This window comes from Mytilus edulis, chromosome 13 (genome assembly GCF_963676685.1).
Source record: "Mytilus edulis chromosome 13, xbMytEdul2.2, whole genome shotgun sequence".
Taxonomy (NCBI): Eukaryota; Metazoa; Mollusca; class Bivalvia; order Mytilida; family Mytilidae; genus Mytilus; species Mytilus edulis.
This window is the reverse complement of record NC_092356.1, coordinates 25,825,726-25,888,435: the sequence shown is the minus strand read 5'-3', so window position 1 is coordinate 25,888,435 and position 62,710 is coordinate 25,825,726. Positions and strand designations below refer to the sequence as shown.

At 31.8% G+C, this 62,710-nt stretch overlaps 2 protein-coding genes and 1 long non-coding RNA gene across 4 annotated transcripts; 2 read left to right on the top strand and 1 right to left on the bottom strand.

Moving 5' to 3' along the window:
* Positions 1-7,553: 7,553 nt before the first annotated feature.
* LOC139501058 (uncharacterized) lies at positions 7,554-30,815 on the bottom strand. Its single transcript, XM_071290024.1, has 17 exons — positions 30,740-30,815; positions 29,131-29,256; positions 27,619-27,671; positions 26,837-26,933; positions 25,854-26,002; positions 23,391-23,441; positions 22,419-22,512; positions 21,481-21,573; positions 21,034-21,198; positions 18,930-19,008; positions 16,387-16,475; positions 15,797-15,880; positions 12,175-14,802; positions 11,043-11,273; positions 10,130-10,326; positions 9,178-9,411; positions 7,554-8,745 (listed from the first exon to the last, which is right to left on the bottom strand). Exons 2-17 carry the CDS (start codon positions 29,185-29,187, stop codon positions 7,881-7,883), a joined length of 5,166 nt encoding a protein of 1,721 aa, XP_071146125.1. The 5' UTR covers positions 29,188-29,256; positions 30,740-30,815; the 3' UTR covers positions 7,554-7,880.
* Positions 30,816-31,036: 221 nt separating this feature from the next.
* On the top strand, positions 31,037-62,333 carry LOC139501327 (uncharacterized). 2 transcript variants are annotated; one of them, XM_071290362.1, is made up of 12 exons: positions 31,037-31,202; positions 35,361-35,489; positions 36,808-37,043; positions 38,126-38,213; positions 39,320-39,492; positions 43,770-44,106; positions 45,758-45,865; positions 46,870-49,079; positions 54,180-54,410; positions 54,962-55,158; positions 56,646-56,867; positions 57,541-62,333. In XM_071290362.1, exons 2-12 carry the CDS (start codon positions 35,414-35,416, stop codon positions 58,202-58,204), a joined length of 4,542 nt encoding a protein of 1,513 aa, XP_071146463.1. In that variant the 5' UTR covers positions 31,037-31,202; positions 35,361-35,413; the 3' UTR covers positions 58,205-62,333. The 2 variants fall into 2 exon arrangements, with proteins under 2 accessions (XP_071146463.1, XP_071146462.1); XM_071290361.1 differs by having other exon boundaries at positions 31,066-31,202; positions 36,808-37,049.
* Positions 34,120-35,103, top strand: LOC139501320 (uncharacterized). Its single transcript, XR_011658519.1, has 2 exons — positions 34,120-34,187; positions 34,261-35,103. It is a non-coding gene; the product is annotated as an uncharacterized lncRNA (long non-coding RNA).
* Positions 62,334-62,710: the final 377 nt, after the last annotated feature.

Here is a 62,710-nt window from a genome sequence, read left to right as displayed (position 1 = left end):
GAATAAAAAAAACCGCTAGCATTCTCCTTTTCAGATATTATGATGATCCCTCTCACTAATTAATTCAACATTGGATGACTATGTAACGTATATATTCCACCAAGCTGGAAATAAATGTTATAACAGAAACAGTTGGGTCTGCAGTATTCCAGCAGAAAATGAAGCATATATCTCCAAGTTGATACGTTATTCCAAAGCTTTCATATCCTATAAACATTTCCTTTTAACAGTCATGCTTTTGAATTCGTCCCTTCGAAATTTATTTGGACACCATCACGAGATGGTTGACCATTATGGAATATCTGTTTCACAGTCTTTACATTCTTTTCAAAGTACAATTGTTCCCGTCCCTTTCCCAATGAAGAATGTAATTTGAGTTTAATGCAATACAGGTATTTAATTGTATTGTGTTTTGAAAACTAAAGGCTCTAAAGAGCCTGTGTCGCTCACCTTGGTCAATGTGCATATTAAACAAAAGACACGGGTGGATTCATGACAAAATTGTGTTTTGGTGTTGGTGATGTGTTTGTAGATCTTACTTCATTGAACAATCTTGCAGCTTACAATTATCTCTATCTATAATAAAATTGGCAAAGTAGTGACAGTGGAAATATTTTGTAAAAATTTACAAAAATTTACAAAATTTATGAAAATTGTTAAAAATTTACTATAAAAGACAATAACTCCTAAAGGGGTCAATAGATGGCTTTGGTCATGTTGACTTACTCTGTTGTACATTATTGCTGTTTACAGTTTATCTTTAATAATATTCAAGAGAATAACAAAAAAAGGCAAAATTTCCTTAAAATTACCAATTCAGGGACAGCAACCCAACAACCTGTTGTCCGATTCATCTGAAAATTTCATGGCAGATAGATCTTGACCTGGTAAACAATTTAACCCCGTCAGATTTTCTCTAAATACTTTGGTTTTTGAGTTATAAGCCAAAAACTGCATTTTACCCCCAATGTTCTATTTTTTACCATGGCGGCCATCTTAGTTGGATGGCCGGGCCACCGAACACATTTAAAACTAGATACCCAAAAGATGAATGTGGCTAAGTTTGGATTAATTTGGCCCAGTAGTTTCAGAAATGAAGATTTTTGTAAAAGATTACAAAGATTTACGAAAATGATTAAAAATTGACTATAAAGGGCAATAACTCCTAAAGGGGTCAACTGACCATTTCAGTCGTGTTGACTTATTCGTAAATCTTACTTTGCTGGACATTATTGCTGTTTACAGTTTATCTCTTTCTATAATAATATTCAAGATAATGAATTAACCAAAAACAGAAAAATTTCCTTCAAATTACCAATTCAGGGGCAGCAACCCAATAATGGGTTGTCCGATTCATCTGAAAATTTCAGGGCGGATAGATCTTGACCTGAAAAACAATTTTATCACTTGTCAGATTTTCTCTTAATGCTTTGGTTTTTGAGTTATAAGCAAAAACTGCATTTTACCCCTATGTTCTATTTTTAGCCATGGCGGCCATCTTGGTTGGTTGGACGGGTCACCGGCCACATTTTTTAAACTGGATACCCCAATGATGATTGTGGCCAAGTTTGGTTTAATTTGGCCCAGTAGTTTCAGAGAAGAAGATTTTTGTAAAAGTTAACAACGACGGACGACGCCGGACGCAAATTGACGAGAAAAACTCACTTGGCCCTTCGGGCCAGGTGAGCTAAAAACAAAAAAATAACACTGAGAATTCTTCTGACATTATAAGCAGTTTTTAGGTTTTCCTAATATTGCTTAAGTATACTTTCTATATATCACAAAATTAAAAAAGCTTAATGATAATTTTTCTGTGTATTAAAATTTTATATTTATTAATGCGTTGTTTTCATGAATCTATATTTAAAATGTTTGTATGTATTTCACGAAAAATTATTACAATAACTAGCTTTCTTCAATGTTCTTAACTCGGGCTATAATAACGTAGACTTCATGCATCCTACCCTATAAAATATTGCATTGCTTGTTGTGTTGGTGTTAACACCACGTTAGGTATAAATTTGACTCTATTGTAGCACTTTTTGTTATGGTGGAAAAAGAAGGGGCGAAAGAAAACTGACAACGCCAAGGCTAAATAAGAAAAAGACAAACAGACAAATAATAGTACACATGACACAATTGCATAGAACATGGAAGAAGCTGGAGTAACTTGAAAGAACTACGACCTGTAACAGAAATGCCAATGAAAATTAGAATCAAGTTTATTGAAATGATAAATATAGAGGGTGCAATACCTTTTTATGCTAACCTGTTTTGACCCTTTTCAATGTGTTGTTAACTGTTATCTGAGATCAATTTAAGCTTTTAACTGTTTTCAACCAACTTTGTTAACTGTTATCAGCATTTTTTGCATTTTTTATTAATTTTTTTCAGTGGCGTATCCAGCCATTTTAAAAGGGGGGGGGGGGGGGGGGGGGGTGTGTTCCCAGCCTAGAGTAAAGGGGGTGTTCCAACTATATGCTCCCATTCAAATGCATTGATCGTTCAAAAAAAGGGGGGGTTCCAACCCCCGGAACCCCCCTGGATCCGCCACTGTTTTTTGCCAAATTCGAGGTGTTGTTAACATGTTAATTGACCCCCTATTGCCTCCCCCTCAATATAGACCAGGACAAGTGGGCATACTCCATATTGAACAATATTCCTCACATTCTTTTTTACAACCAGAATTTAAAAAAGAAGCTGGAGTAACATTTAAGAACTACGACCTGTAACAGAAATGCCAATGAAAATTAGAATCAAGCACCTATAGTCAATTAAACTTAAAATAAAGCACCCGTGGTCGATTAAAATTAGAATAAAGCATCCCTTGCTAATTAAATTAGAATTAAGCAACTTTTTGCTAATCAAAATAAGAGTAAAGCTCACCTTGTCAATACAAATTAGAAATAGGCACCCTTGTCAATAAACAGTAGAAAAGAAGCACCCCTTGCCATTTAAAATTAGAATCAAGCACCCCTTGTCAATCAAAATTGGATTCAATCACCCCTTGTCAATCAAAATTGGATTCAAGCACCCTCATCTTAATAAAATATGAACCAAGAACCCTTGCCAAAGAAGGGATATAACTTACAACCGTAGAGGTGACACATTTATAGGTAAATACAAACTTCCATTGAAGCAGAAAAAAAATCTTAAAAGGTTGATTGGTTTTGTTTGTTCTAGATGTTTCTACTGCAAACTTTTATAGGGGTGACTGAACTCTAATATTCAGTATTCCAGTATTTGAAGGCAATTTGAACTTTTCTTGCAAAGAGTCAGTGTTTATATTTTGAATTGATTATAAAAAGACTGATTGCTGAGGAGAAAAAATCTGTATTCAATAATACTAGATCTGTTTGAGGCCTAATGAAACACCCTCTTATAAGTTAGCTTTTGCATTTTGAGAAATGTTTGCCAGCATTGATTATTGCAATGTTTAATCAAGGGACAAATGATGGACAAAAATGCAAGTTTGATTATCACAATTATAGAAATTGTTTCATTCAAATATAAAGCTATCAAAATTTAAAATATAAGTTTTTACTTCTGTACAACCTATATCCTATCACAATTTTTGCAAATATGAAAAAAAAACATGAATTTACACCATCACTGTTCCATCTCCTTCTATAATTTCAATATAACAGCATCCCTTCCATCATTTTCTTAAAAAAAGACATAAAAAAGTAAACAAATATGAATAAATGGATTTATTGCATAACAATATAATATTTCCCACAGAAAGTAACCAAAAGTTAGCATGCAATAAATTCTAATATTGCACTAGTGCAATAAATCTTCAAAATTCATGACATCATCAACGACAAAATCTTAGTTTGAACCAATTTTTACTTTCAAATATAATATAGCTATACAATAAAAGGATAATTGCATGAATATTGGGGAATATTGTCCCTCGTAGAACATTTATTGCACTCGTAAGCTCGTGCAATATAAAATTCTACTTAGGACAATATTCCCCAATATTCATGCAATAACCCTGTAATATTGGAAGAAAAATAGTTTAAATATTAAATGTTATGTATGTATTTTGTTTCATTTAATGATGCAATAAATGCTGGTGTGTTATATCATGGCAACAATGTCAAAAAATATATATTTGAGATCATTACACTTTTTGTATTTACTGTAATAAAACGTACGTACATATATCTATTATACATTCAGTTATTAATGGTTAGCAAATACCTTTATGCTTTGGAAAAACCTGTTTTAAAACTGTGCATACATATTTTTGTCCATCTGATGAGTTAAGCCTGTTTCAACTGATTTGTATAGTTCGTTCTTATGTTGTACTGTTATACCACTGTCCCAGGTAAGGGGGAGGGTTGGGATCCCGCTAACATGTTATTTAAGTATGTGCCTGTCCCAAGTCAGGAGCCTGTAATTCAGTGGTTGTCATTTGTTTATGTGTCACATATTTTTTTTTCGTTCATTATTTTATATAAATAAGGCCGTTAGTTTTCTCGTTTGAATTGTTTTACATTGTCTTATCCAGGCTTTTTATAGCTGACTATGCGGTATGGGCTTAGCTCATTGTTGAAGGCCGTACCGTGACCTATAATTGTTAATGTCTGTGTCATGTCTGTCTCTTGTGGACAGTTGTCTCATTGGCAATCATACCACATCTTCTTTTTTATATACAAGATAGTCTTTTACATTTAATACAATATCTTATGATTAACAACAGTTATGATAATAACAGGGATTAAATTCTAAGGTATTCTTTGACATCTAATTTCACAAACTTTGAAATAAGATGTTGGCCATGAAGATTTAAAACCTATATGGAACTTTTGTCTCAACAATTTGTTTAAAAAACAAATGGACATTTCCATGCAATTTACAAGTCAAAATTGGCCAAATGAAGGGGCAGCTCAATTTAATATAAATGCAACAATTTGATTAATACACAGTGAAAAAACACACAGGAATATTTTAACAATTAAAAACAAAAACACTTGGATAGTCAAATAACCAAGAATAAAAAGTAATATAACATAAATACTCCAATAAACCTATATAGCTATATGTACCCATGTAGTCTCCCAACAAATAACAAGCAGTAACTGGTATTCCTCTTTCATTATGATCAGTGTATAACTAAAACTTTTTCATTGTGTTGTGACATTGTCTTCCATAACCTATGACCTTTAGACCACCAAATACCATGGTCATAAACTTGGCTTGCAATCTTTGTAAATAAATTTGGAACCAACATTTTGAAACAACATTTATCTCTTGATGGGATCTTTTATATTTCAAAAATGTTTTTGACATGGCAATGGAAAAAAATAATTGATATTCAAAACAAATTGGGCTGCACTATGCTTTCCCTCTTTAATAAATCTCAATAATAAATGAAATGAAATTCTGAATAAATAACTTTAGCTAAAATATATCTAACATTGTTCAAACTATCTATAAAAGAGGGAAAAAAGATACCAGAGGGACAGTCAAACTCATAAATCGAAAATAAATTGACAACACCATGGCTATCTATACATTATTAGAAAGACCCATCTGTAATCTACAAATTTACACAAAAAAAAACAATACAAGAATTATGGCACAACCTTTGACTAGTTCAAAAATTACATTTCATTAAAGCTTTTATGACTTATATAACAATAAAAAAAATCTGAACATAGAAATCAAAATATTATTAATACATTCAAAAATCTTAAATAATAGAATAAGAATTATTAATGCAACACCTCAAAATGGACAAATAAATCAGCTCAACAAATGATTATTTTAGTACATCTAAATTGCATCTTTTATTTTAATATATCTTGATAATAAGCTATAAAATATAAGTAGGATGAACATAGATTCTAGAAAATTAAAAAATACATGGAATATATATGGCAGAGTCTTTGACTATTACAAAACTCAAAGTATAGTAAAAATCCAGTCCCAGATTATAAAAAATGAAATAAATATTGATATGTATGTTCTGGTAATCGAATAATAACTTGAAAAACAATCAAGTAATAACATTACCAACCAGATGGCAGGGCACAGCTTTATACGACCGCAGAGGTTGAACCCTGAACGTTTGGGGCAAGTATGGACACAACATTCAAGCTGGACAAATGCTGGATTCAGCTCTAAATTTGGATTGTGATTAAATAGTTGACACAGCATAGGTTTCTGACACAGAATGAATGTGGTCTAATGAATTTAAAAAAATCTGTTTTGCCTTTGAGCAGTTCACTATGCTGTTGAATATTATCCTCTCAAAAAAATGTTTGAAGAAATTTTCTTTTTATTTATGAAATCTGAAATGAAAAAAATTTAACCCCCCCCTCCTCCCCCTCCATTTTTTTTCACATCCCCCTTTCCCTTTTTCCAAAACTGATCTCAATTCAAATTTCTAATGGAGTTTGCAACAATAACTACTCATATAAATACATCATAAAATATTAAAATGTAAAATAAAGTGTTTGTTGAATGGTAAAGATTGTTTTGATTTATCAGTTGGTAGTAAAAGTGAATATACATTGTATATTGTATAAAACAATGATTTAAGTTGATTCAACTACTATTCTGGACAAAGAAAGATAACTCCAATTGAAAATATCTTGCTATTGCCCAATATTGTGCAATTAGATATTTCTTGCTATTGCGCAATACTGTGCAATTGAAAACATTTGCTATTGCACAATACTGTGTAATGGAATATTTCTTGCTATTGCGCAATACTGGGCAATTGAAAATTTCTTGCTATTGCACAATACTGTGCAATTGAAGATTTCTTGCTATTGCTGAATACTGTGGAATTGAAAATTTCTTGCTATTGCACAATACTTAATATAATAATTTTGGATCCTGATTTGAACCAACTTGAAAACTGGGCCCATAATCAATAATCTAAGTACATATTTAGATTCAGCATATCAAAGAAGCCAAAGAATTCAATTTTTGTTAAAATCAAACTTAGTTTAATTTTGGACCCTTTGGACTTTAATGTAGACCAATTTGAAAACGGGACCAAAAATTAAGAATCTACATACACAGTTAGATTCGGCATATCTAAGAACCCCAATTATTCAATTTTTGATGAAATCAAACAAAGTTCAATTTTGGATCCTTTGGGCCCCTTATTCCTAAACTGTTGGGACCAAAACTCCTAAAATCAAACCCAACCTTCCTTTTATGGTCATAAACCTTGTGCTTAAATTTCACAGATTTCTATTTACTTATACTAAAGTTATACTAAACCAAAAATAATGCTTATTTGGGCCCCTTTTTGGGCCCTTATTCCTTAACTGTTGGGACCTCAACTTCCAAAATCAATCCAACCTTTCCTAATGTGGTCATAAACCTTGTGTTTAAATTTCATTGATTTCTATTTACTAATACTAAAGTTATTGTGTGAAAACCAAGAATAATGCTTTTTAGGGCTCTTTTTTTGAACTAATTTCAGAATTAAGAGATTTAAAATTATCCAGAAGTTCTTTAGAATTTTAAAGAATCCACATATGGTTAATACCCCTACGCGAGTAAAATAATTTTGTCGTTCAAAGTATTTTCAACTTTTTAATAGAACAATAACATAATGACATATGTTACAACAATAACACATTGGCAGGATCTTTAAAAGTACAGAGTCCCGCCATATGAACCAAAGAAACACCTTAACTATTTCCATTTTATAACTTGTTACCTTGCAGTTGATTAAAATATTTTCATTTTATGATTTTAAATTACTTTACAAATGAACTTAAATAAACTACCTTTGACAATCAAATCATAACTTATAATTCTACTGAGCTTATTAAAACAATCATCATGATCTTGAATCTATCAGAATATTAACACAAAGTTAGTGTTTCAAGAAAGGTATAAAATCATTACAAGATAGCACAATCTTTATCCTGTTTTCTACTATTGTTTGAGTAGTTCTGTGATGAAGATGGTTGGTTACCAAATGAACTTGAGCTATTCCCCATACTTGATGCTGAATTAGAAACCGGATTATATATTGGTGAAGTCCCTGAACTCCTTCCACTTGGTACGTTTGATGCTGAATTAGAATTAGAATTGAATCTAGTTGCAGTTCCTAGACTGGTTCCTCCTGAAGAGTAGGCAGTAGAACTTGTTGAATGCATACTTGATTGTACTGGTTTTTGTATCACTCCTAAACTGGTCCTCCCGGAAGAGTAGGTAGAACTTACTGGAGGCACTCTTTGATGTATCGGGTGCTGAGAAGTTCCTGTTGATAATGGATATGATGGTACTGAACTATGTGTTGTCCCCAAAGAACTTCTTTGACCATAATCCTTCTCTCTGTAGTTGATAAGGTATTCTGGGTAGCTTTGACTCCTGTCAAAAATGACGAAAATGTTTGGATCTACTGGATGGTCGACACAAGAATCATACAGTTTATGACTCTGCCCTGGTATTTCTGGTGGTCTGCGATAGGTTCTACTACCTTGTGTAAATTTTCCAACTAACACTTTGGCTCTGAACATGTATCTATCACCAAAATCTGAGGACGCTTTTGTGTAACTATGACTATAACTTGCATCCCTTGCAAAATATGATCCCTCTCCAAAAACTGTTGCGTTTTTACCACTTTTTCGAAAATCAAAATTGTTTATGCATATGCCTCTGCAAACGTCTAGAGAATCTGTGCCATGAAACAGAGATCTTTCATCTATTGATGAAAATGTTGGATTGTCTTTTTCTGCATCAGCATGCATGTGTTTCTTTTTGCTGCAAACAAATTAAAATGCATAAAAGTTGTTAAACTTTTCTTGGTTATAAATGTATCAGGAAGGTAGATGTTTTTTTTATATCTTCGACATTTTCTCTTGATGTAATTGCCTTATCATGAAAAACATCAAAATTACAAGCAAAACATATTTCTATAGCCCTACCACAACTGTGGTAGAATTCATTATATTTAAAAAGTCATACATGTAACTGAATATAATATATATGCGTTCTGTAAAGTATTTTTTCATTTGATTAAAAATTGTGATCCAGAATAAAGTTCTATATGTCTAGTGAATTAATAAAATAGACCCGAAAACAGACATTTTCCTTTTTAATGTAACTTTATAAATATAAAAAATTCACACAGAAATATAGTTATAGACAATACTCACAGAAATAACTTCAACATATTTTTTTGTAAAGTCTTACGTTTCAAACTCTGACCACAGTTTCCTGCTCTGGACTCTATAAATAGATCTGACTTCATATTTTCCCTTAGTCATAGTCTTCTGGAATGAACTCAGGACATCATTATATTCACTAGTAAATGAAGAGACTATTTCAACCAATTCAAACTCATTAGCAAGATCCCATGGATAAAAATGTGCTGGTTTAGAATCTTCACCGTAGAGTTCAATTGCTTTACTCACAATTTTCTTTGGACTGAAAAAGAAAATGATCATGATTCTAATTCATTTGCAGGCCATTCTTTAAAACTAACATTTAAATCTGTATACATTTATAAAGTTGACCTATATTACATATAGCTAGGATTCATAGAAAACTGACCATAAAGAGAGGTAGCATTTTAATTGAGGGTCAAAATGCATGCATATATTGGTATTACTAAGTTGTAACAATAAATGGGTTACTTGACAATTTTTTCACTAAATAAATGTGACTTTTAAAGAAGGTTTCGTTGTACTTTGTTCTCTGAAGTAAACACAGTTTTAAGGAGGATAATTCAAACAATACCCCGCCCCTCTTACCTCTTAATTTACATGTGTCTGTACCAAGACAGGTGCCAACATCAGTGGTTGAAAGAAGTGTTAATATTTCATCAGAATTATTTTTGGCATTAAGGGTAATCACTGAGACAATGCAAGTTGGTTTTTCGCATTTATTCTCTGAAAAGCCTTTTTTATGTGTTCTTTTTTAAAATATTTAAACAAAAATCTGTAATTTATGACACAAGTGTACATGTCTTATTAAGGTACGATTTATGTAGTTTTTTTAAGTGGAAATTTGTTTAAAAAATGATAGGAATGGGTTGGTCTTCTAGAGAAATTACCTTTGACCTTATAAAAAAATATGTATTTATTACTTTTGCTAATTTTTTATGCAATTCCTTTTTGCTGCAGTATGAACATTTGACACTTACTAATTTTTCTTCTGAAGATCTTCCTTGGAAACAAATAATGGACGTCTAATAAGCACTCTAGTTGTTCCATATTCCAAATTGACCTGTTCCATTGAGTTGAAGGATAAACGATACTTTTGTTTATAGTTTTCTCTTGAAAATAAGTATGTCTTCTGTTGTTTTAGAAATTTGACCTCCAATGTGTAAGTCTGTAAATCCTACAATATCGAATACTTGAATTAATTTAGATATTAGTAATATAGAATTCAAAAGAGTAAAAATTAATGAATTATAATCTAGATACTTAAAATTTTCATATCAATAAAATATAGATTTCTTTCAAAATTGTATAATTGATGGTTTTTATATCTCCTATATATGACTGTGACTTCTGACATTTGATCTTAATATAATTAAAGAGTGTGCAAACAAGACTTACTACACAAAGACTAAGAAGGGTTTGTCCAAATAACCGTCTAATGCAGATTCGAATATGATTTGACAGAATGAAAAGAGCAATAATTTCACAAACAGGGGTGTGTTAACTGGTAGATTGACAAAGACAGATATAATAGTTGACTGAATTAAATTCTTAAAGGACTGAAAAGCATGAATGATTCAGCTGACTGTTTGAGTACAGCTCTTTATAAGAACCAGACAGAGTGCCATATACATGTGATACATGGGGGGTTCTAGATTTTATTTTTAATTGGCCGAGTAGAAGCAATAAATGAATACTGCTCAAAATATAATTTAAAAACTCAAGAAATAGTCGAGGAAAGAAAGAGCAATCAATGTATTACCCATTTCCCCCTTTATACAAACTTAACTGTTCCATTACAGAAAAACCTAAATGTCTAATCAAAGATGGAATTAAAAATTGAGATTTTTCCACCAGATCAGATCTATTTTTGGGTAGGGTGTTTTTACTTACTGTATCATAACATAACCATAAACCATGGTCATTTTTCCAGTACCACCTCCATTGTGTCAGATAACAATCTACATCCAGATATCTCTCGCCAAATGATGGAGTACTAAGGCGTCTAACAATAACCCTATTAGAACTACTACCACTAGCATCAAATACAATCCCATACATATCTTCATCTACAATCTCAAAGCTAATATGAACTGTACATATGTTTCCAGAATAGACAATATCCTGTGAAGATTAAAAAATTGAATTACAAACTAATCAATTTAGTTGCAATCTACAATTGATTTATAAAAAAATCGGATAGCAATGAAAGAGCTGCTACACTAAAAATCAAGTAACACGCAAACCCTGAAATAATGTAAAGACTGAATTTTGATGAAAATTGATTTATCATTTTATAAAAAAGAATATAAAAGGTAGAGACAAATCAAACCGCTAAGTGATTCCATACTATTGTGGATTCATTAATATTAATTGGAAAACAGTTTTCCTGGATTTGGTTGGTACAAGGGAACCACAAATTTAAATGTTCTAGGAAATACAAATTTTCAAAAGGAATGTATGCAGACTATTCCAAAACCACGACATTACATATCCACACATATACAAATGTTTTGTTTAGGGGCCAGCTGAAGGACGCCTCCGCGTGCAGGAATTTCTCGCTGCATTGAAGACCTGTTAATGACCTTCTGCTGTTGTCTTCTCTATGGTCGGGTTGTTGTCTCTTTGACACATTCCCCATTTCCATTCTCAATTTTAAGTTTTCTTCAATCAATGAAAATTGGTACCCATGAAAATAGATGAATCCACAGTACTGTGCATGTTTTCATGGTAAGTATGGCAGAATGATTAAGTGATCAGCTAATTAACTGAGTTACATGCACAAAGAAAAATGTCTATGCTAATACATGATAAATGTAATTTCAGAATGTCAAATTTATACATGAAGTAATGGATCCATTTTGAAGACTGTACTTTGACCTGCAATGGTTTACTTGTTACAAATTGTGACTTGGATGGAGTATTTTCTCATTGGCACTGACATACCACATCTTATATCTATATAAAGTAGTTAATACAACTGCATTAGTACAATAAAAGTCTCTAAGGCATATCAAGGACTAACCTTAATCTGTACATTCTGTTCAAGTGAGCAATAGGCATTTTCAATTTTAAAGTTGTCCTTTGGTAGAAATGACACCCATTCTCCATCTATCTTTACCTGCCATAAGTATGGAACACCATTCTGTAAGTGTAAATCTGTACATACAGAACTTGGGCAATTTTTCTTCATCAATGCCAAACAGATGTGTTTATTACCAGCAGCCTCTGCCAGTAGACTATCATCTGATTCTGGAGTATCCTCAGTGACTGTAGATTCACTGGACAATGTATATCTTAACCCCATTTTTTCTTGTATTGTTGGTTGAATTACACTAGACTTGAACGTTGAAAGATGTTTAAACCTTCTTCTCTCATCTTTCTGACTTTGATTAGTTGTAGATTTAAGGCTTTCTTCCCTTGAAGAGTCATCAAATGAATAATCTTCTGTATCTACCTGTTCCTTGTGGTTCTCTAAATTAGGAGGCACATAAATCATTCTTTTCAACGCATCTTCATTCTGATTGGCTAGATGACAAGATCTTAACACCCATTTATTATGGGAGTCTGAAAATGAGTGGTTATACCTACAACCATCCCCCCTTTCACATTTCCCAAAGAAATAATTTTTACAATAATGTAGATATGGACATTCTTCCTCTTTATTATCAGTTTCCTTACATCCACCTTGTTCATATATATAATGAGGGCATAATCTTGGAAATTTCCAGTTCAGTAAGACAATTATTTCAGAGTCTGTAAAATCTTCAAGTCCATATTTTTCTTTGATTCTAACATTCTGAGCCGAATCAAAGTCATGAAGAAAGCAGCAATGATGTCTTCTACAATTCCCTCTCACAAAATTTCTGCATACATGGAAGTAATTACAGTTCTGATTGTCACAAAATGTTGGTTTTGAGGGATTGAAAAAATGCTTGCATATATTCAGGTCCTTGTAAAAAGGAGCAATGTAGACAATTTCTTGGCCATCTCTGTAAATATGAAATTTTGTTGACCTTGTATTAAACCATTCCTTCATTCCGTCACCGCCAGGAAATAATGCATAAGCTATACAACCAAAACTACCAAAGCTACAACCACCTACAAATCTTTGAACTAGGCTTTTGAGAATCTCCATTTCATTTATTTTATCTAGTGCTTCTTCTTTAAGTCGCTTCTCTTTCATTGCCTTACTTTCTATCTGAATTTTAGGTTTTGGTTTATCCTCTAGTAAGGCATTAAATTTTGCTAATGATTTTGTAACATCTTCACTAGTTGAAAACTTGTCATTACAACCACTGGATAAGCTGATGTATTCATATTCAATTATTTCTACATCTGAATTTGTATTCTCATCTGAATCATCTGTCATTTGATGTTTCTGTTGATGATAATGATGTCTATGTCTTAATCCTCCACTAATCCTACTTCCTGTTGTATTTCTTTCACCACTTCCTCTGACTGTACAATTAGAACGTCCCATCATTTGTTCATGACCTATTTTCAAAGACTGTGTAACAGAGTTTCCAGAAGATTGAGAAAGACTGCCATCATTCGGTTGTATCAGTTCATCATCAGAATCTTGAATTTTAACAACTTGAGCTTGATGCCTTCTATTGGTCCCAACTTCTTTAATTTTTGGAAAAGAAGCTTCGTCTGAACTTGTTCTAGTATCTTTGGCTCTAGGATTATTCCTAGTATCTTTATGTCTCACCCCACCACTACTTTGTTCAAAAGCAATACTTCTAACATTATCATCTACCTCTATTTGTTTAGATTGAGAAGTTCCTGCAATTAAATCATCATATTTTCTCAAAGCATCCTTGTTTTCTTGATTTACACAAGACAGACTTGGGCTTTGACCCTCATGTTGTTGATACCCTCCAATATTAGGCCTTTCTCTACCTCCTCTTCTTGTTCTATTACCATTGAATCTGCCTCTATTTGGTTGCCTGTGATTAGGATTTTGCTGTTTACTATCAATGAAAGCAGAAGAATCTTTTTCCTCTGCTGACTCCTCAGAATCTGAAGACAACTCTTGGGGTAAAGAATAACATACATATTCATCATTTCTGTCAATAGGTTTAGCATCTTCCTGAGTGACATTTGATCTATTGTGATTTTGTGTGCTCTCCACTTGTTGGTGATTATTCCTCCCCCTATGACCAGCACTAAACCTACCTAATCTCCCTCCCCTGCCTCTTCTTCCTGCTCTGTTTCCATTCCATCTACCTCTATTTGGTTTTCCACGAATTGGATTGTGCTTTTCACTTTTGATAGAAAAAGATGAAGACTCTCCAGAATCTGATTCTTGAGATAATGAATCACCAATTTCAACATATGTATCATTTCTTACAGTAGTAGTTATGTTAACATCTTGCTGAATGACATCTGATCTCATATCATTTTGATTGTGTGTGTTTTCTTCTTGTTGGCGATTATTTCTTCCCCTTTGACCTCCTCTTAATCTACTCCCTCTCCCTCCCCTGCCGGCTCTTTCTGCTCTATTTCCTCTGCCTCTATGTGGTGGGTCCTGTTGACTAAATATTTGCTCTGTTTGTTCAACACCAATAAAATCAGATGAGTTTTCATCATCTGACAATACTTCACTTCTTTCAGTATCTTTAACATCTGTTCTGCTACTGAAAGTTTTCTAAAAAATAAAAGAAAACTACATACATTTCTTTGGAATTCCATTAAAACCCCAAAAATTAAAAGCCATTGAAAAAAAGAAAGTAAAACATAATTGTGCTGATAATCAGTTAAGCAGGAACCAAACTTCAAGTGATCAACATAAAGCATTCAGCAACAAGAATTTGTCCCAAGTACACTGATGCCCCATCCACACTATCATTTTCTATGTTCAGTGGACCGCCAAATGGGATAAAATCTCTAATTCAAAATTAGAAATATCATATCATAGGGAATATGTTTATCAAGTTTCAAGTTGATTGGACTTCAACTTCATCAAAAACTACCTCAATCAAAAACTTTAACCTGAAGCGGAACAGACGAATGGACGAATGGACGCACAGACCAGAAAACATAATGCCCATAAATGGGGTATAAAAATTGGGCATATAAACAAAGGTCTGTATCATAGATTATATACATAATATGGAATAAAGCTCCACCCTGACAACAGTCTGATTTGATTTAATGATACATTTAACAGAAGCAGTCATAGATCTCTTGTTGTCAGATTTCTTAATGATGAAAGAATAACTTGGGTATAGATTAAGACAACAAATGGCAATATTTATGATAAAGTACATCTATGTTTGCTTTGGTTAAACTAGTTTTAAAAGTACTGAACCAAGCTTACATGAATTAAAATATATTCCAGATTCAATTAAAACATTACTTTTACATGTAAAATAAGTTTATAACTTTCACGTTTTCCAGAGATATGTGTACACAAGTTTCACTGGCTATCATACGCCTTGTCATGACTTTGAAATGTAAAACAGCAATAAGAGCACTGTGTGTTCCTTTGATGTTTATTGTTTTATGTTTGCCTAGTAATTCTGTGTCATGAAGTAGAATGTACACTATATTATTTCCAATGCATTGTATCATATTTTTGTATATTCATAGAGAACACTTGCTACAAGACAGCTCTAAATGATTTATTTTGATTTATTTACCTTCAGAGCATCCAACTTGAAATTCAGCAAAATTTTGGCCTTTTCTACGGATTCTGGTGTACCTATTATATTGAAGACAACACCCTACAAGAAATAAAGATATTTATTTTATATCTAATAATAAGAACTATCAGGGATATGTGATAAAATGAAAGAATTATTTCAGCCTTCAACTTCATTCAGCTGATTGTTCAAATTACAACCAATGATATAGGTTATAGTAAACATCTATTTAAAACATCATTTTGGTTTTTATATTGACAATTGAATTATTATACATGGTAAGTTATGCAGTCTTGATTTTTTGGCTTATTTTTTATCAGGATATCAGATCTTTGAAATGAAAGCGTAATTTAAGCCTTCAATCCTCAGTTTTGAATTTTAAGGATATATTTATTTGTTTTATCATCAGTGTTATAAGTTCAATCAAAAAAAATTTGTAATCCATGTATTTGTGATGATCATGTTCGGATTATTGCTTGGCTTACACTTAAGCTGTTGTTTTTATTTTTAGCCATAAAAAAAACCCACCTAAGACAAACAACAGCCTTTGATCCTCATAACAAATAAATATAAATAATAATGCTTACATCTGGTCTATTCCGTCTGTTAATTTTGATTACCATTGATCTATCAATGATTTCATCTATTGCTTTCCCAGCTTTGCCAATTATACGTCCTAAAATATATAACATTACTTTGATATGGAATACTTGTTTACTTTTTTGGAACAATTTTAACCAGTATACGAGGTAAACTGAATACTAAAAACCACTGTATAAAAGTTATAAATTTTGGCAGATGTTATCCATTTGTTTGATGTGTTTCAGCTTTTGATTTTGCTATTTGATTATGGAATCTCATGTTGAATTTTCCCTGGAGATTAGTATTTTTGTGATTTTACTTTTTTCCATTGGGCCAACTAAAATTAATTAGTAGATTTTCATCCAAATTTTTGAAAAAAATGGGGCGGGTGGGAGGATTTTATTTTTTAAATTTTATTTCATATGAAACCTTCTTGTCACATGTTATTTGATCATATATGCAAGTGTAATAATAAGCTTATATCATGTAAATACATCCATTAGGTATCGTGTATAAGACAATAACAATCAAAACCAAGGAGTAACCAAAGACTCATAAAACCAAAAGACATTTACACCAACAGTTACAAGTACCAAGTAGGAAACAACACAAACTCCACTAAAAACCAGGAATGAAATCAGGTGCTCCGGAAAGGCAAGCATTTCCTGCACCGTATACGGCACCCGTCATGTTATTTCTTTGTTCAGTTCGGTAATGATGGAAGGTTGTTATGACTGAGGAAGAATATCACTGAGATATGATTTCTGACACACTTTTGTCATTATGGCCAATCAGCTCATGATGGAAACCATAAAATTGAGTGATGACCTTAATTTGATGATTCATAGCCCTGTCTTAGCAATTTTTGAGAAAGCAGTATTCCTGGTTCAACAAAATCAGTGTACATGTACTTTGAGCTAGCTCTAGAGTAACGTATCAATATTGAAACACATTTACTCCATATGCTGGTGCCGCTTTTTCAAATTCGTAAATATATATCTCTGATTGGCAACCACTGTTCTACATGTAATTGCCGATTTAGAAACCTATTTTATAGTGAACAGCAGAAATGTGAGGAAATGGTCTCTTCAGTTGGACTACCTACGTCATGAAATATATTTTGCTTTCTAAGCTATGTTTTGTTGTCCTAATAAAATGAAGCAAATCCATTGGTATGCAACACGAGTACGATAAGTACAGAATAAAATGAAAACTCAAACAGTGTTGAAATAATAGGGTTGGTCCTTAATATGCAAGATGCAAATATAATTACAATGTAGAACAGATTTGTTAACGACTCTATCGTGGGTATAGGGACAGAGGATGTTTGCTGTTTTTTTTTTACAAAAAACGAAAGGCATGGCTAAATTTATTTATAAGAGCTTGCTGTAAATTAATAAATTAAAAATGGGTATGTTTTTCGATTTTCTGAACTCAATATACGGTCATTAATCTAAAAAGTCCATGCTTGTGTCAATTTCTTTATTCCAGTCAAATGTGTTCCACGATTCTGACGCTTTTTGGGTTTCTTTCTCAGTCCAAATTTCTTGACACAAAGTCATTGTATAAATAAACTAAATCCAAGGTGTTTTACTCACAAACATTTGTCATTTGTGACATAGTGTACGGCGATTTGCGTTCTTGGACACAGCGAATATTTCACGCCTTTCTCGTAATCAATCTTTTAGTTTATTCTCGGTAAATGATGTTGTCATCATAGATCAGCAGAATATATCACTTAATCATCCAGTTAAAATACTCTTAAGAAATACAAAATCGAAATTTGAAACAGGAAGTTTTACACGAAACGAAATATCGACGGTTTCCGGTAACGGAAATGAACAAAATCCGGAAAATAAAAAAAATCGGGGCGGGAAGATTTCAGAGGGGCGGGCGGGGATGAAAATCTATCAATTAATTTTAATTGGCCTTGTACTGGCTAATATATTGGTAGATATCTTCTTAAATGATTGTAATACATTGCATTTTGAAAAACTGTCTTTTTTTTATAACATTGGGAGTTGAACTACGTTTTCTTTTCTCTCCTAGCACTCCCCCTACATAAAAAAGAAGCAAAAAACAAAAGAAAAACAAAAACTTTTCTTCATGTATTTGTATAATGAAAGTAATTTTAGGCTCTAATGATGAACATATCTAAGAGACAAGGTAATATAATATTGGATCTATACCAAAAAATTGAATGGCTCATTTGTTTTACACATGACTGCAAATATGTCTCAATTGTAAAACTACATTCTGGTCTACAATTTTTGCCATGATATTGTCAGTTTTGTTTTTAACCGTAGGGCTCTATTTTGTAGTTTTATTGGGGTATGCAGGCATTGACCTAATCATATTTTTCATGTAGTCTGGAAAAAGTCATACTAAAAATATGTTCAGAGTTATTATTTTTACAACCATAAAATTATGATATTGTTTATAACAAAGTTTCCATTGGAACTTCTGTAAGGCGGAACAAATATACGTTGACAATACAACAGCAAAAAATAGTGGTCTTGAAAATCCGTTTTCATTTAGAACAACTAACCTACAAAATGGTGAGGTACTGTAATTGGCTCTTTCTTGAACTCCAACAAAAATCTAGCTTTTTTAACTGCTTCTGGAGACTAAAATCAAAGCAAAAGACAATTCAAATTTCTGTATTGATATTTTAGTGTGAAACCCATATTGTTTTAGTTTGTAACCTAGATTTATTTTCTTTTTTGACTTTTGAACAGCAATATACTACTGTTGCCTTTCTTTATATAACCCACTGTCAGACTTAAAAAGATTAATTTACATACAAAATTAAATATCTGTTATTAGTCTTTTTCTTAGAACTGACTGAATATGGCTAATCATGATCAGGCAGAAAACAACGATGAGGTCACAGGAAAACATACAGAGGGTACATCAATAGTCCCTCTTTACTTTGTACAGGAGTACGAGTATGTGTTCTTGGAATGAAAGTGAAAGTTAACCCCTTCTCTTGTTAATAATATAAATGAGATGGACTTCAAAGGTATAAATTTCAACTTTGTCTTTCTTCATCAATCTGCATTTGATTTTTTAATGCCCTTCAATTAATCAGCCCATTCTATAAATTCACAAATAACTGTTTGTAATTTATGTTGCAGCTGTTAAAGGAGGAATGAAAGTGCAAGATTGATTAGTATTAACAAAGAAACAATTTACATAAAGATGAGAGAATATATCGCTCTCATTTTGAAAGTTCAGCTATATTTTTCATCAAAGTATTGAATAATGAGTATTTGCGTTTTCAATAACAAAAAAAGACCTAAACATAACAGAAGTACAGTATCTTGAAAGATAAGTCAAGTAGGTATATTTTGATGTGCCAATTAGTGAAAATTAACAAAAGACCGCTTCTGTATCTTATGTCCATTATATTTTACACTTCAGTGTTCCTGTAGTGTTCATGTTTTCCACTAATATTTGATGTGTTTCCTTTGGTGTTAGTTTGTAACTTTCATTTGTTTTCTCTTTTATCTTTTATGACTTTTGAACAGCGATATACTACTGTTGCCTTTCTTTATATGACCCACTTCCAGACTTACAAAGATTAATCTACATACAAACTGTAATTCAGTCTTTTTCGTAGAAGTGACTGTCAAAATGGTTAATCAAGCAAAAACACATGGATGAGGTCACAAGCATACATGCAGCGGGTACACCAATAGGCCCTCTTTACTTTGTACAGGAACACTTGAATAATTTCAGTGCTGTAGCTTACCATCCATTATTATTTATACTTGAAAGTGATTTTAGGGGCACAATCTTACTGACTGGGTTAAATTCAAAGCCTAATTTTATAAAGATCCCCAAATTAAATAAAGACTAGAACACAACATTGATATAGGGGGTCAGTGACTGAACTAATTAAAGTATATAACTATGCGTAAGCCTTATTTTAGTATTGGTATTGTCATCTGATAAAGTCCTGCCGATCATAAGATACACAGTTTTCTCTGCTTTCAAATCTTTCTGTTTGAACCAGTCGACATGGAACTTATCAATTATTGGTAATATTAATTATTTGGGAAAAAAAGGTCCTGGAATGGCATATTTTTTAATCAACAGCATTGTCCTATATTAGTTATAAATAAAGTTGAATTCTTTGATTCGCTGTTTTACGTCATGTCCTGCTAACAAATTGAAAACTGTACCTATATGCCTTATTTTAAGGTCAGATTTTTAGTATTCGTATTGTTATCTTAGAAAGTCTTACTGATTAAAATACTACAATAGGGAACAATTTGACAATGATTGAATTTAGTAGTGTCAACCCTGTGATTATGACCCGTGTATATACCGGTAGCAAAATTCTAAATACACCGTTTGGTGGTGCGCCTGTCAGAGGGTGAATGTACAGATAAGGTAATAGGTAACAGGTGAATATACTATTGGTATCGGCTTCAGATTCAATTCGGAACTTGTTAATTATTGGCAATATTAATTATGTGGAAAAAAAAGGGTCTGGAGTGGTGTAATTTTTAATCTATACCATTGTCCTATATTAGATATATATAAAGTCAAATTTTTTGATTTGTCGTTTTTACCCCATGACAGCTGAAAAATTGGACCTCATTATCTTAGTATGATAGATATTCGCCAAAAACAACAAACTTTACCTCACCACTAATTTTAAAACGATATCCGTCATCACATTCCACTTTAATTACAGACCCAATGCCTTTCATATGTTCAGCTTTCTTGATGTTAGCACCTTTGGTACCGATGGCAAATCCCATTAAATCTGATGAGACCATGAAAGTTTCTGTATGCTTCTTCTTATCCTGTAAAAACAATAAAAAAAATGTGCATTTCCAATTTTACTGTAAAAGTTATCCTACATGCATTGAACAAGTCTGTCCTTGTCGATATTGTAAAATGCAGGAAAAAATCCTTAGTGGTAATAGCTTATATAAATCAATAATATTTATGTGAAAGGCACACATTAAGAATTTGATGATTAAATTTAAACATGTATGAAAAGTTTATCCATTGATATCCCAAAACTGACAACCTGAGAAAATATTCATGTTTACTATTTAACAGACTATTTTTATAGAACTTACCAGATATTGTCTCTGTCTTAATTTTTCTTTCAGTGCTTTCACATGTAAATCTGTTAGAAGTTCAGCCTTCTTGTTCAAATCTTCACTTGTAGACTAATCAAAATATTAAAATTTATAATATGATAATTAGAGATGTAGAATTTATGCCAATGAGACAACTCGTTACCAATGAACAAATGTAGTAGAAATTAACAATACATATATGAAGGTATATAAATTTATTAAAAATTTCAAGCACAAGAATTTTGGAAAATTCCATAATTAAAAATAATTCCATTTTCAAATAATAGCCTGTTAATTATATAAACACATGTTGAAGATTGATACTCAAGATTCACAGTGCCTTAGCAAAATGATAGAAATACTTCAAAAATGGATAAAATATATGTAAATATCAAGAAATGAAAATTATGATGGTACCTAACACTACAGGGAGATAACTCTGTAAAATCAGCTAAACGTTTTAATTACGTTACGTTGTTAAAGGGATATTAAGCTTCTCAATGATCAAAATTAGCGTTTGTCAAACTGCTATATAACCAATGTATTTTTTCTAATAAAACGGTTGGTTCAAATTTTTTGAAATTTTTATATTTTTGTCAAAGGGTCAAAGTAAATAATTTGTCAAAATTTTATGAAAATTAAACGAGTCAAATTAATTTTAGTGAAGGTGTTGGGTACCACCTTAGTGCACCTGATATATACAAAAACACAATGAAATAGTATAGCATGCTCATGCACATGAAACTTTCAACAAGCTCTGATATGTAGTTCCTGAGGAAAAATTAACTATACCGTATCAAATGGTTTAAACAATGTTTATGACAGAGATAGTATTGAAAAAAATCTGCATATCTAGTGTAAATATAAGAAGATGGGGTATGAATGCCAATGAGGCAACTGAATGTTTTCAATAGGCTTGTTTACATTAAACTTACTACAAAAATCAAAGATGATGATATCGGACTGTATATTACTGCAAGTACACCTGAATGTTTGATGAACTCTGAATGTATTCCATCCTCTTCACAACTACTAAATCATTAATCAAGTGTCAAAAACAATCCTTGAAAATTTTCAGAGATAGTATGTTTATTTAGTATAGACATATTTAGACGTATATATACAGTTTTGCTATTAAGCTAAAATTTGTCAATAAATGACCCTAAATCTGTCCCCTAAATAATCTTCTGGCGTCAAACAACAATTGCTTTTAAATTATGATGTCAAACATTTAAATTGTCAGACAACATTTTGCAGACACTTGTGTAATTTTATCTTTTAGTTAAATGGCAGAAAAATTGCATTAAAGTGTAAAAAATTCTTTTAAAAGGCAATTAAGTATTCAAGTTGAAGATTTCATTCATACAATAATATGGTGTGTAATTATAATTTTATATCTCCAAGGCAACTATTTTTAAAATATGTGCAGCAGATGTGTTCAGGAAGTTGAAAATACAAGTTTATAAAAAATAGATTTATTAATAAATGATAAATGTCATCTGGCAAATATTAACATGCATAATAAAAACAACACTTAAGAGAAATTATCACATATAGTTAGCATGAATAGTGCATTTATATAATATGTTAGAAAGTGTAAGCTTTGTAATATTTGTACTGTTTGTTCTTTGTGAGGGCCTACAGGTAGATTAGCGAAAGCGAATTGAGTCACCCTCTTTAAATAAAGTCATTACTTACTTACTTACATACTGTGTTTTCTATCAAATAGACATGAAGATCTTTATTTAAAAAATTTTAGTTCAAAAGGTCATGATTGCAGAAGGGGAATCTAATGTTACCCTACCAAAATACATTTTCAAACTCCAAGTCAACTCTAGATCTGGTATTACACATAATTGTAATAACAATTTTGTGAATTGATGAATCAAATCTTTAAATAAACTTACATGGCTTTGAGATTTTTTGGTACTTTTACTACAAGCTTTCTAAAACAATCACTAAAAAAGAAATATTTTGAAATCACTAAAAAGACATTTAATTAAAAGAATACCTAATCAAAGAGCAGATTGCTCTGAGGGATACGATTGCCATTGTTTCATTGACACATGTATGCATGTAGCTGGATAATATTATTTTCAAAACTAATTCAAATGACAAACAGACATGTAAAATAGTTACAAAATAGCCAAACCCGGATAAAAGTGTATGAACAATGTAATTAGGTCTATTGTGTTTTATTTTTGTACTGTCAATACCAAGTTTACTTTCCACAGCAGTCACTGACTGACTCAGAGTGAGAGATGTCAGATAAGGTATTTTATTTCACTTATTGGTTATTATATTTTATTAAGTGTCTGTTAGCGATGCACCGACGTATAGTCATCAATGTGCTGATGGATCGTCGTATGATGTAGATGTAGATGTAGATTTCAATTCGTATCTTATCACCTTTTTCCCTACGTTAATTCTAGGAGGAACCCCATTCCTAACTCTTTAAATATTTAATTTCCTTTGGGTCAGTCATCATGGCTCCTTTCCGTACACATTTATCGGTTTAAATTGCACTCCTTTTTAATATAATACGATTTTTATTGACAGAACGAGCTAATACTCGACATCTTGTTTATATTCAGAATTCACGGAAGTTACTGCCGGAAGGGAGACAACTCGAAACGACAATATGGAAGACTCCATTTCGCCTGAAGGGGTGTTCAACGATGTGGAATATATTTATTTTAATCTAAATGATGCATAGGATTTAAAATTATGCAACAACAATAACCCTCAATAGCAGACATACATAGAAAAGATCCCATGAGTTATAAATTAATTAATTGAGTGGGGAATCCAGAGCAACCATTCAATCTAAAACCCCTTAAAGTCAAGAAAACTATATGCATGCGCATAATTTCCAAATCAAACCCTGTGGCAAGATATATTCCAAATGCTTATTAAACGACCTAGATGGTTCTCAATTTCTTTATGGAAGTACAATATCAGTTTCATAACAGTAACATATAAGAAAAACTCCACTTCAGTTCTTATATGACAGAAATAGATTTATCGGTATTCAGAGAACTCTTGCAATCAAAACTGGGAATTCCCTCTGACGTGTTTCTAGATTTATAACTACACTAAATATAAATACTGCTTAATTTTGATTTTCCGTGTTGTTAAAAACACGCATCGAAGTCAAGGCAATTATCAAACATGAAGATTATGAAAAGAACATTATAGGAAAGTTGATTAAATTCAATCCGTTGTTTGTTTTTACCTTTTAAAGCAAGACAATCATAAGAATCTGAGATGTTCCTTAATGTTTAGAATAAAACGATTGACGTGAGGGAAATTGCTCTGAGCCACCGGTATAAGTCTACAGATTGCTTGAAAGCAATCGTATCCCAAAAACAAACATAAGAAATTGTGATACACTTCTTTGGAAATTTTTAAACTTAGGAAAATGATAATGAAACAGAAATGCCTATAAAAAAAAGAATTTCCTCCTGATTTTGGCATTTTTTAAGAAAGGACTTTGTTACCCAATGAGTTCTTCTCACATAGTTTGAATCTTCTTTCAATTGTTGTCCGTCTTTATACTTATGACAGTGGTTTTTCCAAACTGGCATAATAGCGTTATAATGCTATGGCACTAAATCAAATGCTATAATTTTAGCAAAACTGTTCTATTTCAAATTGCATAGTGCTATTTGAAAATACATATAAGATAATCACTGAAGGATTTTATTTTTCTGAGTTCTTACTCAAGTGAGCCAAAACAAATACAATCCTTCAACTCAATCAGAAAGGCAAAATAAAATTCTAGATAAGTTTTATTTCTTATAAATATTATTTTTAGTTAGGGTTACCATGGTTACTGAGTTTTGTTTTTACAGCTTGAAAGTATTGAGGGGGATAGGACCTTTATCGGGACTCCGGGATCGGGTGTTTTTAAGCTCGGGATTTCGGGATTGACCCTTTTGGGATCCGGGAATCCTTTTTTTCGGATTTCGGGATGTCGGGATTTGCTTTATTTAAATTCGGGACCTCAGGATATCGTTTTTTTAAGTACGGAATTTCGGGATCAAGACCCCTCCTATCCCCCCTCAGTATTAGACACTTTAATTGTTATGTTTTCCTAAACTACTTGAATAAAATGAGAAATACTGTAAATTAAAATACGGTAAAAAACAAATGACACAAATTCTCATTTTATGTAATCTCAATATGACAGTTGTTATCCATCTTTTTGATGTGTTTTGGCTTTTGATTTTGCCATTTGATAAGGGTCTTTCCGCTTTGAATTTTCATCGGAGTTTAGTATTTTTTAATGTGATTTTACCTTTTTCTCAATTTTTTTCAATCAAATTCTTTGATATTTTTTTATATAATTGATGTGATCTAGTACAAACCCCTGATTTACTGGTCGAATGTTATCCTTCTTCACTAAATCCATACTGTCCCTGTCTACATATTCTATAAAATAGTTATCTCCCTTTAAAACTTGAATCTTAGCTTTCCACCATCCTTCGATGTGATCTTCATCAGCCTTTGAATAAACCTATAATAAAAACAATAAATAAATAAAATTGAGAATGAAAATATGGGGAAAATGTCAAAGAGACAACAACCCAACAAAAGAGCAGAAAACCTCTCTGAATCTTACACTAGGAAAACCAGAGATCTGTCTTTAAAAGTTTATAGGGCTTATTTAGGAGGTAAAACACTGCAAATTCTTTAATTTATAGTCATTTTACATACTTAACCTATATCTTGTGAGAAAACTCCAGTATTATACAGATTTTCTCACATAATATCTGTCTAATTTATGTGTAATTGTGCTGGTGTATTTTCATGTACAAGATCTTTATAATGGGGAATTTATGCAAGCAACTTTCAAAGAATTTAAACAAAAATCAATATAAAAATAAGAAGATGTGGCATGATTGCCAATGATACGCATCTCCGCCAGAGACCAAATTAGTATACTAAAAAATATAAGCCTGTCTGAAGTTAGGAACTTTTCAGTGGTTAATTTTTTAAATTAATGTCAGAAGTTAAGTTCATTTAGGAATTGGATAAGTCACTTTTTAATGAGGTTGACCCATACTGCATGGTCATCTTTGGATGTGGACACTGGTCTGTCATTGTGCTTCCTACTATCTTTTGACGATATGGATGTTTATTATTAATTTTCTCCTTTCATTCATACAGTATGATTACATAATCGTGAACACAAGTGAATATTTTGAAAAAAATACTTTCAAAGTAAAAAGTAATTCAATTCCAAAATCATGAAAATTTCAATTAAAATGTCTATACCTTCTGTCTAAGTGGAAACTATAAAGTTTTACTCTCATTTTTTGTTTTATTTTTTGACATCATATAAACAAACCTGAATTATGTCCCCTTGTTTAAAATCAAAGCTCTCTTGATCTTGATGTGAAAGCAGTCTTACTTTTTCAAATTTTATACTGGTTTCTGGCTTCAAGCTGAAAAATCGAAATTACGATTGCAATAAACATGAATAAAAAAAAGGTGTTTGTGTATAAGTTGCTCTTGCTGGTCTTTGATTACCTGTGATTCACTATCAATTAATATTTGTAATTAAACTATCACCTTCAATGAATGAAAAATTCATCATAGAGTGATTTTATATTGAATCCACTTGCCAATGTTCCTATACATACAGTATTTAAGATCAAATGAGTAGAACTACTTGATGAATTATATAGATGGAGAAATTGTGCTAAATATAAAAAAATCCAAAATTCTTAATTCTCACATATGGTTGTCTCAATTCAACTGTTTCTTACAGATCAATGAACCAGATATAAAGTTTTGTTCTCATTTCATTCATTTGAAAATCTCTTTAAGATGGTACATAATACTACAGGGAGATAACTCTGTAAAAATCTGCTGAATTTAATGACATTCTGTTGTTAAAATGAAATATTAAGCTTCTAAATGATCAAAAGTAGTGTTTTTCAACCTGCTATATATCCAATGAAAAATTTCAGATATCGTGTGTGGATCCTTTTTTTGTTTAATTTTCATATTTTTGTCAAAGGGTCACAGTAAATATTTTGTCAAAATTTTATGAAAATTAAACGAACCAAATTAATCTTAATCCAGGTGTTTGGTACCACCTTAAGATTTATGTTTTCATGTACTTACTCATCTTTGAAAACAACAAGTATTCCAGATTCTGTAATGTCTTTTATTGAAGCCTAAAATATCAATGTTTGCCATTAATAAATTAGTACATTTGTAATATTATGAACTAAAAATGAAATGACAATGATTAAGATTAAAATATGTATAGTATTTCATACTGATGTGTAAATGTCATTCAGAAGTAAAACTTATATATATATATATATATATATATATAAGTATATTTAGTACTTGTGTATTTGTAAGATATAAAATTTTCAATTCAAGGTTTGAATTATCTCCCCTTATATTTACCACACAATTTTCTTTGTGCTTGGTGAGTTTTTGGAGTCATTGTTATATTTTCTATGGATAGAATAATTGGGCCATCATTTGACTATTCCCTTTCAGTTAAATATTCTAAACTTTAATATGTAGGATTAAGAAATAGTAATACTGTTACAGTTAGCCAAATTATTTCTCAGTCATGCAATTAATCTAGTATTTCAATTATTTTTTCCTTTATACATGTTATAGATGGACTTAATCAAGCTAATTGCAGCTACTATGGATTCATTTATTTTCATGGGTTCCAATTTTCGTGGATTAAGAAAAACTTGAATATTCATGGATATTTAATTTCGTGGTTTTGCTGAAGTCTGCATACAAACCTATAGAAAAATTATCATTCGTTGAATATTTAATTTCGTGGTCTGACTGTGCCCACGAAATCCCCAAAAATTGGTATTCAACGAATAATAATGAATCCACAGTATTCAATTTTGTGATTCTAGCTCCTATTTTCTTGATGTTACAAAATTAAAGCATAACAAGTTAAGATTCACTTTTTTATGTTTGCTGCAATTTAAATTTATATATGAGTCACAATATTCTTCTACTCGTGAAAGTTGTGAAAATGAATTGTTCGCCAAAAGTTGTTGCTTTAAATACAGTATTCTGAAAGTATTTGTTACTTCCTTCTGCCAGTACCTGTGTTAAACTCAAGGAAAGTAGAACAATGTGGTCCAAACAAGGGGCTACATGTAAAAAAAATAAAAACAATCAAAAGTAAATTTAAAGGTGAAAATAATATTTGATCATGTTGCATTTGAGTAAATTGATTATGAGCTAATAAAGGGGAAGAAACCTGATGCAAGGGAAATAACTCCTAAGATCAGTAATATGTTTATAATATGTATATATAAAGTCATGTATATTAATGCTTTTAATTCATTCATGTCAAACAGAATTGTGTAAATAATCTGCGTTATTAATTGTACTTTAAGAAGCTGAGCATATGCTGGGTATGCTTTTAGTTTGCATCAACCATTGCTATAAATATATTTAAGAGAGTGGTTGATCCTTGGGGGTCCAGTAATTTTCAAAAGGGGGGCTCCCAACCCAGGATAAGGGGAAGGAGGGTTCCAATCATATCTTTTTATTCAAATGCATTGGTCATCCAAAAAAATAGGGGGGGTGTGTTCCAACTCCTGGAACCCCCCTGTGGATCCGCCAATGTATACTATGCATCACCTGATAACATGCACCATTTGGCAAATCAACTTCTACTTCTGTATTTCTCCAATCCATGCTTGTTATAAGCTCTTTTCATCTGAACATATATCTAATCTTCCATTATTGTCATGCCATCACCGTCTGCTAAAATATTAAAAGTTGATAAATATGTTTGTCAGGATCTATTTAATATTCATTCAAATAAATGATCGAGGCATAATAAGCTCTCAATATTTTTAGCTGATTTTGATCCTTAACTTATACATGTTATAGTATCAATTCTATATTATGGATTTTTAAATTCCACCTAAGTCATTGTAAGTATATATGCATCCTTAAACCATGCAGATTTGTATTGCATCTGAACTTAATTTTAATTTCTCGGGAATAGTAGCCAATGTTCCAGAACTCTGACATGACCTTTTTAAAACACACTGCTCTTCTATTCTTTGTTCATTAAGGTGGTACCTAACACTACAGGGAGATAACTCTGTAAAATCAGCTAAACGTTTTAATTACATTGTGTTGTTAATGGAATATTAAGCTTCTCTATGATCAAAAGTAGTGTTTGTCAAACTGCTATATAACCAGTGTAATTTTTCTGATAAAACGGTTGGTTCAAATTTTTTGAAATTCTTATATTTTTGTAAAAGGGTCTAAGTAAATACTTTGTCAAAATTTTAAGAAAATTAAACGAGCCAAATTAATTTTAGTTAAAGTGTTGGGTACCACCTTAATTTAGAAATGAGAAGCTAAGGTTCAAAGCTGAATATAAGCAACCTCCAGTAAACTTAAGTTACAACTCAACTTTTTTGACTTACAACTTGATTTTTGTAATTTATCATGTTTATTGCAACTCAACTTTTATAACTCACGACTTGATTTCATTAACTATCTACAAGACTTTCTAAACTAGCAAATCAACTTTTGTAATGTATGCATTCTTCATGCAAACTAAAATATTTTTAAAATAATTTAACTCTGGTTACTCAACTTTTGTAACCATGGTAACTTGATCCACAGCTTTTAACGGTTACCGTAACGTACAACTCTACTTTTATTACCAGTAACACCTGGCCAGTATTCTACATAGAGTATGTAATATATTTAATCTTATAGGAAACGATATATATTATACATGTATATATGATTTTCTTGATCATAGTTTTAATATTTTCTTAGATTAAAAGAGCAATAAATAAGTAATTGTGGAAGAAATACATAGAATATTTATGTTCCTTGACTGCAGTGGTGGATCCAGAAATTTCTTTAGGGGAGCCGTGACTGACTATCCTGAGAAGGAGGGGGCCAAGCTCCAGTCATGCTTCAGTGAGTATAATCAACCAAATTTTGCCAACAAAAAGGGGGGGGTGGCCCCATCACCCCCTGTATTCACCTATGCTTACTGAATAAAGGGTAAAGAATATTTGTTTCACAAGAAACAGGCATTATAAAATGTTAATAAAAGTTTCCAGGGAAGCTCCTATTAGGGGAAACAAACGTATGTCAACATTAAAAACAATCCCCCCTTTTTGTGAACCAACCTCAACCGCTGTAAGTATCTGTAATTATTTGATGTCGTTTTTAAAAGTTTGAATTATTGTGAAGAAGGTCATTGTTATCTTACTCTCAAATGTTTATCACAGTGTTGTTTATCTATAAATATCAACCTTTGCGATTCTACTTTCACTTCTGTTTCCAATGGGCTTGTTTATTTATCAACTGAAATCCAGAGTAAACCATAAGCAGATAATACTCATTAAAACAATGATATGATGATCGTAAAACTGTTCAATATTGCATAAATATATTTCTATAACTAATTGACATTTTTCAAATATTCAAACTAGTACAATAAACAAACTATTATATAATTTTGAACAATATTCAAATTCAAATAGGAACCAGCGTACTTTTATCATTTAGTTAAGTTCCGCCATGATTTTCTGGAAATCCGATGTCAGAAAATCTTCACATAAGTTTTATGAACAGATAACACCGTTTTGGCCCTTATATTCATGTCACTGGTAAACATGTCATTCAGTGAATAAGATTTGACAAGAAATGTTGTTAATATAATTCCCAAACTGGTAAGTTAAAAATTATAATTGACAACTAATAGTGTTTGGCGAAAGGTGCTTTATTAATATAATAATGCAATAATATACAATTATACCAAACATGGTATCAATAAGCAACAATGAACAAGTGTGAATATGAAGCACCTTAACCCAATCTGGGTAAGATTAAATATAAATTATAAGGAAGGAAAAAAAAAATTAATCAAATACATAATAAAATGTGGCTGGAACATGCTCTTTGCTAAAACCACATGCTAACTAAGCATCGGATGATGCAACAAGGGGAGGCAAATCTAGTACACGGCATTATCAATTAGGTACAATGAGAGTTGCCTCCCATTGTATGCAATTGACAACTAATAGTGTTTGGCGAAAGGTGCTTTATTATAATAATGCAATAATATACAATTATACCAAACATGGTATCAATAAGCAACAATGAACAAGTGTGAATATGAAGCACCTTAACCCAAACGAAGTCGCCAAACAGGAAAGTAAAAAAAAAAAAACAAAAAAAAAAAAAAAAGAAAAGAAAAAAAAAAAAAAAAAAAAAACAACATGTGTGTAATCATGATCCTGTTTAGTCTGACAATTCAATAGAAGAAGGATACCCTTCATACAGCTTGACATTGTACATGATAATAATTTCGTTAATCAAGCAAATGACAAATATGTAAAGCTAAAATTTCATCAACAACATTGTAATTAGCAGGGGAATATGATCTCTCTCTTAAAATATAGAACACACCTGAATATTCAAGGGAAGTAATCACACCTGACACTGCAGGGGGTTAAAAATTATATCATAATATTTCGAGTTGTTACTCATAAATATAGTACACACCTGAAAAAAAAACAGGGGAAGCAATCACACCTGGCATAGCAGGGGGTTTAAAAATAATATCATAATATTTGAGTTGTTACTCATAAGTATAGTACACACCTGAAAAAAACAGGGGAAGCAATCACACCTGACACTGCAGGGGGTTTAAAAATAATATCAAAATATTTGAGTTGTTACTCATAAATATAGTACACACCTGGAAAAAAAAAAAAAAACAACAGGGGAAGCAATCACACCTGACATAGCAGGAGGTTTCACAATATCATCATTAATATGTATTATAAAAATTTTAAAAAATTATAATATTAGCGATATTATTATGCAATAATTTGTCATCTCAATAGTCTCCAAATTGATCCACAGAATGGCTAGTTGCTGCTTGGAAGGAGCAGCAAATTGGATTGCGATTATTATCGTTCAGTTCTTCCTCTAAGGTCCATTTTAAGGGCGGAGACGAGAGTACGGCCTTGTTCTTCTGAAAACGTATGAGACCAATGTTTGTGACCCCTTTCCACCGAACGCAAAACTTCGGCATGAAAATCCTTAATCTCGGTAAAAGGATATTTTTCGGCAAGATATAACAGATTAATTAAATGCTTTTGTCTTAGCATTGAAATGGCTTGTTCTTCTATGTTGTACATAATAAATAGTTCACCTCTAACTAACTGTACGAATCCGAAGTCTTCATCAGAATAACTCAATGATTTTGTTTGGGCATGTTCATGTGGCCATGGCACATCGTATTTTACCCGATCCTTAGCGGCCTTTGCTTCACCCGAAACTGCTTTACGTTTTTGTTTGTCTTTGAACAATAGATATGGAAAATCTTTACCTTTAATTTTCGCTTGGCAATTATTCCTATCATTATCTGATTTAACACATGAAGTCTTTTTATCGACACCAAAAGTTTTCTTAGCCACAAGGTGCGCGTTTTGTTCAGCTAACAACAGATCCCGTTCCAATATTTTGTTCTGAATTGTTAATTCTTCAATTGTTTTATCCAGTTCATTCACCGTGTTTGTAGACGTAAGAATTTTTGGATGAACGCTAACACTTGCTTTATCTGATTTTGGTGCAAAAGTCTCATGTTGAACCACATGTTCAGAGGTTAAATCTCCAACTTCGTAAACTGATGCAAACTCGTTCTGCATATCAAAAGAAGGTAAAGTGAAGTCCTTTAGATAAGCTGGAGGTTTCCTAGTTCTCTTATTTTCCATCGCATTGTCATCAAATACAAAAAATTAATCAAATACATAATAAAATGTGGCTGGAACATGCTCTTTGCTAAAACCACATGCTAACTAAGCATCGGATGACGCAACAAGGGGAGGCAAATCTAGTACACGGCTTTATCAATTAGGTACAATGAGAGTTGCCTCCCATTGTACGCAATGAAAGCACATTTCTAAACAGACTACAGTAAAGTGCTAAGAACAAAATATGTCACTAAATTTCTGGTGTGGATCCAGCCATTTTCAAAAAGGGTGTTCCTTAGACCTAACCCAGGATAAAAGGGAATAAAAAGAGCCTTCCAAGACAAATAATGAAGTCTTGGAAGGCTATTTTAAATTTTTGCTTTGACGTCGATGTAAGGCGTCAAAGAAAAAAAACATAATAGCCTTTGTTGTCTGCTGATATGAATAGACGTATTTACACTTGTATGCAAATTTGTCCGCCATTACATAAAATCACACAGGTTCCCGTAAACTTTGACATCATAATTTAAAATATTTGTCGTCACAATTTAAAAGTGATTGTTGATTGACGTCAAAAGGTGATTTAAGGAGTAGATCTAAGGTCATTCAGAGGCAAGATTCAGCTAAATACCATCAGTGTAAATACGTTTATTTGCTTCCCTTCATTAGTAGATACATTTACGTTATTGACAGCCTATTAAAGTGGTTGATTTAAGGAAAGACTTCTTGTGCTCAGTTAGCGTGCTCCCTTGTACCACAGACTACAAGTATTTTGAGTCCCTGTGAATAGAAAGTGATTTTGTATACATGCAGAATCCATTGCGGACAAATGACAAAAAATGAATGAGTCAATGGGAGGTAACATTAATTATTCCTTATTGATTGGGCCTAAATTAAAATATTGTTTGTTTGCCCTTTTCCGACCCTATGTTTTGAAACAGGGTAGGTAGGTAGGTAAAATATTTTATTTTTTTCCCCAAAAAAATAACTTGGCTCGGTATATTATTTGTCATGGGTAGGCAGGTAGGTAAAATATTTTATTTTATAGATACAAAATCTGCATAATGTCATTTTTTTGTCCGTTTTGTTTTTGCAAATAAGTTTTCCGCTGGGACTATTAGTTTTGAAAAAAATAAATATATAAGAGATAACTTTGTACCAGGTAGACATACATTACTAGTAGAAAAAGTCCCTAGAGTGTTACAAATTTCGTGTGTGCCTTTTTTCCAATAAAAATGCTATAAGACTTAAAACTCAATTGTCACGTATTTTGCATCACATTTATAAATGATCTGTATGGAAAACTTAGCGATTTTACTGCCAGATATTCTCCACTTTACAGGGTTTTGTCACTTTTGGTTCATGTCAGATATAAATAATTTAGCGGCATCGTTAACATAATCATTCTGATATGCGGATCACAAAAGGCCATCCCTACATAGAATACAACGTCCGTTTACAAATTAGTTTGTACACACGTTAATACTTTTGTATCAAACGAACTTTTTTGTAAATGAACCCTGCTCTTTAAGTTTAAAGGTACAGAGTAACGTACTTCATATCATGATTTCAGAAAGCGTTCAACATCGATTTCAAACAAATGCTTTGAAACTTCAAATGCAAGTGTTCCTGTCAAACGCTCAGGTGATACCAAACGGACTGGACCTTATACGTAAAGATAAAACCCGAGGATTCCGGTAAAAAAGTTTTGAGCGGGAAATACAAATATAAGATTTTTGGTAGGAACGAAAAAATAAAATAAAATAAAATCTTGCTGGTAAATACAAATAAAAGATTTTCAGGCGGAACGAATTGATAGGGTCGGTCGGTAAAGGGCAAACAAACAATATTTTAATTTAAGCCTTGCTTACACCTTTGACATGATTGCTTCAATTGTGTCTTCTGATCTGGATTTTAATTAACATGTTGTCTTTAATTAAAAAAGCATGTTGCAGTCACATTTTATTATTTAATTGATTTATTTTAGTTCTTTTCATTTGTGTTATATATACCATCATGACCATGCATAGTACTACACAGTCTATGTTGCTTTTCCTTTACCTTTGTTAAATCAGTGCTATTCAATTGTTTTAGGATGTTAAATATGATATTTCTTCTTTCTTCCAGGTTGCACATTATCCTGCATATTGCATGAATTTGTGCTTAAATAGATTGCTGCAATGGAGTATAGAAAATTAGTTGATTATGGATTAAATCCTAAAGTGGCAAAAGAGCTTTGTGTGCTGTTTGAATCGGGTTTGTGTTTATGTGTATTAATTTCATGTCCGACAAGTTGAATGTCTAAATCATGTTTATATTTCATAACCTAAAAATATTTATACTTGGAAAATGATACTTTAAACATGTTAAAAAACTACATTTCAAATCCTATATGTCACAATTTTATTTATATTTTCAGTATGAATGTTAAGGAATGTTATAAATTTGAAAAATTGAATTTATTTTTTTTTTCATCTAAAGGCTTTCCCATTAACATGATTAATCAATGCTTATGTTGGCATCTTAGAATAAACAATTATTTTACTGTATATGTTATTATTGTATGATTAATTTGTAATTTAGGAATTTCTATATTGTATATAAATGCCCTAAGTATTAAAAAAAAAAAGATGTGGTATGATTGCCAATGAGACAACTCTCCACAATAGACCAAAATGACACAGAAATTAACAACTATAGGTCACTGTACGCCCTTCAATAATGAGCAAAGCCCATACCATATGGTCAGAGCTTTATAAAAGGCCCCAAAATGCCTTAAGGATGTACGTTCGCTACTCTGTTTAAAAATAACAAGCTTTTTAAAAGACTGTTATAAATTGAAAGTATATAAATAAAGAAACTAAAAAAGCATAAAAAAATGGAGAGTCCGTGTGCTTGTTTTCGAGATATAAGCCGTTGAAAATTTGGCGGGAAATAATTCTCTCTAGATTTTTCTTTCACTTAACATTGGCACCTTTTTGTTTAAAAAACTAGGAAAAAATAACAAGGATTTCATAAGATTTTGAAATATGGCTTTTGAAATAATATGTAATAAAAATATGAAAAGAAAAGTAGGGGTAAGTGGGCAAATTTTTTAAATGTTAATACATGGATAAAACCAGAGGATTCCGAAAATATGGCAAAAATTCAAAAAGTAGAGGAGCAAACATCCTTAAAGAAGGTTATAACAAATAACATGAATAACAGTGATTGACGAATACCATTCAGGAATTATCATGATTATCATTAAAAAAAAAATTGAGAATAGAGTCCTTCTACATGACAAACACATTTGTATATTTATCATGATTTTAACAAAAAAACGTTATTGCATGGCAGTGTGTTAAAAAGCATACAGGTTATCAAGTTATATAATTGAGAATTAATAGAAATAGGGAAAATGTCAAAGAGACAACAATTTTACCCGACCAAAGAGCATGAAAAAGCCAAAGTAAGGCTGCAGAATCACGTGTGGAGAAAAGCATATATTTATCTGATGATCATAATGACGAGAAGTAGGTTATTACATAAAAAATTAAAGTATACTAGTATATTATATTTATCACTATTGCAGGAAAAGTATCTCCTCAAGAATTAGATAACAAAGTTCTGGATGCCCTGAAGGAATGTTACGTGAATGAAGCTGTCACATTGATTAAAAAATATTCAGATTCATTTGAGAGAACCGAAGTCAAGAACAAAAGTGGTTACTTCTTTGGTATGATTAAATCACAGAAACAAAGACAAAAACAAGCTTCTCAAGGTCAAGCAATGCCTAGAAATCAAGGTCGAGCAATGCCTAAAAATCAAGTGCAGGTTAATTTTATTGTTTTTTATAAGTTTTGTTCATTATTTAAAAATCAGAAGGTATAATTTTCAATGAGACAACTCTGCACCTTTCACTAAATGAAATAGAAATTAGAAGAAATAATAGATGAGTATTAACAACTATAGGTCACTATAGGTCACAATATGGCCTTCAATAATGAGCCAAACCCATATCACATAGTAAGCTATAAAGACCTGAAATGACATGTGCAACAATTCAATCACAAAAAAATTAGTCTGATTTAATATGTACAAAATAATGTAAAAAAAACAAATATAAAATAAACCTACAAACTACAACCACTGAACTACAGCTGGCTCCTGACTTTGGACAGTCACATGCAGAATGTGGTGGGTTTAAACATGTTTGCTTTTGCCAAACCCTGACCCTGAACATGGGACAATGATGTAACAGTACAACTAAAGAATGAAACATAAAAAGATATTTAAAAGGGCTTTACTCTTCAGATTGACACAAAGCACCAAAATAATAGTTTAGTTTTCTGTTTAAGGTACCCAACACCTTCACTTAAATTAATTTGGCTCGTTTGATTTTCATAAACTTTTGAGAAAGTATTCACTTTGACCCTTTGACAGAAATGTAAAAATTTCTAAAAATTTGAACCAACCATTTTATCAGAAAAATTACACTGGTTATATAGCATATATAGCAGTTTGACAAACACTAATTTTGATAATTGATAAGCTTAATATTCCCTTGACATCACAACCTAATTAAAACATTCACTGATTTTTACAGAGTTATCTCCCTGTAGTCTTAGGTACCACCTTAAGTCAGTTTGATAGGAAGTCTTTGTGGAAGATGAGATAAGAACAAATTTTAGAATTATGAGAATTGTTGCTGTCCATCAGATTGTCTTTTTCTGAATTTTCTGCCAACAGCCGAGACATATCCTTGTGTCAATATTTCTTATATTATTTATAGCTGTATTAGACACATTATATCTGCAATTCATGTTGTGTGAAGGAAATTTTAAACAATGGTTTAATTTTATTTTGAATATAACAATATTACATGAACATATTTTATGCAATTGTTATAGGGAGAAAAATCAGATTTACAGCTGTCTAAAGCATTGGCATACGTACTGAGACATGGTGCTGAGAAACTAGGATATATTATGATGCCAGGTAGGTCTAGCTATGTTTAAATACTTGTTTTCAGATAGTAAAAATGAAAGAATAGCAGTTTCACATATAAAAATAAGGAGATGTGGTAGGATTGACATTTTTAAAACAAACTTGCAGAATTTGTACTTTTTGTGGTTTTGGCTTATGTTTAATATTCAACATGTTCAAGAAGGCATAATTTTTCAACACTTTTTTAAATTTTTTCTGGACACTACTGATATGGCACCCAGCTCCAAAGGTAGCAGAAATTATGATTCTAAGAAATTTGGGGAGCCATGCATGATAAATTTGGCCTCCTGCCATGTGTCAAACTTGAAGACTGTAAGGTGATCTATAGTTGTTAATTTCTGTGTTATTTGGTCTCTCATTGGTAATCACACCACATCTTCTTTTTGATATGGTCATCAAAGCATTTGTAAGACAAAATAATCATTATCAAGTGGGTAAATGAAAAAGTCTCTTGTTTTACGTTCTGATAATTTTCTTCGGCCACAAAATATCATACTGCTGTTAATTTTTTACTATAACATCTTTGAAAGTGTCAGCTATAATTATAGATTATCGTTGATCATCTCAACGAGATTGATTTTCTCGCTTGAGCCGGGACGGCGAAAACGAGAAAGGCAATTGAGTTGAGATGATCAATGATAATCTGTTTATCGCTATTTTACCTTTGACGACGTTGTCAATTTCGTTAGCAACGCCACATGCCTGCTTAGTTTCTAGCGATAATTTTCCTTCCAGCTCAAGCAAGTAGCATGATATGAAAATTATCACAAAAAAGATCAACCGGGAAAAATGCACGAACTAGCGATAATACATGTAATCGGCCCTGACATGAAAGATATGAAACATTCATTTGAGAAAACTTAACGACCTTATTTATATAGAAACAATATAAGAAAAACAAATATGACCGACATGAAAAAACAACAACTGAAATTAAGGCTCCTGGCAGCTGGCACTTATAGATTTTCATGAATGTGGTGGGGTTTATATTGTTTGCATGTGTAGTGTAAGGTAAATCTCCATATTCATGATATTTCAGACTTCTGATTTTTGAATTTATAAATAAAATTCTGCAATATATATTTTTCTTTTCTAAGGTGGGTTTCTTTATGTGGAAGATATTCTGCAAAAGCAGCCGAATCTAAGTAATTATGGCCCTGAAGATGTAAGAAGAGTTGTAGAAACAAGTGACAAGCAGAGATTTCATATAGAGTGGGAAAGAGAAACAGGAAAAATGAAAATCAGAGCAAATCAAGGACATACTATTGAAGTAAGTAATCAACAAACATGCCATGAAAGTTTTATGGCAAAAAAAATCAACTTTAGCTAGTGTTTGTTTATAACCTAATAGTTTTGATTACATCAAAACACTTCGCTTACTTTGATGACAACTATATGAAAAAATAACCAAATATAGTCAATTTTATACAATCATTCTACCAAAGGATGGTGGTTCTCTCTTGGCACTTAAGCACCGTTCCATCAATAAAAACTGACTACCACTAAAGTAAAATAGTGCTAAAAGTGGCTTTAAATCACCAATCAGTCAATCAATCAATTTATTCCAAATGGATTTGGATGTACTGGGCACTTAATAAGATATTAATAGTAGAATCTGCAGATCTCACATGATTTATGACTGAGTATTCCACTGAACATTATTGGTTTTCTCAACTCGATCTTTTGCATGCCTTCATCAGGCAAGTTCTTATTTCTATGATGTCATGATATAAACGGAAGTAAAAGAAAAATGTACTAAAGGGCATACAATACAGTTTTGATAACCATATGGAAATTTTGACCTGATTAAATCAAATATGTAATAAAAATTATACCTTCATGTGCTACTTTTCTAATAAACATGGTAAAATGAGGTCGAAATTTCAGACATTTGCTCTAAAATTCTGATTTATGGACATATTTTTCTTTCGACAAAAATACATAACTTTTCTGTTTTAAAAGATAAACACTAGCTGTTTTTTGCTAAATTATTTGTAATTTCTAAGTTATATAAATGTCCCTTAAATTTATGCATTTAATTTTAGGGCTATTCCAGTAAAATTTACCTAGGAGGGGCGGAACGCCGACGATATTTTTTTCCATAAGTGGGGGGTTATCAACATAATTGTATTCTGGAGGGTGGTGGTCCCGATTTAAATTCATTTCTGTTGGTGGGGGGTTTCTGAATGATAGGTTAAACATATTGTTCCCCCTGTTATGAAGGAAGATTCTCCTGAAAAGGTCATCCGACTGCAAATAAAGTTGGCAGACCACTAATTTTAAGCGTCCGTTTGTGTTCTTGTCAAACCAGTGATCGGGAAGGACGTGCCCCTGCGCCTATAGCGCATATAGACAAGAAATGGCGCATACAGTGACAAATGTAAGCGCCCACGTGGCGCACGATACTTTTCACTTCGTTTCGAAACGTTTAGATATCGTCAAATGAATTTCCGATCGTGTGCCATGCCGCCATGTGTGTGTACACAACTGTGTAATGTTCCTCCAATAATAGGAGCACCTATATATTTTTGGGACGTCTCGGTTGTTTACCTATGATAATAGAACCATGCGATTTCACGTCTCGGGTGTTTTCCTATTGTAATAATAAAACCATGCGGTCTAACTGATAACCCGAAAAACGTAATTAACCACCATTCATGATATACATTTTTTTTATAAACAACTTTAAATTTGTTAAATTTGGCTAGTACAGACGAGATTTAGCCCTTATAATAATCTCAATTAGTTTAGCTTGCTATTATTTCGATTGAAGAACCCCAAAGACTTTTTAGGAATATAGTTTTTGTCTCCATAAAAGACGCTTAACTGTCCTTGTCATTTTTTGGTCTTTGGCTCATTTTGACATTTTGTAAACATGACTTCTTCAGCGATTTGTTGTTTTGTTCTATGAATTAATGATACTCTATACTGTTATTCTTGTCACCGTGATGAAGATATAATGATACAAGAAGTGCAGAGGAATTGCCTGAAATGTCCTCTGATACGGAACGTCTGGAATAAGTATGGTATCGACGAAGACCCAAATTTAATGTAAAAAAAACCAACATGAACATGAACAAGGCAACAGTACCAGTTTAAACATTGTAAATAAAGGTTAACTTAAATATTGTTGCGGTTGGAAGAAGTTATTGTATATTCATTGAAATTGAAATGGCAGAATTTGCTGTACTTAAATCTCTTTCCTTGCAAAGAATATGTCCTTAATAAGGTGGACTGGCCAATTCTTTGCAATTTTTGTCCCAAATAATATTTTATTGCATACAGTTTATAACAACTTCAAGTACCCTCTCCCTTGTATACCGTCTCCCCACAAAAAAATATGTGTGGGTGACATCCAAACTATGCGGTCCATAAAAAAATATTTATATTTGGCACAGACAATTAGATTTTTATTGCGCATGTTGCGTGGGTGGTATTGAAGGAAAAAAATGGCCTAATTTTTGCGGAAAAATATGGCCTTGTTACACAGGAGAGTATATCATCTTCCTCAACATTTGCCTATTGAAAAAAAAATGTATATAAGAAATACAAAAAATAAAAAAAAAGAATTACATTGTGCCTACCAAAAATATTTTATGGCTCAAACTAAACTCTGAAACATCAAATGGTTGGTGCCAACCAGTTTCCCCACCTGAAGAATATGTCGTACCTGAAAATGTTATTGACAGTTTTAAAAATAAAATGGGCCATAATTAAAATCAAACCCCCCTTTTTCGGTCACTGTGAGCTATTGCCGTCATGTTGCATCAGTCGTCTGCTGCTCCATAACATTGTTACATGTTTCATTTTATATTTTAATAGCAACATAGCTAGTATAAAAAAGAAGATGTGGTATGATTGCCATTTAGACCAGAGGCGGATTTAGGGGGGGCCAGGGGGCCCCCCCTTTTTGGATGCACTGAAATAGATAAACCAACAAATTTTACATTTATTTGACAGGATGCAACATTTTTGTATACTTTAAAAAACTTTTATTTTTATCTCTAGGTAGGGGGTCTTGGAAGAAAATACATGTTCTAGGTGGGGGTGTATTTTTTTAATCTTTTCCATAGGTGGGGGGTCAAAAAGTAAGTGGCGTTCCACCCCCCCCTGGATAATTTTTACTGGAATAGCCCTTACAAATAACTCATATTCAACAAATGTTTTTGAATGTAAAAAAAAATATGTTAATTTTTGCTGTATATTTATTGAATTTAAAAAAAAAGGCATTTGTTGACTTTTCATGAAAATTGGTACAAATAATCTTCATACGTAATTAAACCAAATGAACTCCTTTTAAAGTTAAATCAGTTTAAGGTGATACCAAACACCTGGACTTAAATTAATTTGGCTCCTTAAATTTTCATAAAATTTTGACAAAATACTTACTTTGATCCTTTTACAAAACTATAAAAATTTCAAAAAACTTGAGCCACTCACTTTATTAGAATAATTTCATTATATAGATAGCAGTTTGACAAACTCTAATTTTGATCGTAATGGGAAGCTTAATATTTTATCAACAATACAACATGATTAAAACCTTATGCTGAGTTATCTCCCTGTAGTGTTAGTTACCACCTTAAATGATAAAAAATCAGTCAAAAAATGCATCTTTCTCCTGACATGTCTTAGTTTGACAATGCGAAAATAACATTTTACGTTAGCAACATCTTTACCTCCCTGTAACTGTATCAAATGCTGTTAACACCAGTAGGTCTGGTAAGGGCTGATTTTGGCCTCAAAGTTCAGGTTCATCTAATGAAAGATTTCTGACACTTTTTCAACACTTAAATGTCTACTCCAGTGAATTTGATTAGTTAATGTGAAAGATTTGAACTGATTTAGTCATTAAAGACACTCAAATTCAAGTTTAAATATGAAAAATCTATCAAATATGCCATAATATGTCACTTTTCACATGGTTTTTGTCAATAATGAAAGTGGCCCTATCCATGTTCATTTTCAACCTTTATATATGTTATGTATTATCATCAAATACAACTTTCATTTAAATATTATGACTGAACACAAATGCAGCCACTTCCATTTCAGACAAAAATTGTCTAAAAACTAACCAAATTGCTAAAATTTTGAACATTTCAGTAATTTAGCATGACTTAATGATGCTAGTACCCAATATAGGTGCATTGTATTGTCAAAAACAGCCCATATGTAACAGAAGTATTCTACTTTCCAGTAATTAGCAAAAAGATTACATTTTAAAACAATTTTGTAAAACTGCTATATTTTGGGTCAAAAAGGGGTCTTACATGCTTACTGGGCCTACTCCTTTGGAAAAAAATAATCAAACATTGAACATGTTGAAAAAGAAAAAAAAAACAAGTGAAATAGCAAATTTATAGTTATTCCTCCTTTATGAATATTTTCATCTTAAAAGTGTCTAATCTGGTGGAAGATTAAAATGAGCCACACAAAGCCTCTAGTTTTCATATGCTAATGTGGTTAATTTGTCAATTTATTTATGTAGACAGGATGTTCCCCAGATTGTCCACCAAATTTAATACACCTCCAAATATGTTTCAGCCTAATACCATGAATCCTAATCAGTTTCAAGGAGGACCTCAAGGAATGTATGCCAATCATCAAGGATATCCCCAACAACCAAACCAGTTTCAAGGCTATAACCAACAACCAAATCCGTTTGGAGGATATGACCAACAACCAAACAGGTATCAAAGACCTCAAGGAATGTACGGCAATCAAAGGTTCAACCAACCACCAAATCAGCATCAAAGGTATAACCAACCTCGAAACCAGTTTCCAGGAAACAACCGACCACCACGTCCACAACAATATGGTCAGGGGTTAGCAGGAATGATGCCAGCACCAAATATGAACCAACCTCAACAAAATGTCCAATGTAAGTTAAATGTTTAATCCTTTGTTAAATGAAGATTTAGATTTCAACTTGCATGTACTATTGATTCTTACAGAATTCATGAAAATTTAATGATATGCAAATGATTTCTGAAGGAAACATGGTTATGCATTAGGTGATATATTTCAATGCATGTTAATGAGATAGCAATATAATAATAGAAAAACACCAAAAAGAAGTAAATAAATGATGTCTGTTGGAGAATTTGAAAAATCTGCACTTAACACCAAAATTTTCCAAAATAACTTTTAACACTTGTCTATGACAAAAGAAAACCACTAAGCAATTAATTACTAGAGAAACTTACCAGAAATGCTCCATATAATATGTCCTGACATTGTGAAGTCGATTTTGTTGATACCCCGGTAGTTTGTTAGGCAGTTGAGGAACACGCAATAAAGCTTAATTGTGTCAAGGGGCTGACATCCAATGATACATGCAGAACACCAAAGTTCAAGAATATATATTTTCCAGTTTATATACAATCATGTTATTTGTAACTTAGATATAAAGAAGAGGTGGTAATTAAATGCCATGCCAATGAGATAATTCTCCATCTAAGTCACACTTTGTAATAGTCAACCATTATAGGTCAAAGTACTGACTTCAACATGGAGCCTTGGCATAGAATGAACAGCAAGCTATAAAGGGCCCCAAAAATGACTTGTGCAAATTCATTCAAGCAGGAACACCAATGGTCTAATAAATATAAATGAATGAATAATTTTAATGTTAAGGATGTTCGCTTGTCATGTTTTGGAATTTTTGTCAGACTTTCTGAATCTGTTTATTTAAATTTGAATACCATAATAAAAAATGCCCATTGACCCCTCATTTTTATGCCCCACCTACAATAGTAGAGGGGCATTATGTTTTCTGGTCTGTGGCTCCGTTCGTCCGTACATCCGCCCGTCCGTCCGTCCGTCTGTGGTTCCGTTCGTCGGTCCAGGTTAAAGTTTTTGGTCAAGGTAGTTTTTGATGAAGCTGAAGTCCAATCAACTTGAAACTTAGTACACTTGTTGCTTATGAGATGATCTTTCTAATTTTTAAGCCAAATTAGACTTTTGACCCCAATTTCACGGTCCACTGAACATAGAAAATGAAAGTGGGAGTTTCAGGTTAGAGATTTTGGTCAAGGTAGTTTTTGATGAAGCTGAAGTCCAATCAACTTGAAACTTAGTACACTTGTTGCTTATGATATGATCTTTCTAATTTTAATGCCAAATTAGATAATTACCCAATTTCACGGTCCATCATTTGTCCATGGAACATGGAAAAGGATAGTGCGAGTGGGGCATCCGTGTACTTTGGACACATTCTTGTTCTTTAATTAATCATTTACATGTATAATTATAAGCCATTTGTTGAAGTCTTATAAAATCTTTTTTATTTTTTAAAAGTATTTGAAAACTTTAACTTGTCAATGATAAATCTATGAAAAATCAAGAGAGAACATTTTCCCCCCAAAAAAATCAATGGCTCATATCTCGAAAACAAGCACATTGACCTATATTTTATTTTTGCTCTTTTTGTTCCTTTATCAATCCCCTTTCAATATATACTTGTGTTATGAAAAGCTTGTTATTTTGAAACTGAGTAGCAAACTTCCTTAATGTTCATTTTTACCTTACAGATGTCATGGTTCCTGTTCCTGTATCCTCTTCAGGAGCACCTCCAGGACAAGGACCAGCACCTTATCCTCCACCATTGATGGGACAGTACAACCAAAATGTGTCTCAAGGTACACATATATTTAATACACCTTTCTTGTTTACATATAAAAAATTGAAAACAACACGTTTAATAATTTAATGCATCTGAAGCGCTTTTCTAGATTTACCTTCATCAGGAACACTGATCAAAGTCAAACATTTGAAATCAGAGGATGTATAAGTACCTAAACCATTGTATGCATGTTTGTTTGTTTATCTATAATTGTGTATAGATGTGCAGCTAGACGATTAAACTCCTTGCATTTGTATACTGGCAATTTAAAAAAAAAAAAAAATTTGCCTATTCTTACTGAGTCTTACAAATTTAGGCACGGTATTACTGCTTACACTTGATTAAGGATCAGCAGGATTATCTGTTCATAACTTAGAAGTACAGACCATAATAATAGGCAAATATGCAACCAGATGAAAAAGTTTACAACCCAAGTGATTTGGTTGCTCCAGCATTTCCAATGAATGGGCCCAATCTCAATTGAGAACATTGCAGTGTTGCACTGGTTAAAAGTAGTATCCCACACATATGAATTGTCAGTTAAGTACATGTCCTATTTAAAATATATGTTAGTTTCCCACAAACAATATTCGATCACCAGTCTTAAAAACCCCATTCTACATGCATGACAAGTCCAATTTGAAACAAACATTTTATAATAATGAATGTACTTTTTATATCTTCCCTGAATCTTCTTTTTTTTCCTCTAAATAATATAAAGCTTATTTTGAAAACATAAGCTTTGGAACAGGTTAATATTATATAATTACAAACATTCAATTTGTCCATTTGTATTCAGATAAACAGTTTGGATTTTATGAACTGGCTCTTTAAATAAACACCATATGTAAATTATTTAGGAAAGGCAATTAGGAGATGCTTTACCAAGTTTATATGGGATTCCTTTTTCCTTGATACATGTGATACATCATGATGTACACGGTTGTGCCTTTATTTTCTGCATAAAGAATTTTAGTGACATAATCATTTCTCAGAAAAGATATCTATACTTCTTTGCAGGAAATTTGAATATAATTGACCATCATGGTAGTCCACAGATGAACCAACAACCTCCAGACAGAGAAAAACAACCCAAGAAGAAAAAAGCCAAAAAGAACAAACAAAAAACTGAGGAGAATGAAACACAAGATCATACCAGATCAGGACAGACAAATCAATCTGAGGAAGATGGCTTCTTAAAATTCAAATCTTTATTGTCAGAAGAACCAGGAGAACAATACAGAGTTGAAACTGGGGTTCAAGGTGAAGATATGGGCGATGACAGTAAAAGAGGAGGTGTTAAAGGGCGTAGGCGAAGAGGTGGTCGTAATCGCAGAGGTCGTGGAGGGAAAAATAACCATAAGGACGACAAGCAAGATTCAGAAGATTCAGAATCTTCTGAATCTTCTGAATCTGAGGATGAAATGGATAAATACTTAGGATCTAGAGATGATCTCCTTGGTCAGAGGTCAAACAGAGGAAGTCGAGGAAATCTGAATAAAGTTTTCGGAAGTGTTGACAGTATTGGTAGTCAAGGTTCTAGACAGAACAGAAGAGGAAGAGGAGGTTATAATAGAGGCAGAGGTGGCCAAACCAGTCATATGAATGAAGGAGAGTCAAATCCTAATGAGGAAATTGGCCAAGGCAACCGTGGTCATCAAGGAGTTGGAGGAAGAGGTCAAGGTCGAGGTCAACAGAGAGGAAGAGGAGGATGTGGACAGAATGAAAATAGAAATGATAGAAGGGAAAATGACGGAGAAGATGCCAATGGAAATCAAAGAGGGAGGAGAAAAGGTCGAGATAGAGGTCGTGAAAGAGGTGGTAGACAGCAAAATGAGAGAACAAATGAATTGGAAGATGGAGAAATACCTGACGTGGATGACAATGATGTATTTAAATTTCTGATTAAAATTTTTGGTGGAGGATGTACTTTTGAAGACTTTTTAAGACGTTGTGATCTTTTTCCTATGCACTCTAATATTCCACTGTGGTTTAAAAAGCATAGTAGAAGATTTCATGTGTTCTGGAAAGGGAAGGACATTATTTATCTCCAACCCTTTTTTCAAGATGCCAGACTCTGCAACAAATGGAACAGCAAGCAAAATCCAGGTCAATGTCAGAATGATCAATGTGATTTTTTCCATATCTGTCGTCGCTTTATTAGAGGCAACTGTAGAGATAGCAGTTGTCAACTGTCTCATAGTTTTAGAAATCCACACAATCGGCATTTAAAGGAGAAACTTGGAATCAGCGATTTTAGTGATGCTGACATTAAAATTGTCTTAAATTGTAATTCTCCATCAGTTTGCGCAGATTATGTTTACAACAATAGTTGTAAGGTAGAAAACGGAGAAAAAAGATGTCCACACTTACACCTGTGTGAGAAAAAGGTATTTGGAAAATGCAAAGAACCCTGCAAGTTCAAGAAAACTCACTCTATCGATGAGTTTCACAACAAATGGGTTCTGACTTCATGTCATATGAAGGGATGGGCAGAGTTAAGAGTAATGAGGTCTATATATGTACCACCCCGACAAAGAAAAGTAAACGAGGATTATTCCGATGATTCTGACCTCAGTCACGATGAAGATGAGGCTGATGATACCAGTGTTCGTTACGACAGCGATGTAAATGTCAGTAGTGAAAGCTTATCAAGTACTGCATCTTGTCCTGCCAGAAAATTCAATAAGTTGATCAACTCTGTTGAAAATCTAAGTATAGAGGATGTTAGGGAAAGAAGAACAACGAAACTTGTCCGCAGAGAAAGATTCAAATCATCAGAAAATATCACTTGTGGAATTGTCGGTAAAGACGACCAAGGTCTTCCTAAAATGTCGTTACCACAACAAAAATATGATGATGATGACGACATTAAAGAAAAAGAGAGGATAATGATGGAACAGTACAAACAGGAGAAGCAGGGAACCAGTGCTGGTAAAGTCGTCAAGCCAAAGCCCCCACCAAGACCTTCGAAAGTGAGTCCAACAGATCCAGATTACCAGGAAAGAAACCCTTCTGTGTTAAAGGATGAAATAGATATTTCCAAAATCTGCATTTTTGTGTCAAAGGATAAATGTCCGTCTGCATCATGTAAAAATCTACATCTACCTAGTGGTATTCCTTACTTGTGGCAAATAAAAATGTTTGGCAAATGGTTTTCTCTAACTTTGGCAGAGAACGAGAAAATAGAGAAAGGTTACTGCAATCTACTAGATGTTGAATCAACAGAAGTAAGTTTATAGAGGTTATCATGGTTCCTTTTAATTTAATCTGAAAAATTTCACACAATAGTAATATTCATATACTCTTTCAAAGTTATGGTATTTTAGTGTTAAATTTATACATGTATGATGATCTTTTCTGGTCAATTGTAAAATGAAAACTTTTCATAAATATTTGGTCATGTAATTAATAAGGATAAGAATGGTATTCCCCTTTCCTTTTTGTCGAGCCTTCGACCTTAGTCGAAAAAGCGAGACATAGTGATCCTACATTCCGTCGGCGTTGTCGATGTTGTCGGCGGCGTCCATAAATATTCACTCTGTGGTTAAAGTTTTTGAAATTTTAATAACTTTCTTGAACTATCCTAGATTTCTGCCAAACTTGGACAGAAGTTTGTTTATGTTCATAAGATAGTATCCAGAAGTAAATTTTGTAAAAATTAAATTTCATTTTTTCTTTATTTTACTTATAAATGGACTTACTTTTTCTGCCAGGAAACATTACATTCACTCTGTGGTTAAAGTTCTAAAATTTTAATAACTTTCTTAAACTATCCTGGGATTGTACCAAACCTGTACAGAAGCTTGTTTATGATCATAAGATAGTATCCAGAAGTAAATTTGGTAAAAATAGAATTCCCAATTTTTCTGTATTATACTTATAAATGGACTTAGTTTTTCTGCCAGGAAACATTACATTCACTTTGTGGTTAAAGTTTTTAAAATTTTGATAACTTTCTTAAACTATCCTGGATTTGTACCAAACTTGGACAAAAGCATGTTTCTAATCATGCTAATCATAAGATTATTAGTATCCAGAAGTAAATTTTGTAAAAAAACAATAATCCCATTTTTCCTGTATTTTACTTATAAATGGACTTTTTCTTCCAGTTAACATTACATAAAGTCTGCATGAGTTAAAGTTTTTAAAACAATTTTAAGATCTTAAAACTATCCTGGATTTTTACCAAACTTGGATGGACTATAGCTTCTGACAATCAAAAGTTGTATCGAGAGGAACATTTTTATTGATTTCTTTCATCATTTTTGTTGAGTGTGTTATTAACAGCAAAAGTAGGCGAGACACTGAGTTCTGCGGAACCCTTACAAATTTTTCTATTCTATTTAAGGTGGTACCTAACACTACAGGGAGATAACTCTGTAAAGTCAGCTAAACGTTTTAATTACGTTGTGTTGTAAAAGGAATATTAAGCTTCTCAAGGATCAAAATTGGTGTTTGTCAAATTGCTATATAACCAGTGTATTTTTTTTGACAAAACAGTTGGTTCAAAAATTTTAAAATTTTAATATTTTTATTAAAGACTCAAAGTAAATACTTTGACAAAATTTTATGAAAATTAAACAAGCCAAATTAATTTTAGTGAAAGTGTTGGGTACCACCTTAACCATCATGTTAACCATTTTAAGATGTTATATGAAAATAAGGAGATGTGGTATGATTGCCAATGACAATGAATGAAACGACTATCCACAAAAGTTCCAATGAAGTGGTGTTACACAACAAAAGAAATCCTTCATGATATAAGGTCCAAGTGGAAGAAATACTCTGTTATATTATTTCCAATGGAACAAATACTCTGTTATATTATATTCCAATGGAACAAATATTACAGTACATGTATGTGTTCCCTAAACATTGCTAAAGAATAAAAGGTACTTTTTGATTTTGAAATTTTCTGATTTATTATTCCAGAGTGATGGGACTTTTAGATGCCCAATTTAAGGTAATTTTTCACATAGCATGACCTAGCTCATGCATGTCTTGTCAAATTACTACAAAATTTAAAGTGATGTTAGGGTTGGTGAATGTAAGCTCTGTTTATAAATATTGGAAATTCTCTAGTCATATGTTTTTGTCTTGTGTTGACAAATTAAAAGTTAAAAAAAACGAGACTTTGACTTGCAGAGTCATCAACAATGTATTAGTGTGTGATTAGGTCAGTTTATGTGGTACCACTAGCAGTGGACACTACTGCTCAGAGATGGCGTGAATATAACCCAGGGAGTAGAATATGGTCTCAAAGTATGAAAGTCCTCTGAATGATTCTGCATTGTTTAATTAATTATTCAAATATTAAAGGGATTAAACTCCATCATTTTCTATTTTAACATGTTTTTTGGAATGTCATAAGGTTGGGATGATACATTGATTTTTTTTTTTGCCAAGATCTTAGAAAAAGTATAGTTGTGATATTGGTATACATTGTATAGTTGCACATGCATATGGTAGTCAGACAATAGTTGTATTTTTAAATATTTAAAACAGTTGGCATGATATATCTCTTAATTTTTGATCAAATAAGAAGGTATATAAAATACTAATATTTATGTTGTTGGCCCCCAAAAAAATCTCTGCCTAATCCTACAAGGCATTGGTCTGCAACATCAAACAACAAAATTGCTAAGGGTGACCTAAGATTGGTATACATTACAATTGTGTAGTTTTCAGCATTATCCGGCATAAACATTATGGCTCAGGCCAGTAGAATTATCCTTGACTAGATTGAGATTCAGGACTTTTTAAAGTATTTTCATGTAAAGATTGATTGAAGATACTGTTTATCATGTTAACTTTATGAATACGGCACTTTGAAGGCCAAAAAAGTATGAAATAATTCTTTCATGCCATGCTCATGATGCTCTATGCTCAGTTTAATATGGGTAGGCAGTGTATTTTTCAATATCTGTATATCAAGCATTAATGTAATGACAAATACAATGCCTAACGTAACGGTACCCAAATTGCATCTATTTCACAAAAATAGCAACGGAAATCTTACAAGATTTCCTAGAGACCAAATAATTTGTATATCTTATCATTTGATACTATGCACGTCTTTCAACATAGGTAAACATGTTTAGATATACACAAAAGGTACACAATATTTATCAAAAGTAGAAGTATTTACTGAAAAAGCAAAATGTACGGAAAAGTCGCCATGCGACGTCATCAAAACATCATCTTTTTAAAATTGACAAATACAATATGTTACAAGTATCGATTTCTTAAAAAAAGAAGAGTAAGCATGGACTAATATCCAATTTTTCAAAATATTTGAAGAAATTAAACTAAAGCTCTGTTATTCGACTTTTGACGATGCAAATTCAAGCATGATCGATGCAATTTGGGTACTCCTCATCACAGAATCATTGATGGTTTGGAGGTCAGTTCAGACCATTTTTTTTATGATTCAATATGGATTTAAAATTAAATTGGTGAAACTATATAGTTTATAATGATACATCTACAAAATAAACACATAATGAAAACTTTTATCTGAAGCATAAATAAATGAGGGGGAATAGGACCTTTATCGGGACTCCGGGATCGGGTGTTTTTAAGCTCGGGATTTCGGGATTGACCCTTTCGGGATCCGGGAATCCTTTTTTTCGGATTTCGGGATGTCGGGATTTGCTTTATTTAAATTCGGGACCTCGGGATTTCGTTTTTTCAAGTCCGGGATTTCGGGATCAAGACCCCTCCTATCCCCCCTCATAAATGTAGGTTAAAAAACTGTCAAAACAGGTGCAATTTGGATATCCTCACTTAACCCATATTTATTTAAATGAGCATTAAGCATGGCATGATAGAATGGTTTTTATTCTAATAAGAAAATTTAGAATTTTTGAATTTCGAAGCAGACCTATAAAACATGTTCAAAAGGCAGTTATTTTTTTTTAATATATATATTCAAAATGGAAAATCACCTGTTTTACAATAACAGATAAATGTAATCTTACTTTAGAAAGATTTTATTTAATTTCTTAGCAAGAAACATCTACACAAATGTCCCTTTTAGTTAAAAAAAAATATAACAGACATTGCAATTTTAAATGTGACATTATTCATGCATGTGTGTAAAGCAAAATTATATCCGCGTGAAATTTGATCCGGTGGAAAAAATGTTTCAATAGTTGTTATTTTTTTATTCGGAGGAAAATATTTCCCTAGGATAAATTTTCCTTTGCCGTGAAATTCTATCTGGGTAGTCAAACTATTGAATTTAGTTATTAAAAAAACTTAATCTTTACAAAAGCTATGAAATAGTAATAGTGTATATGAATTAAAGCTAAATTGTTAAAAAAAAAGGTATTAGAATGGGAAATATTTTCACATATATTATCATTGAAAATAATATCCTGAAATGTTCAAGTAAATATCATTCTTTTGAAAAGACAATTATCATAAAACATATAAAAGAAAACCAGAAGTAATTTGAAAGATCATAATTTTTAAATAATATCACGATTAATTTAATACATATATATAAGATAAGGTAAGATATATACAGGTAAAAGTGAGTTGTTTTAAGATCTCAGTACAAATATAAAATAAAAAGTAAAGGTAGAAATATAGTTGCGTTACTACTGTAAACAGTATTATGGAAGAATTTGAGTATTATGATATTTTTAACTATATTTTATAGTTTTGTCAGGGGACAAAGATTTAGTTGTTGAAAATATGGATGAATCATAACAATATATCGGAACAAACGTAATTTCAACAGCTGGATAGTATTTTCCTGTGAAATATTATCTGTCTTATTAAATAATGTTTTAAGTCATCTTTTTATATAAATGAATATAAAAAATAAGATTCAAGGAAAAATATCACTATGAGATTCGGGAATATAGTATTAATATCTTTAAAATAAAAATTGCTCATAATTACCTCCATTTGATTGATAAATTATGCAAATTTGTTCTAACTTTTTGAAACATTTATAATTATAGTCAGGTATATGTATATTGATTGCGAGTAACTAACATAGTAGTTAATGGGACTCTATTTCACAAGGTTCTGTGAAATATGGAATGGATAATATATACTGGTACATACTATCCGCATAACACAGATACATTTTTACTCCTCTGGAAAAAATCTACCTGTGAAATAATAAAATTACTGGGACAAATTATCCCCCGGATAAAATATCACAGAGGAAGAAATAAACCGTTACATGTGCAGCCAATGAATTTTTGGAATCAGATCATAGCTTTGTTTCCAAAGCAAAATTAGTGATCATAGAAGATAACTCAACATATTAAAAGTATGAATTTCACTTTTAAATCTTTACTTAATTTCAGGTGAAGTATATGGGTATTAAATACAGTTACCATATGAGGTTTTCAAATATGCAGGCCGTTATCTATGATGTTGATGGTCAACCTGCAGCTATTGCTGACAATACATGCTGTGAAGTCAGACGTCTAAGTACCCCCTCCTTTGCTGAGAAGAAAATGATGGTTGATAGTTATCTTACACAATGGAGATGGTATTGGAAAGATGATAGTAGGACATGGAATATGTACAATAAGGTGAGATGCTTTATTTTTGCCTGTTCATCATGTTCATGTTATGTTATAAATTTAAAACCCCACAATTTTTTGTTTTACATGTTTCTGACCACACCATAAACTATAAATTATACTTTCTTCCCTGATAACTACTATATCCAAATTTATTAAGGTGTTTATCACTACGATAAAACCAAAGGATCCTGAAAGGTTGTTAAAACAGAGAATACAAAGGTTAAGAATATCCAACTAGCTGTTTTGACATATAAAGTTTGTATACAGACGAAGGTGATATATATAGTTATCAAAGGTACCAGGATTATAATTTAGTACGCCAGACACGCGTTTCGTCTACATAAGACTCATCAGTGATGCTCATATCAAAATATTTATAAAGCCAAACAAGTACAAAGTTGAAGAGCATTGAGGATATATAACTGTTGAATCCTTAACAAATTTTATGTTTCAAGTTTTTGAAAACACCATTCATGCTATTATGTTGTGTAATATACAATAATACAAAAGCTATTCTGGTTCAGGTCAATCAAATTTTTCCTTTATTTTTTTCCAAGGATGTTTTTCTGTTCACCCTTGAGAGGAAGTATCAGACAAAACAGAAGACTTATTTGTATACCAGGGAGAACTACTACTTCATGTACAGGATAGACTTCCCAAAGATGATCCAGATTAACCTTGATACATATAAAGAAAGAAAGATCGTCAGACGTCCACTGTTTGTTTCGAAAGATGATGTGCAACAAAAGAAATAGTAAGTTAAGAGTTGAATTGTTTACTTTTATTATTTTTTGATGTTCAAGTTACTTGTATAACTGTCAAACCAAATTATGAAATATTGCATATAGTAGAAATCTCCTTACATATATAAATTTAAGTTATTTCACCTGTGTAATTTAAACAATTTTTTTCTCTCTCTGATTTGATGCTCCTGCTGTTTTACCCATGTCCTTACATCTGTCAGTGGTGTTATTCTTGAGTAATGATCCTTTTCAAATATACAAGTTGAGAGATATGACATATATTTACAAGCAGGTGAGGTATCTGTTTCCCATGAATACATTCTTCATTTATTTTATGTTAAATGGACTTTTATTTACAAATTGTTACTTGGATAGAGAGTTGTCTCAATGACACTCATACCACATCTTTTAATTATCTATATACTTTTGGCAGTCAAAACTACACTTCACACAGCAGCAAAGACAGCAAGAATTTTTAACCGGATTTTTGTGACAAAAATGTCGGTTATTGATTTGGGGATGTACGGCGGGCGGGCGGTCGGGCAGTCGGGCGGGCGGGCGGGCAGGCGGGCGGCAATCAAATGTTGTCCGTGCATTAACTCATGAACCGTTCAATCAAAGCTTTTAAAATTTTAATATGTTGTTACTGACAACTAAATGAAGGTCAAGTTCAATAATGGCGATTTTGACTTTTACCGTTCAGGAGTTATGGTTCTTGAAAGATTGAAAAATGAAGTTTCCAGTCGTGTCCATGCATTTACGCATGAACTGTTCTACTAAAGCTTCCCAAATTTTAATATGTTGTTACTGATGACCAAATGGAGGTCATGTTTAATAATGACGATTTTGACTTTTACCGTTCAGGAGTTATGGTTCTTGAAAGATTGAAAAATGAAGTTTCCAGTCGTGTCCGTGCATTTACGCATGAACTGTTCTACCAAAGCTTCCCAAATTTTAATATATTGTTACTGATGACAAAATAGAGGTCAAGTGCAATAAAGACGATTTTGACTTTTACCAATCAGGAGTTATGGTTCTTGAAAGATTGAAAAATGGTGTTTCCAGTCGTGTCTGTGCATTTTCTCATGAACCATTCAACCAAAGCTTTTGAAATTTTTATATGTTGTTACTGATGGCAAAATAGAGGTCAAGTTCAATAATGACGATTTTGACTTTTACCGTTCAGGAGTTATGGTACTTGAAAGATTGTAAAATGGCGTTTCCATTCACGTTGTTGCATTTACTCATGAACCATTCAATCTAAGCTTTTCAAATTTTAATATGTTGATACTAATGACAAAATGGAGGTCAAATTTGATATTGACGATTTTCACTTTCACCATTCATCAGTAATGGTTCTTGTGATATTGCCAGGACACAAATAAATATTAATAAATCCGGTTTGCTGTCGTTGTGACAGCCTCTTGTTGTTGTTGAAACATAAAAAAGGGATAATTGAGAATAAATTTGTAATTATTCATTTTCCTTCCTTTTGTAGTCCAGATAGTATACAGTTCCCAGTTGCCACGAGTACAGCCAAACCAATGCATTTCTACCATTGGGACTGTGCACATGATTTCGAACTGGTAGAGCTTGACACAACAGGGAAAGAGGTTATAGATGTTATGCAGTCACTACAGGATTCCATGAGCCCAACCAGATTCGGGATTATGTTTATTTATAGAATTCAGAATAGAAAACTTTGGAGTGAATATGACATGTGAGTTTATCTTTATGTACTTTGTACTATGTTTAAACATTCTATGTTAGATATTGTCATTATACCAATTTTCACTCCCCCTTTTTATGACCCCCATTTCCACCCCTCATAAATAAAACATATTCTACTTTTTCTATACATCATGAACATTTATGGAGTTAAAAGTACATTATTTTTGTAAATTTATTAACTTTTATGTCCCACCTAGGCAATGAGGGCATTAAGTATATATAATCTATTTGCAGTTGCTAGTATAGGGCTTTAACAGGAATATATACCCTATTCAAACATTTCAATGTTCAAAAGCATTAAACATCAGATTGTGTAACATGAGCAATAAAAACGAAAAAGATTTTGACTGCTATTCATAGGCTATAACTATTCCATTTCAATTACATGTATTTAAGGAATCACTATGCAGGTTATTCAGTGTACACCACATGTTATTTCAAATAGACAGAAAAATATTCCTGTCATTCCTTATAAATGAATTCTAAATTCCATTTTAAGTTGAGGTAAATCATGAAAAAACTTTAGTGACGTGATGGTCACATGACAAAATTATGTCTATTAGCTGATAAACAAAACACTGTAACCCAATCATAAGACCTGTTACATCCAAAATTAAATTATATAGGTATTAAACAATTATTATCTTTTATTTAAATCTTAGAAAAAAGAAGCTCATGCTAGCTGATGCTGAACAAGATGGTCGTGGTCAAAATATTGATGAGAGAGATTTATTCCATGGCACAGATTCCTTGGATACTTGCCGTGGCATTTGTACCAATAATTTTGACTTCAGAACCAGTGGTCGCAATGCTACACTATATGGTGAAGGTTCCTACTTTGCTGCCCGTGCTAAAATGAGCCATAGTTATACAAAGGCAGAACTCCCTACAGATATCAGATTCATGTTTCGAGCCAAAGTTTTGGTTGGGCAGTATACAAAAGGTAATCCAGCCCTTCGTCGACCTCCAGAAATTCCAGGACAGGTACATAAGTTGTATGATTCCTGCGTTGATAAAAATGTAGATCCTCAAATCTATGTTGTCTTTGACAGAAATCAGTGTTATCCTGAATACCTAATTATGTACACTGACAGAGAGACATTGCCTCCAGTGGATCCAACCATTGCTGCAACAAGTATCTCTGGTTCTTCATTATATGTCGGAGACCCATTAGTTTATCCACATCAAGCAGGAAGTCCAACTACTCCCACAATGCAAAGTTTCCAACAGGCATCTGCTGGAAATGTAGAAGAATCAGCAGCAGCATTCAGAGCAGCTTTAAATGAGCATAGTAAGAGGAAAGAGGAAAAATGCGTTCTTCAGTAAAAAAATGTCTATAAGTAGACATAATTTTGTGAAGGATTTTGTTTTCATGTTTTGTATATGAATTCACTTTTCCTATCCTAATTAGGATATACACATTATGATGTCAGAGAAACATTTTAAACAAATGTAGATTATATATGTTACAAATTTCATGTAGAATTATCCCAAATCATTAATGAAATCCTATGTATATTGTCCCGTAAAACACAATTTGAAATTTTTGACAGGAGTAAATATGTTTACTCTTTGTTAGGGTTGATTGTTTTATAATAAGGGAGTTTCATATTACCATGGTTACAGCTAAATTTTGTTTGTTATGGATTATTTATTATTACAAAAAATAATATTCTGTTTCAGACAATACTATGACATTCAAATTTAAATATGACCCAAATATGATAAATTGATTTTTTTCTTAAATTACTCATATTAGATTTTAGAGATCTTGAATATTGTCAGCCTCGAGCATTTGTCTGTTCAGAATTGAAATGTATGACATATGGTGTTTCAATGTCAATCCAAGCAAATGACTTTTTCAATAGAATTTGATTTATAAGATTCGACTGATGAAAATGAATATTGGACTCACAGAGAGACAGTCAAAATGTCTAATGATAGAACATTCTTTTCAAGAACACTATATTAATTAATAAAATAAAAATTGAATTCAATAATAAGTCAAATGGTTTCCAAAAGATAACTACAAATTATCAATAACTGTTGTTTTGAGAAAAGATGCCTAAGCCATTCTGATATTTCTTTGTCACTAATCGAGTTTTTTTGGTGATATTTGAAACAAATATTTGTAATTGTTCATTCAAGATGATTGACAACAAAAATATTCAAATAAAATACAGTTAACCATGCATGTTCTAAGGCTGAGATAGTAAAATCTATCTCTTATTTTTAAACATTGTTCATTAAGAATTGAAATGTCATAGTGCATTAAAGTTTTCACCTGACCTTATTTATGTCAATATTTTTGAGCAAATCAGAAAATGTAATATAATTGAATAGATACACAACAAAATCAAACGCATCACCTCTAAAAAGAAAAGAATCTTTTTGTAACTTATGACATTAGTGTATTCATTAAAGAGGGTTGTAAAGGGGGTATCTGTACCGATGAACACAATATAGAATTGCCATTTCACGACGAACGAACAATTAAAAATTTCTTGAACATTGATATTTTTACCGATTTTAAGAAACACGGTGAAATACAAACTTTTTCATGGATGCACGTGAAATAAAAATGGCAAAACATGTTGCACGAAAATAACCCTTTGCCACCCTCATTAAAAGGCTTATTGAAAAAAAGCTTGTGAAATCCCAAGTCAAGTGGTTAGACAAATAGATTTAAAACCATTTTTGAACATGTTATCCCCACTGAAAGATGTTTTTATGATCTTGGCATTCAAAGTGTTATGTTTTACACCCATACAATGAAAAAAATAAAATAAAGGAATTGTAAAAATCTTGGTAGAATTTGAGAATTCTATTCTTGATTCATCAAAACGGATATATTATAAAAAAAAAAATGCATAGATAGACATTTGTTGCTTTTTGAATATATGTATATTTTGGGAGGAAATTGTAAATGTGAATGTATGACCATTTAAATTAAAAGATTTATAGTGCTGATGATCAATTTAAAAAACAACCAGTACAGGAATTACTTATTTTATTTTTGCTTGTTTAAACTGTGGTATACTAGAAAAGAGCTGCATCAAACATTTATTTGAAAATTATTAGCTCACTCTAGGAATTGGGCTATAATGGATGAATGTATAACAGAAATTCACAGGTCAAAAGGAAAATGATTAAAAGGCACTGACAAAAAGACAAAACAAAATGATGCTATTTTTTTCATTAATATTGTAATAAAAATATTATGATCCAAATGTTGTTAAATGAACAATTTGCCAAAGCTAGTGATTGGTTGAACTTTTGATGTTATGATGCCTAGAAAGTATGTTCTTTGTATGGTTAACATACAATTGTTTTATTAATATAATAAAGATTTCATTTCATCAATTTTCTCTTTAATATTAAAATGGTAGGGAATTAATGAATTGTGATCTTTTTGTCCTAGAATCATCTTTATCATTTATATTTAAATACTACAATGGCCATACATTTATTTTTTAGTTAAGAATTTAAAAGCTTCTTTAAAATCTAGTTTAGGTATATAAGCCGTATTGCTGATTGTAATAGCTAGGAATACATAAGATTCAATCTCTTTATAGTTAATCAATTTTTGTCGATTTAAGAAAATTTGTACATAATAATGTTGATACTTGATTTTAGTATTTGATGAATGCTACACACAATGAGACTGGAGGTATAGAACCATCAATTCAGGCGTGGTCATAAAAAAACATAGAAAAATAGTAGTACATATTTTAAGCAAGAATGTTGCTACCTATTGCTGTATATAATTAAGATATTTTGTTAATTGAGGTATTACTAAATGAAAATTGAAAGAGTTGATATCACAATAGAATTTTTGTTTAGAGTTTATTTTAAATGATAGAAAAAATATGAATTGAATTAGAAGGTTATATATTGCCTGTTTCTAAGATCAGGCCTTTCAGTCTTGTACAATTTCATGTATGTAACATATCTATTCTGCTAAATTTTTTCAAAAAAGAAGATAATTATTTTCATTTATTTTTTAAGGATGATGTTTGAGTTTTTTGTTTCTAAAACCCTCTTGTTGATGCCCTCTTGATGAACTTCAACCAGTAGTTTGTAATCTTCATTTATTCAGATGTTATCCATTCGTTTAATGTGTTTGAGCTAATGATTTTGCGGTTTGATTACTTAGGTTTCATTTCAAATTTTCCTTGGAGTTCATTTTTTTTGTAATTTTTACAATTTACAGGATAACTTCTACAACGTATTGTTAGACCTATTGAGAAAGTGCCATTATATTTGTTATATTTTTACATTTGTTAAATTTTTGGAAAGCAAAGGTTGTGTAATTTCCTAAATTAACATTTTACAAGATAAAATCATAATAGTTGTGCCATATTAAGAAAAGAACAATTTATATTGATGTTTGTGAATGTTAAAATTTGCATATACAGATTTTTCGTTTAATTTTTGATTTCCATATTATGCAGAAGATGTATGAGTAGTATGTGGATTCTTTTATTTTCGTTGGTATCAATTTTTCGTGGATTGAGGAAATTTTGCATTTTCGTGGTTTTGCAAGTCTGCAAACAAACCAATAGAAAATTTGTAAATCATTTATCATTAAAATTTGTGGTATACCTTTACTCGTGATATCCATGAAAATAGGTATCCAGTGAATAATAATAATCAACAGTTAGATTAATTAGTTATATCTTTTTAACCAATGTGATTTATCTTCCTAACTTGATTGAATGTCCTGTGTAATCAACCATATTATAATAAACAAATTAATGTGCAGTGATACTATTAATTCAGAAAAATTTGCAATCAATATGTTATTGCAAAGATTGCAAAAAGGATAAGTTTCACAAAATAGATAAACTCACATTTTAATTTTGATAGCAATATTTATATTCTAACAATATCAAAAATAAATAATTTATCACATGTTTTTGTAAATTTTTATACAACTATAAATAATAATTGCAGAAAAGAATTTCTGAATTGACAGTACACTTTCAGTTTGTTAACATTGCCATTATCAACTCGGTGATCCTTGTTTCCGTTAGCCAAAATTAGTGTTAAAATATTATTAACCTCATATTATTTTGTTGCCAACTTTACAGTCTGAAGTTTGCATCAATGTATTTTCATTTATTTGTTGGAAACAAAATCAGTGGAGTGAAAGAAAGAAACATTTTACAACTTCTTTAAATTGCAAGATAACTACAAAATATTTGATTTAGATTTGCTAGAAAACTGTAAAAACAGGGCTTGCTACTTGATGTTGAATGTATTCAATATAATAAACAACGTGCTTATATTGTATTCATAAGAATGGTATCCGGTTTATCTTTAGAAATCAGTATTTTTGAAATTGCATTATGTTAAAAATGGAAGTTGTGTTATGTGATCACAGAAGATGTTTAGTTTTGTTTTGTTTATTTGTCCTTATATATTGGTTTATTAATAAAATTGTATCATTTGGTGTGTTCAAATTTATCTGAATGAGAAAGAATCATGATATAAGATATTTAGAATCATTGATAGTTGGGTGGATGGTTGCTTAATAGCAAGTAACATACATTTCATACATAAACATGTTCTCAATACTTAGTAATTGATAATTAAGTGGTTGTTTAATGTGCAGCGATATAATTAGATGTATGTCTTAGACAATATAGAAAATGAATGAGTCCTTCATTCCTTCTTTTTTCCATAGGCCTGACATTTTGTCAGTTTTCCACAAGCTCTTATTACTGTTTTTCATCTCAAAGTCACAATGAGGCCTTAGTTCTTGAAAACGTTTTTGTGTACTACGATTACATAGTTTTTATGTTGGTTCTTCTGCTGAGTCTATATTTT

Excerpts from the sequence above, each read along its gene's own strand:
- LOC139501058 (XM_071290024.1), bottom strand. The coding sequence starts at position 29,187 with ATGGATTGGAGAAATACAGAAGTAGAAGTTGATTTGCCAAATGGTGCA. Across the intron at positions 27,672-29,130 it reads CAAATGGTGCATGTTATCAG|GCTTCAATAAAAGACATTAC; the intron begins GTGATGCATAGT and ends TTGATATTTTAG. Across the intron at positions 19,009-21,033 it reads GTTTTAAAATTAGTGGTGAG|TCTCCAGAAGCAGTTAAAAA; the intron begins GTAAAGTTTGTT and ends CTTTGATTTTAG.
- LOC139501327 (XM_071290361.1), top strand. The coding sequence starts at position 35,414 with ATGGAGTATAGAAAATTAGTTGATTATGGATTAAATCCTAAAGTGGCA. Across the intron at positions 35,490-36,807 it reads TTGTGTGCTGTTTGAATCGG|GAAAAGTATCTCCTCAAGAA; the intron begins GTTTGTGTTTAT and ends TCACTATTGCAG. Across the intron at positions 56,868-57,540 it reads CTTTGGAGTGAATATGACAT|AAAAAAGAAGCTCATGCTAG; the intron begins GTGAGTTTATCT and ends TTTAAATCTTAG.